Source organism: Anarhichas minor, unplaced genomic scaffold (genome assembly GCF_050575085.1).
Source record: "Anarhichas minor isolate MPS153535 unplaced genomic scaffold, ASM5057508v1 ptg000004l, whole genome shotgun sequence".
Lineage (NCBI taxonomy): Eukaryota > Metazoa > Chordata > Actinopteri > Perciformes > Anarhichadidae > Anarhichas > Anarhichas minor.
Window position 1 is genome coordinate 7,624,936 of NW_027466450.1, and position 72,089 is coordinate 7,697,024.

The 72,089-nt window shown below is 40.1% G+C and overlaps 4 protein-coding genes across 4 annotated transcripts in view; 3 read left to right on the forward strand and 1 right to left on the reverse strand.

The window, feature by feature from the left end:
- scn1laa (sodium channel, voltage-gated, type I-like, alpha) overlaps positions 1 to 791 on the reverse strand; it is a 24,122-nt gene extending 23,331 nt beyond the window's left edge. Inside the window, exon 1 of the mRNA XM_076107994.1 lies at positions 555 to 791. The gene's annotated coding sequence lies outside the window, so the exon portion shown is untranslated. The remainder of the gene's footprint in view (positions 1 to 554) is intronic.
- Positions 792 to 3,255: 2,464 nt separating this feature from the next.
- On the forward strand, positions 3,256 to 7,108 carry slc38a11 (solute carrier family 38 member 11). The gene is made up of 12 exons (XM_076103880.1): positions 3,256 to 3,267; positions 3,356 to 3,476; positions 3,920 to 3,994; positions 4,091 to 4,225; positions 4,443 to 4,508; positions 4,634 to 4,740; positions 4,821 to 4,900; positions 5,051 to 5,121; positions 5,987 to 6,148; positions 6,250 to 6,362; positions 6,641 to 6,772; positions 6,869 to 7,108. The coding sequence occupies exons 1-12, from the start codon at positions 3,256 to 3,258 to the stop codon at positions 7,106 to 7,108; spliced, it is 1,314 nt and encodes a 437-aa protein (XP_075959995.1).
- A 10,265-nt stretch (positions 7,109 to 17,373) lies between these two features.
- Positions 17,374 to 28,933, forward strand: cobll1b (cordon-bleu WH2 repeat protein-like 1b). The gene is made up of 12 exons (XM_076111940.1): positions 17,374 to 17,381; positions 20,935 to 21,123; positions 22,136 to 22,340; positions 22,447 to 22,672; positions 22,787 to 22,831; positions 22,919 to 23,013; positions 23,190 to 23,426; positions 23,538 to 23,667; positions 25,623 to 25,845; positions 25,941 to 26,029; positions 26,115 to 27,553; positions 28,157 to 28,933. Exons 1-12 carry the CDS (start codon positions 17,374 to 17,376, stop codon positions 28,268 to 28,270), a joined length of 3,000 nt encoding a protein of 999 aa, XP_075968055.1. The 3' UTR covers positions 28,271 to 28,933.
- Positions 28,934 to 41,239: 12,306 nt separating this feature from the next.
- Positions 41,240 to 54,781, forward strand: grb14 (growth factor receptor-bound protein 14). Its single transcript, XM_076103892.1, has 13 exons — positions 41,240 to 41,302; positions 47,198 to 47,354; positions 48,964 to 49,085; positions 49,251 to 49,325; positions 49,473 to 49,610; positions 50,594 to 50,704; positions 50,811 to 50,906; positions 51,266 to 51,328; positions 52,951 to 53,067; positions 53,404 to 53,473; positions 53,567 to 53,654; positions 54,143 to 54,236; positions 54,381 to 54,781. The coding sequence occupies exons 1-13, from the start codon at positions 41,240 to 41,242 to the stop codon at positions 54,525 to 54,527; spliced, it is 1,341 nt and encodes a 446-aa protein (XP_075960007.1). The 3' UTR covers positions 54,528 to 54,781.
- The last annotated feature ends 17,308 nt before the right edge of the window (positions 54,782 to 72,089 follow it).

Here is a 72,089-nt window from a genome sequence, read left to right on the forward strand (position 1 = left end):
TTGCACTCTCGTTTTTGCGAACATGAAGTACATTAGATCAATCACGTCTTTTCCCATAAATCACGTCTTTTCCCATCAACACATCGTAAAAGATGACATCACAATTTGATAGAATGTGATACAAAGCGGCTTCCTCATCAACTCCTTAGCCACAGTTCTCTAAACATAATGACATAGACACAGAACAGACATATTTGAATTCATGTATTTGACAGATAGATAGAGATAGACAGACAGATAGATAGACAGATAGATAGACAGACAGACAGATAGATAGACAGATAGATAGACAGATAGATAGATAGATAGATAGATAGATAGATAGATAGATAGACAGACAGACAGACAGACAGACAGACAGATAGACAGACAGACAGACAGATAGATAGATAGATAGATAGATAGATAGATAGATAGATAGACAGACAGATAGACAGACAGAAACGCAAAGTTAAAAGTTTTATTCTCTACTACAGACTTTTCTGTCAACTTCAGCCCAATTTCTCTCGAACTCAGGCACTCAGAAACAACTTTAAGAGATTCCTGTAACTCACCTTTAGTGTTCCCTCCTCGACAGGTGAACGATACAATTGTTGTGGAAGAGCCTCAGCGTGTACACAATGTTGTATAAGATAACCCCGTCCGTCCGTCTGTTTAAGGTGTTTTGACGCTTCTTCCAGTACAGAACTGCTAATTTCCACGATTTCAACTGCAAAACCATGAGAGAGAGAGAGAGAGAGAGAGAGAGAGAGAGAGAGAGAGAGAGAGAGAGAGAGAAAGAGAGAGAGAGAGAGAGTTGGTTGCATCCGCCCCTCCACACGGCACAGACAGAGTAGGCTACTGTACTGCTGTGCTTCCGGATGTTCCTGGGTACCAAGTGAAGGCAGAGATCACAGAATGGCAGTAGAGAGGATGTGGTGGACATTATCGTGCGTAATTGTCCGGTATACAGATGCTGTCTAAACGGCGTGTATCCGAAACTAAAAGCTAAAGCCGCACAACTTTTAATCGTGTGTGTGTGCGTGTGTGTGTGTATGAGGCGGTCAGAGTTTGCAGGAGCTATCAGTTATTCAAACGTCAAAGAAAGTATTGGATCATTACACTGACTGCCTGTCACTGCCCCACAGTCAGCGAGAAAAGAACCCAACACATTACAGCATAAGCGGATCACAGAGGTATATGTGTATCTGCCTTGTGTTTTGCAGATAAGTAATAATTATTTTCGTGAAGTTGGGTGGGTAAGTTGACTGCGATCAGGACATTCACCTCGAGTCTGATACCACCTGCTGGATGCGGACGGTATTGACTTTGAATACAGTGCAAAGTGGGAAATTACACATTTTTCAGAGTGGAAAACACCCAACGCATGTTTATATTGGTTAGTGAATATATGACACGTCATGAGAACACTGTGAATTAAGTTAAAGTGAATCCGATCGAATGGGAGCTTGAATTGGATCGTATGGACGTGCTAAGAACTGTACAGAATCCTTACATGGTTAACTGCATCGTTTTTTGCATCGCATCGCAGATCATGTATTGAGATGTAGAGTAAATTCATATAATAAATAATAAAAATAATAATAACGGAACCATTATACGTTTTGGACATAATTCTTTAAATATTTGAATCATGTTTTAATATTGATTTGTGTACCCTATATATAAAAATAATGACTGAATGAATATGTAGTACTGCACATAAATAAGCACCTCAAATGGCCCTATATCCTCCTACAACTGTGTTATAAACAGTGTATCGAATACTCAGTACTGCATAGAATAATAATGCTTAACCAATGTCTGCTTGTGTATCTTGCTATTTTCATAAATGTATGTGTGGAGAAAGTGGGCCTACAAAGGCATTAAAATATCCACACATATAACAGCTGTCATATTTTTGATGGTGGTCTATGCAACATGAATACATTTTCTTATTAAAAACAGACAAAACATCTGACCTAAACTGACTGAAAACCAACAATAAATGTCCAAAATTCTCAACTTGAGAAACAGTTCTTTATTACTTAACGTATTATATCTCCAGTTCTTTCCATTTTCTCTAATCGTTTCCGTCCCTGGACAAAGGGCCCTTTCTAATAGTCAGCTTTGCAGAAAAATCCTTTAATTCCTAATTTCCGTGTATGTGTCAAGACATATTTTGGCATCAACTGCCAAAGTACAACCGATTCCCCAGACGTTAAGCACCTGTCAACAACTGCTGCAGTGTTACAATTATAGGCTACGTCAAAAGTCAGTATGTATATTACACATCTGCTGATTAGCGTCACACACAATGCACAGGTTTCACTTGTTAAATTGTGATTTATGAGGAGGGAGGAGTCCTTGTCAAAGGGGTAGGGCACAGTTTACATTTTTCATAGGGACTATTTCTTCAGTTTAAAGTGTTCTGTTGGTGATGATTCTCCAGAGTAGCAATGGCATGGTTTCTGAAAATATGTTTTAAATGTAAATTGTAATGCAACACACTAAATTCCATTCAACTATCTACATCCAGCTTCTTGAAGCACTAAGTCCCAACAGAAAACATTACAAAAATCAAAAAAAATGTTTTGCTTCGTTGAATTTATGGCCCATGAAACACATGGACATGTCATGTCTGTGCATACAAATAGACACGTCTTTGCACTAAGGCAACCTCAGTATCTACAGTAACTTATATAAGTACAATAACTTGTGTTTTCATTATTAGGCTAACCATCTGTTGCCTTCATTTTATTTACACACACCACTTCATATGTTGCATGCTTGTTGTAAGGCCATACTGCAAGTATTGTTGCATCGAAGCAGAATAACTGAAAACTCCCAGCAGCTAATAATCCACTTGACACCTCAGAAGAAGAAAACAATTGAGATTCTCCACAGGAAACGACATTTGAACTTTTGCTGAAAATACAGATGTACTGGCAGCTTTGATTGTGCTGAGCAAAAGAGTCTGCTCTGTGTTTGGTTAGACAGTGTAGGACAGTGTCTGAATGGTGCCGGTGCCAGGGTGCTTTTTGGACATCAGGGGGAGGAGCTCAGCTCCGCAGGGTTGCGGCCCAATTTAACCCCAGATAATGGTCCTACGACCGACCAGGGGCGCTGTTGAGATGTTTCAAGACTTCAGTTTTTGTTTTTTTATATAAGTTTATATAAACTTTGCCTTGTCCAGCCACACCGCAATCATGTGAGAGTTAAACAGCGAGGAGACGTGGACAAAGAGGAACCAGCGAACAGCAGCAGGTGCTCAACATGGCTCAGGAGGTAAGTAATGCCATTGTTGTGGGACACGAACAGCAGGCGGACACTTTTTGTTGTTTCTAATTACTGCTCCGTTTTTATTCTTTTCGAGCTAAACAATGAAGAAGGGTCCACATTGATTCCCCCACAAAAAGCTCGTGGAGAGCCAAGAAGTTCAATGATATCGGCGTCTTTTAATTTCATCAATTCCATAATAGGATCTGGAATAATAGGTAAATCCATATCACAATTCAAGTAGCCAATATTGCCTGCGAAACGTATAACTTGATTATGTACAATCGATTATATGAATACAAACTGTTGCTCTTACACTCTTAACCATGTGATTATTCAGTTAACTAATTGAACAGTATTTTTTTGTGCAACAAAGAGCAGCTTTCATACCATTCTAGCCCTGCAGTGGTAAACCCTCCATATCATATGACTGGCGCATGTTGCCCCCCCCCCCCCCCCCCCCAATCTCCCCTTTAACTCTTTCATCCTCAAATAAATGCCTGAGTCATTATCGCGAAAAACAGAACAGCATCAGCATGGCATTTTAAAGACTTAGTATTGATTCTAACTGTAACACTTTTTTTGCTTTAAAATACAAAACAACGAGTTAAACTCTTTAGTTGCAGTTCTGTATATGTTTATGTATATCTTTTTTGACCAGGTTTACCATATGCATTGAACCAGGCTGGACTCCCCTTTGGCCTTCTGCTGTTGGTAGTTGTTGGGTTCATCACGGGTGGGTTTATGAAAGGTGTCATTTTGAAAGAAATATGGAGGCATGGATTTATTAAATGAGCAAACTATTAACACTATGTTTTGCATTTAATGACAGACTACACAATCATCTTACTAATTAAAGGAGGCAACCTGTCCGGGACAAACAGTTATCAGTCACTGGTGCACAGCACATTTGGTTTTCCTGGATTTCTGATTCTATCTGGGCTGCAGTTCCTTTATCCTTTCATTGGTGAGTTGTTTAATGTATAATCCAAAGTTGAATATTACATAATGGAATAACACATTTTCTACACATTTTATGTGTAAGTTCCAGTGTGGTCTGACGAATAATAACGGTTTACTATTTAATCGATTTATTTTCTATAACTGTAGACTTTGGGTTTAGTCTAAATAATACTGCAGACATGAATACTGTAATGATACTTCACCTCTGTTTTCTTCCTCAGCTATGATTAGCTACAACATCACAACTGGTGACACACTGACCAAAGTATTTCAGAGAATACCAGGAGGTATGCTGCATGTAGTGTATTCCCCCTTAGATAAAAGACAAACCACCTGCAGTAAATCCCACATTTGAACATATTCTGTGCATCTATAAGATTCAAGTATATGTTGTCACGTTTTGTGCTTACAGTTGGTCCAGATCACATACTTGCAGAGCGTCACATTGTGATCTTGCTATCAACCCTTGCATTCACACTGCCTCTCTCGCTTTATCGAAACATAGAGAAACTTGGGAAGGTAAGTTCGATTATTACACGGTTGTCAGTGTCATTTCGTGATTTTAAAGCTGCCTGTAAAACATCTGTGTGTGTTACCAGGTGTCCTTCTTGTCAATGGTGCTGACATTTACCATCCTCATCATTGTAATCATCAGAGCAGCTACCTTTGGACCCCAAATGTATGAATGCATATTCATACATTGATACAAATGCTTCCTGTGTGTGAACCACTGCTTTTTTTTTATGAATTCAAACTAAGATGCTATTATACAAACATATTCATATGTTTCTGTGTTCCTTGATGACTGAATGTGAATATCACTCTCTAGCCTCCCTACAGAGAATGCATGGGTATTTGCAAAGTGGAATGCAATTCAGGCAGTTGGTGTGATGTCTTTTGGTGAGTTTGTCTCCATGATGCCGATGACTGAACGGCTTAGAATCTTTTTAGCTTCATGTTGTTACTGTTACATGTTGTAAGTATACAGAAACACGAGCCAAGACGGCTGCCAAACACATTTTTCTGTTAGAAACAAGTAAACGAAGGCTGATTATCCACAAAACCCAGAACGCATGCAGGATGAAAGGGGTCCTATCCCCTTACCTGGGAAAAGAGATCCAATGCACCACCACACACCTGAGAGGGGTCAGTATTTTAAACACCAGCACAGAAGGGGTGTGAAGCATTTAGCTCATTATGTTGGTTTCACAACCTGTACATTCACTTTATGGTTAAAATCCTGTTTCCAGCTGCTTTCCGGAGCTCTGATCAAACCGATGCTACCACATGGTCAGAACCAAAGGCCCGGCGATACACAATCTCACCCATTCAGCATAAGGCCTGTTATCATCTCCTTTTGAACGAGACTATGTCCATAAGTGAGTGAGTCTAGTCCACCAAGGCCTTTACACACATTGTGGTGAAAATGTTGGCCTTGAATCAAGTGGCTTGACAATAATGGCTACTACTGCTACAAAGGAAGTCATTTAGATGGGGAATACAGTGCTGTGTAACTTGAACTAAGACAGGCGTTGTTGGCAGTCTCTTAGTCTTAAAAGGGATGGATACGATCAGCTCACCATCAAATCCATTCTGCAGAGAGGAAAGAGGCCCTCTTGGTTCAGACAAGGTACCAAGTTAACTAGAGTTTAAAGTTCAAGCTAAAAAGGAAAACACTTCAAACTGTTGTTATGAGCAATACTTTTGAGTGTTGTTATTATGTGTTAATGGTATGTCTATGTTCTGCCCCTGTGTGTCTCTTTAGCCTTCATATGCCACCACAACAGCTTTCTCATCTATGGTTCTCTGGAGCAGCCCACGCTAGCTAACTGGTCTCTGGTCACCCACGTGTCTGTAGGCTCTGCGTTAATAATCAGCGCTGCGTTCGCCGTTGCTGGCTATACCACCTTCACCGGCTACACACAAGGTAGCGATATTAGAAATAGCAAACTACACGACTCTACGGTTTATTTCTTTTTAATATCACCATTGTATGTTTATGATCTTATATTTCCACCTTTTTTTTAGGAGACGTATTTGAGAACTACTGCAGAAATGATAACCTGGCAACATTTGGTCGCTTCTGTTTTGGCCTCAGCATTATGACCACATTTCCACTGGAGTGTTTTGTTACACGTGAGGTAAGTGATCCTTTCTCGTACTCCAACTGAAGAATTTAACTTAAACGTTTACATATGTGAGGGAAAGTGGTATTCTGAGGGTTTGAGCCAGAGGCGTGGCTTTGTGACTAAATGAACAAAAGGAAAGCTTGCCACTTCACTCCCAATTGCTCTTGCAGAGCTGCTCAGTGGGTGACAGTACAACCAATGTCAGCTGTAGAGGCTTGTCCCCAGGGCCTCCCCAGGCATCTGAAACAATGTGTGCATTACAACTCGCTCTCTCTTGTTTATCTTCTCAGGTGTTATCCAAGGTCTTTTACAGTCGGGATCTTTCAAAATTGGAACATGTGGCAATAACGTTTCTCATAGTTGCAGTTTGCGCATCCATATCTTTGGCCTATGATTGTCTGGGAGTTGTTTTGGAGCTGAATGTGAGTGATATAAACTCAGCCATCTGCATTTTCATTTTGGTTAGTGTGTATGAGGTGTGGAATTTGACCTTAATGGTGTTCTCTTCTACCATCCAGGGTGTTCTGAGCGCCACGCCTCTGATCTTCATCATTCCATCTGCGTGCTTCCTCAAACTCTCCCCCGGCCGCTGGTTCCAGGGTGAAAACCTGATACCCACCAGCTTGATATTAATTGGCTTGTTTGTTATGATCACCGGTTTGACCATGACGGGCCTCTACCCTCAGGATTGCTCACACGGCGCGGAGATGTTCTACTGTGCAGATGCCAATGTTTCTGGCACTGTACCACCTGCATGAAATCCAACAAATATTTGATTCTCTTAAACCTTTTTTAAACAGCACTTAAGAGACAAAATGTGGACAAGCTTGTCCGCAAACCTATATGTACTTGAACTGGAGCTCTTTTTCATGGTTTGGGCTGTGGTCTCCTTAGTTCCAATTAAGGGACATCTTAAAAGAGACATATGTTCATTTTCATATTGTATTTTGGGTTTCTACTAGAACATGATTACAACATTTTTTTCTCATACTATCTGTTTGAATATCCCTGAATACGCTCTGTTTTAGCGCCTGTCTCTTCAAGATGTGACTTATGGTATACATGGCATGTGACATAGAAAGGGGAGCCAAACCTGAATGGCTTGTTGAATAACATGTTTTCTGATCTAGGCAGCCCACAAAAAACAGACTGGGCTGTCTTATTTCACAGTTTGTGAGTCTGTGCTCCTGATACCCAAATGTATGTGCTCAAGTACTGAAAATGTGAGTTTTTCATGATATGTTTCCTTTAATGTTACACCATGCAATGATATATTAGAAAAAAAGGCACATTTCCAACTTTTGAGAAACAGCTTGGGGAAGATCCTTTTCTCTGTCAACATGATAATGCCCCTGTGCACAAAGCAGGTCCATAAAGAAATGTGTTATTGCGTTTGATGTGGAAGAACTTGACTGACCTGCACAGAGCCCTGAGCTCAACCCTATTAACACCTGTAAGATGAACTGGAACGTCTACTGTGAACCAGGTGTTATAGCCCAACAAAAGTGCCAGACTTCACTAATGTTCTTGTGGCTAAATACAAGCACACGATATTATTGCCTACCCATCTACCTAGCAGTACACCCACCTCGTCAACGACCACTACGCCACTCCTTATATGATATTATCGGAGCATTTTAATACCCATGGGTTTGGACTGTTCAATGAGTGTTCTATGAGTGTAATAAGGTTTCTACATACTTTTGATGAGATATTATACACGGATGTATTTAATTTGTTGTTTTTCTTTTTAACTTAATTGTCTGTTTTGATATTCATGATTCAGAATTATTTGTATCACGCTGAAGGGGAAATAGTCGTTTCCTTATTCAGCCACACGATGTCGCTCGATACAATAAAAAAACGTCGATTAAAAGGAAGTGCAAAACAACAACGGTGATATGTTTTGATACAGCGTATTTCAAACCGTATGAAAGAGGGGCTTTGCCTGTGTTGTTTTTCAAGATGTCGTTGGGTTGTTGCTTTGACTGTTCTTGCTAAAGCTGGGCTGGATAACGTTATGGCCAGCGCTTCATCGGGATCCTGGAGGGAAGGTAAACTGGATCTGAGAGACGCCCCACTTTTACAGCTCAATGTTGCGATGGAGTCTTTTGGATGTGCAGAGAAAAGTTGGCAGAGTGTCGGGGGCAAAATGCTTTAGATATGCCAGACGTTGTAGTTTAAAAGGAGGGGGGGCATATTTAAGTACACCGGAGTGGTTTGCGTAAAACGCGCAAAAAAACGGAACTCCAGAGCGGAGTAATGGATCATTTATCGAAACAAAATCGGTTTGTTGTGGAATTCAACTCATTGTTTTCTTTGTAAAGACTTATGGAAGTTGACAACTGCGTCAAAAACCAACAACGTCCATGGTAAGACATGATAGATGTATTCGGTGAAACGTATTTCCAGTAGAAAAGAAGGAAAAACGGTTCATATGATTGAAAAACTGATGACCTCATGTGGGATTCGCCCATATTTCAGTATTTGCCAGTTTGCATCACTTGAAAGCAGCAGGTTAGAGTAGCCTTTATAACATTTAGTATGTGAACCGTTGAATGAATTGTGCCTTTTATTTGTGTTTGACTAGTCGGAGCGATTTTGTTAAACCAATGAGTTTAGTCATGGATGATCATGGATCCCATCCCCATCCACGGAGCTCTGGTCTGAGGTATGTAGATTACCAGCTGTCAACTATGTGTTTTATTTGTCAATGACGGAGAAACCCCCGTTAGACCTATTAGGAACATGTGTGTCCAGTAGCCTTTTTTTACTGAACATTTTAGAAAAAAAATCATAGTTTATCTTTATTTGAGCCACACCTCCATGGTCCTAAAAGTATTGTTTGGGAAATATAATTATAAAACAGCTAAAGTACGAAAAATAGTAACAAAGGCCTTGTTGTTTTTCATTGTGCACCAATAAAATGACACCAGAATATAACGTTCTCCCACCGATGACGCTCTGTGGCGCTGGCCACAATAATTGCTTGCAGGCAACCAGCTTTTTTTTTTCTGACCTATCTGTGAAAGGTATAAGTATAATGCCAACCATGTAAAATAATGCAACTTTCAAATAGCGTTCTTCTCACTCAGTACATCTCTGTGAAATCACAGTTGTTGCAGACGTTTCAACCTTTGAACTCTCCTCATTTCCTGCTCTCAGGGTTGTACTGAGAAATTGCCTTGACCATATGTAGAGGTCATGGGAAGTATTTTGCAGGCAAAACATTCTGACTCTGTGATGAGCCTGTTGATCGTTTTTTCATGTGGAAATCATGCGTACGCTGGGCTTGAAACTGATATTCTATAAAATACAGATTTGTCATGTCCAATAGTCAGAGAAAATCACATTAAAAAGCTCTGAGTATATGACATGATGGAATCAGTTTTGGTTCAGGGACTCAGAGATGATGTCAGCTGCTTGAATTTCAGTGGATGGAATCATTAAAAAAGGGGGGGCTGTGAGTTTCCAGAGCTTTTTTGCAGTCACCACTCACTCCTTTGGCATTAAATTAAAGATGAGACGGAGAATTTGAACACATGACAGTTTCCAATCCAGTATTCCATGACAGCTATATGCAAAGTTTCCAGTCCTTTCCTGCATATCGTAGTTTCCCGTTTGTAAAAATAGCAGTCAGGCACATCATCATGTGCAGTTTACTAAGAAAAGAAAAAAATCACTCCCTTGGTGTGACTAATAATCATATTTCATAAGCATTGTGTAATCTAGGAGCACAGCCACACTCCTTGGCAATGGAGAGCAGCAGACAACCTAAATCTCTCTGTGGTTTGACTATTATTTGCAAAAGTAAACCGCACTCTTCCATAAGTTGCTGGGGCACGGGGGGGGAAAGCGCATGCTCCCTGCCTTATTTGTGGCTTCTTATATTTGGAGCCAGTGAACCTCTCACTTTTTCAAATGCAGTCATATGTGAAGACTTCATGTGACCCCCCTAAGCTATGCTACATTTGTTATCCAAATACTGAATCTGCTAGAATCACTGCGCTGGCGTCGCCAACACACACGGGTCAGTATTTAACACATGTCTCAACAAAATTACAAAGCGTTTCTTTTTTTCTGTTTTACTATGGTCATTGGAGAAGTAGTTTTGAGGAGCTTTTTTTTTTTCAATGCAATAATCAGAATAATCAACAACTATTCATTGTAAATCCTATCAATTCCTTCCTCAATCGAACAGTGTGCTGCTTAAAGCTGGCCCCGCTAATTGGGCACACCTTAAACCATGATCTCACATGGCTGGCTTTCCTCAGGGCAGAATGTGGATTTAGTTAAGGTATTGTGAATCCCCACAGCTGTTTCCAGATATGCAGGCAGTCCAAGGGCACAGCTGCTCTCATGAGTCTACAGATGAAAATCATGGCTGGCCAAACGCAGACACTCGAAGCAAGTGGGCATGTCAAATTGAAACATAGTGACAGTCACTTGGTTTTGCTGTGTCTAACATTTCACAACAACTAGACAAGACAGACAAATCACAAGGCCTCCAAGTACACTAAAGCATAAACACAGCGTATTCTCCGCAAAATGACAACAAGGCTTTCTTCATACAGGAAAACATATCATTTAGTCTACACCATGCTGCCTTCAGGGAGCCCACTCAGATCTTCAGTGCTTGTAAAAGCAAGATAAAGGATGTCATTCAAAGATATCCACCCACTAGATGCTAAAAGCCAGAGGAAAATCAGCATTAATGCCCAGCAAGCTCGTCCTGCCAATGAGCAGTTGTGTCTTTGAATTCTGGGATGTTTTATGGAAGCTTTCTGCCTCACAGGGCTGAAACAGACAATATGGCGAACATCCAGGGCACTGGGAATAATGGGTTGCCTTTGTTGCCACACTGAAGCCAACGCACTGACCGTGAATACCAGTGAATAGCTCTCACTGGATTATAAAACTTAGTTTGTTGGTTGTTATTGTTTTGTTTCTTCTTATTTATCTCTACAGTAGACATGATTATGTATTTATATAATATTGAGGTTTTGCACAGCAGCCTGTGTGAATAGATCTGCTGCCCAGATCCTGCCTGAAATGGAGTCCTGGGCCCTCTTTGTTTCTGTTACGCACTCTTCCAGGGCACAACAGTTGGATGCCTCCCACTCTCAGCCTGTGTACCATTCAGAATGACCCAACATGAATTAGTCCTTTGTGTGTTCTCAATAGGAACTTTTACTTATCTCCAATAACATTTAAACGTTAAATGTGACAAAGGAACAAGTTGCTTTGATTTTCTTGACCTCCGTTATCAGTGTTCGTGTTGTTTAGATGAGATATTTATAGAAAAAGGCCGAGCCAGTCATGAATGGCATTGTTTGAGTTTACTACAGGTCTGTTTAACGAGACCTTGGCAAGCTGTCTGGCAATTATCAAATCGTTGACAAATCATAAATCCAAGTTTAAGCCAATATAAAGGAACAAAGGCCAGGTATGATACAACATTGCACACCTTGAGATGGTGCTCTAGATGGCACTATCACTGTGCATAATGTTCATACTATTGTATCCACCCAGGTGTTTGTGCATATTTGTACGATAGCGCTACAGTGTTAAATTTGCACAATATCAGATTGGTAACGAGATAATCAAGTTCAAAATGCCTGTGCAGCTCACATCAAGATGAGGGTCAGAACACTTTAAAAGCGCTGTCACCAACAAAAGGTGCGGGTTCTAGGGATGACGAGCATAATTTATCTGCAGGACACTACAACTTCTGATAGTTTTAGCATCAGAAGGAAAAGTATTCACGCTAATACAGAAAGTAAAGCAAGCGCAGAACTACTTTGTATACAAGATATAGTGACTTTGTTTCTATTCCGGCTCAATTTCATTATGAACCATGCCTCTGTCTTTAGTTAAAGGAAATATGACATTGAAAGATCAACACGGTTGTGTTGTTCTTGCCTTGAGATTGTATGAGACTGGGTGTAACTCTTAGACATTAGGATGGAATGAAGTTGCGGTTTGTGCAACACGGAATATTCAGTTTACACTATTGGTAATGAAATTAGATACTGCATGTGCCTGTTTTAGTGCAGAATTACTGTTTTCATTCTCCCTTTTATAAACTTCAGTTCATGTGATGAGCAGAAGAGGTAGAGCATGCTGCTGTGCCTTTCGAAAGATGCCCCACTGCAGACAATACTGCATTGTTTCAATGAAAGGATGCAGTGTGACAGTTATGATGATGACTCAAGGGGGTGGTTTCTGTCTCACCAAGTTATTTTGTTGGTCTTACTTCAAAAAGCACACATTTGGTGAAGTTACCAGAAGCTACAGAGATAATTACCTTATCTTCTTTTGTGCATATTATTCATGCATGTTGTTGTTTTTTCTATGCAGAAGCATATGTTTGGTTCAGAGCAATGTTTAGTGTAAACATATGTGAGCTGCTCTGAGATAAGGTGAGGGTAATGTACCACAGCGGACCCCAGTTCACTGACATCTGCTGTTTGGGGGCATTGTTTAGGGAACTGAGAGATCACCCCATGTAATCTCAAATCTCATTACCTAACTGGCTGGCAGACCTGCTATCTTACCCTGGATCTGCTGTAGTATTAGGCACTGTACAACATGTAGTGTAGTGTAGGGGGGGGGGGGGGGGGCACCACCACCACAGGGAGTAATAATACTGAGTGAATCACTCCAACCGGATATTACGCGCTGCATTGATAAGCTAATAATGTCAGAATTCTACATAATGATGTTAAAGACGCCCTGAGAGTTTGAGTGTGACCAGGCCTGTGCTGTGGGAAAAAAGTTTTTTGTTTTGCCTTCAATAATAAACAATACACATAGGAAGTGGGAAGTTCTCATATGGTCCCTGTGCTCTTTTCCTCCCTAATCTCCTTCCATCCCACACTGCTTATGTAGTAATGGCCTTTCCAGACCCTCTTTAAAAAGCTTGTTTACTGTGAGTGACCTCTCACCAAATTATTCAGCTGTGGCCCTGTGTTTTGTCTTTCCTCAGGGACTCCCCCCCCCCCCCCATCTTTAACTCCACCCCCCCCCCCCCCAACCTGCTCCTACACCCTAACATCTCCATTCACCACTCCACCTCCTTATCGTCCGGTGGTTTTCGTTGGTGGTGTTTGTAGAATGTAGCACATTCTTACATTCTTAAGTGAAAGTGTATTGCTACTGATAACCTGCTGGCAATGAGCACTTATTTCACAACGGAGAGTCAAAGTTATTGCTTCCGTACCAGTCGGTGCACAGTTTGCTTTGCTATTTTAGATTGAAAGCTTTTTAAATTCAGTGTTGATTAACTTAATAATGACATCAGAAACATTCCAAAGGCTGTGCTTTCTCTGCCTGGAGTTAATGTGCTGACAGCCTCTTTTGACTGTTACCATGAATATGTTTATTGACTTAAGAATATTATGTTCGTCACAGTTATGCTTTAACTCAAAAACAAAAACAGGTCATCTGAAATTATTGAAGAATTTCACCAGGAGTTTAATGTCGGAGGAAAAATAGTTTAATCATCACAATCCAAATGTGAGGGACTGCATACTGTTTGGACATGTACAGTATATGTTATTTCCTGCCTTTGTCATTGCGCTCAACTGACAAGCCTTCCAGCATAATTATCGGATGAGTCACTTCTGTAAAAGTAAGGTGTGGTTGTGAAAAGTTGCCAGTGTTTATCGTAATGTAAAGCAAACACAGGTGAATTAGATTAGGGGATGGGGAGAAGTGCTTTAGTCTGTCAGACTCCTCTTGTTGTTTTACCCTGATGGTCACATCATCACCAGCATGATTACAAGTATCATGTATGATTTAAAACAAATCACTCTTGTGTAAGTTCCTGAGCTACCAAAGTCAGCTGCAGGGTGTTTCAGTGTGCTCTTGCTCCACTGGCCCCACCCACAGGTTCATGTCTGCAGGGAGGCAAAGCTGCTTACCTTTCTGCTCATGACCACGGGGGGAGTGCCACTTACACACTGTGAGCTGGAGCTTTCAGAGACGCAGCGAGGGGTTAGACAGGCTTTAGGTAGAGGGGACAGCGTTTTGATGTCACAGCTTGGGCGTGGCATAAAGGTGGGCCATTTTAGCAAGCTGTGCTGATATAGAGTTTAGTCTATCTGACTACTCATGGGCGATACACAGCAGAATGGGAATTATTTGAGCTGAGACAACCTTCGGCTAAGAGGTAAGAGCATGGACGGAAATGTTGGCAAACTGAGAGGAAAAGCAGGTCTGCCACACCTGCTCTTGATTCTGGTTCTTCCTCCTAGTAATAGTCTACAGTCATCTGTACAGCTCAGCAGAGCTCTCACTGACTCACTCTAAAAGTGTTGGTGAGGTCCTTGAAGTATTTTTGTGTACTGAATGTTTGTATTCAGACCACTCACAGTCTGTGTTTTGTCCTGAAGTGGAAGGTGTGTTGGGCATGTTTGAGCGTGTACATTTGACTGTACAGCCAGCTAGCTGCTGCTGGTAGAGTTCTGGGAGTGTTTCGTCATTGGAGCGTTTAATTGTTGCTCTTGTTTCTTAAAATAATTTTGTGTGTTGTCTGGAACTGTGACTGAGCAGAAGGGCCTCTTGTTTGTTTCTTTGTACATGAACCCACCAGTCCAGTGCGTGCCGTCCTGCTACCCAGCAGCTGCTAACGTACCACATGAGGCATTTCTGCTAATCCTCCACCTCCTCAGAACCTCAAAGAAAAGCCAAATTTCTACCAATGCTTTGGTCTGGTTTCTTCTCTGGGCTGCTCCCACCTGCTCATTGCTACATTTGATCCAAGATATGCCTGAAGGGCTTTTAATTGACAGGGTGCAAATCGATTTCAACTGAAATGTTTCTGGTAACAGTCATGCCAGCTGGAACAAAATGTAATGGAATGTAGGGAATTTGGATATTCCGTCTTTCAGCTGGTTGACTGCTGCTGATATTACGAGTATCTTTTCGTTTTTGGTCGCTTTCAACAAAGGACAGATATGTATTCCCACCATTCGTCCAACTTTCTCTCTCGCCTGTGTCCCACTGTCATTCTCAGTCACACATATGTCTTATGTGTCTTTTTCACACATAAGCACAAAAGTATTTGAAGTATTTTCTCACAAGGAGCAGCATCTGGATATTATACTGGCCTTTTGTTTTCTTTTATTATTTTGAGGTTTGTCAGTTGAAATTAAGTTAAAACCTAATCAAGCTGATTTAAGCATTCCCCACCTACTGCGTCAAGTTATCCTGCACATTTTCCTCAGGTGTGAACAAGAGCACCAGACATCTGTTTGAAGCATTTCACATATTCACGTCCCAAATCAATTGAGAGATGCAGTTAAACCAAGACTATCTGTTCTACATACCATCATAGCATGCAGTACTTCTACAGTATATCATACTGGATATTTGTTTCAGAGTCCATTTGTTTGCATTAATTATGAAACGTAACAAATGGCACAGTGACAGCGGGTTTGTTATTTCATGGTCGTCTTTGATCACGTCTTTCAAGCATGCCCTCTGGTATTGAATGGGCTTGTTTGTGACTGTCAGACCTCCAAGGGGAAACCCTGTGAATGAGGCATCAGCGGAGTCAAGCTTCAACACGTCTCTTCTCATTCAGGAGCACCCTGTGCTTCCGAAAAAAAACACAGGCCTGGATGGCACGAACAAACCGTCCTGTGTCTCCGTGTCTGTCAGCTGCTCGAGGTGTCTTGATAAAATCACTGATGACACAGCTGTATAAACTGGGCTGACCCTGTGACTGAGGCACAGCTGTTGTGTATTTTTGTCATTCTAGCTGATTCAAAAAATCACATTTTAATTAGAAGAATCACATGGCAATTGCATAAATCAACTTGCAATGCTCCGTTTTAGAGCGTAAAAGGAAACATTTTAGACACTGTGCTGAAGGATTACAATCCCATTGCCAAATAAACAGCCATGAAATCAGGACTTTGCACCCACGAGACCACAGTGTAAATGTCTGATTCTAGCTAGTCTATTGACGTAAGTGCAGGGAGTGCATGGCATCATTCATGGTCATGGTGGTTCCACACCTGCAATGTGTAATCTGTGTATTATTATTAATCCAACACTCCCTTCCCTACTTCTCTGCAGCCTTCTAAACTGACCAGTTGGGGTTCAGAAGGTGTACTTTTCAACACATCAGTATATAAAAGCACCGCTGCTGATTCTTATAGGTGGCAGTGATACAATTACAGTGGTGGAGTTACATGCCATACTACAGTATGATCATTTTGGACAAAATGAACAACATACTGGCAATTTATTGGTTTTTAGACCATTCAGGGGGCTAAACGTTTTGCGTCATTGTACTGTTCTCGGGAGCATCTGTGTACTTTGCAAATGTTATGGAAATCAGTTTGTTATATTATACAATTCCATGTGTGAAGTGGAAATCTTATTGGTAATATCAAAACTTTTTATCTTCTGTGGACGATTAATAGCAGCAGGCAAATGTCATGACAATTCCTTCTTCGGTGGAAATGACGGCAGGCAGATAAAGGCATTTGCTCTTCATTTCAGTCATCCAGATCAGTTACATTGAAAAGCAAAATTCAATCAAGATTTCATCCAATTGAAAACAGATGAACTCCAAAACAAGCTGATAGACACAGACAGCCCTGAAAATAGACGTATCAAGAGAACCTGCCCCTTTAACGTTGTTATGGCTAACATGTCGGCATACAGATATGCCTTTCTTGGCGTTTGTTTGCCACATGAGAAATATTAAATTCATTATTCACTTCTAACTCTAGTTGGTCTCCAGCAACTCCTTAGAACAATGTCTTGCATTTGCTTACTAGATGTTCATCTGTCTTCACCAGCTGGTTAACTTTGTTTGCTGTCGGATTAGCAGTGGATATATTTTTTGTCTTGTCTTTGCTTAGAAGCAGCTGCTGCTGGAAACCGGGTTGATGGGAGCGGTGAAACCGAACCATACAATACATTTGTAGACAATACCACCGAAACAATGAGCTAAAAGTTACTAAGAAGCTTCAAACACCTCTGCTACATAAGTAGGTGATAGTCCATGTCAAGGTAAACTGTATTGTCCTGAATATGGAAATTCTCGTGGTCGAGGAGCAGAAGTACACAAAACATTCATAAAACCAGTTATAAATACAAATATACATAAGCAGTTCCCCACTTCCATCCACACAAACACACACCCACGTATGCACACACTCGCACAGGGAGAGCATTTCCAAACACCCACGCTCTGACATGCGCTCAAACAGACGCACACACGCACATGGTGCATGCAGACACACACACACACACACACACACACACACACATAAAGCACTTTCCTCTCTCTAGCATACGCTGATACACACATACAAACTAAAATAGAGACAAATAAATACTTTGATATGAGTGGGCTACGTGATCCCTGAGAAACAAACTCTGTATCAACATTATATTTAACTAATAAATATATTATTCCATACAAATATTGCATAAGATCTACCATTCCACCTAGCTCTGACCAAAATACCATTGAATCCTATCCCATGTTTTACCTTATCCCTCTCATTTAACAAATCGCTGAAGGAACAAAAGACTTGCTGAACCTTGCTGTTCTTATTTACCTTTGTAGAGTTGCTCCTTTGCCCCGATAGCTTAGATGTAACCTGTAGATGGTAAGTAGAGTCCCAGAGGATGCACTCAGCCTTACTCAGAATGAGGTCTTTATATAACTTAGCAGCTGGCATCTGGTCACACCCAATGCCTGACCCCTTTCAAATTAGTCATCTGATTAATAAAGCTGGAAGTATAATGCAAACGTTATACAATGCAGATCTGGGGGGATATCTCAAATACTATAACAGGACACCTCAAGTGTGAGCAAGACACTGAACCCCAAGTTGTACATATATTGGATTTAGGAAAAGCTGCCACAACCTTATCCAGGGGTCCCTGGGGGAGAGACGTGCAGTGGAACTCTCTTCTTTGGTTCACTTTGCATTTGTTTCTTTTGATTTATTTTGTCAAGAAAGTGGTTTCTGTCACACACACCCAAACGGAATCAACAAACATAAACAGTTCACAGTATATTATTTGGGTTTGTTTGTTAATGTCTGTGCTAGATCGTGTGGCTTTATCATCCTGGCTACTGGCACTATTATTATTAAAGATGAACAGATAAACAAGTTTGTTTCTGTTGTCTCCCACTGCTTGTTGCTTGTTTATTTATTTTTTTGCTACCTCAGGTCATTGTGCTGCCTGTTGTCTGGCTAACCCTTACTGTCAGTTAAAACAGTACACATTGCTCAGACACAGGTATGGATTTTAAAGCCTGTCATGTAGTTGTGTTAGGAATAGCAATAAAGTATGAGATACATCTTAACCACATTATAGATAATACTGTGGCTGTGTCAGAAATTGTTAAAATTTGTTCACTAGTGAGCTGTGTGATGTATTGTCAGCTGTCAGGAAAAAAAAAACATGGTCCTTCTCAGGTCATGAACAGTGTGATGGTAGTTTGTAAATGACCATCACTTGTCGTCCTCATTGTTATCTCCCTGGTTTTTGCTATTTATCACAGCACACGCTACTGTAGAACCACAGAATCACTCATGAATATGGTAAAGTATGTATGTAGCTACACGTCCACACGACAAGGAAATAGATCATTTCTAAACTGGCAAAGTTTTCCTTTAAGACTAGAAAATGTCACCATTAGTATCAGGATGTTATGATAATGAGTTCCCTATAATGGTACTAGCCTAAAAGACATTAACCCTCTAAAGCCTACATAGACAAAGAAACACCTGGACATAGTTTTATTTTCTTGCCTGCCGTTTATTGGAACCTAAACTGTTCCAAAGTTATTTAATGTTTTGTCGAAACATGTCTAGCGTAGCATCAATGCTACGCTAGACGTGTTTCTACAAAAGTATTGTATTGGCAGCCACGAACAAGACACCATCCATGATCTTTAAAAAATACCTTTTCAGCAAACATGATTGAGACAAGAAAGCACACGATAAATGGCTTGTAGGGTTGTGCGAATGCAATTTTGGACTTTATAATCAGAATCAGCTTCATTGGCCATGTATGCGTACGCATACAAGGAATTTGACTCTATGTATGACATAGACATACTGCATCAAAACTGTGTGTGTGTGTGTGTGTGTGTGTGTGTGTGTGTGTGTGTGTGTGTGTGTGTGTGTGTGTGTGTGTGTGTGTGTGTGTGTGTGTGTGTGTGTGTGTGTGTGTGTGTGTGTGTGTGTGTGTGTGTGTGTGTGTGTGTGTGTGTGTGTGTGTGTTTCATTTATGTCATAGTCTGTGTTTAAGGACAGCCGCCCCCATAGCAAGACTAATAATCCTTTGCTAGACGTGCCTCAGTGGAGCCTGTGACCTTGCATTGCTCGGATTCCTCTGTTTGTGCCCCCACCAGAGACGTTACAGGCTATAATTCAAGGCAGTGGGTCTGCACATGCCTGTTTCATCTCTCTGCAAACCGAATGATGTGACACTTGAATATCTCTAAGGTTATTGATTCCTTGGCCCACTGAACAACTTGATAACACTGCAGTACAATAGTTTGAACTTAGCTGACTTGAAGTGAACTTGTTTGCTTTGGTTTGTTGTCATACCATCTGCAGCTTTTCATTTCAAGTGAACGTTAACACGAAACTAAATGTGTAACAGCTTGCCTTAAAATCTTATAATGAAGACCCTGTTCAAATCAAATCTTTTCTTTTGTTTACAGACAGCAGGTTTTTATTATACACCATCTCTCAGGAGCATTACGACAACCGTGTAGTTATCTGATGCATCACAGATTTACTGTGCATTGTCCAACTGATGGCCAGCTTACAGAAAATCTTGGGATGAATGAAATCAGTGTTATATGAAATGTCTCGGGCAGTGATTTTCTTTTTTTTTTTGGTTTTGTGTGTGGCATACCTGGTCAAACTGTAACTCTCACACAACTGCTCTCTCCCACACTGTATTGACACAGTTTCCAGGAATGTTGAGCCAAGACAAACACTCTTCAAAAACGCCCTTCAAAACTGAAATGTGTATTGTATAGTTAGTCACACTTAAAACAAACTCCTAGCACACCAAGTGATGTTCACCAATGCATGGGGGTGTTGCCTCTACACTAAAAAGAGCATGCACTTCACTATAAATCAATTTGACTTCAACATAGGCAAGAAAAACCAGTCAACAGTTTAAGAAACTCTTATTATCTCTCACATGTCTGTTCATTCACCATTCGCCATTTCTTCAGGCTCAATGAGTAAATCGGTCCAATTGGTTGTCTTGTGACTTGTTTGCAAAGTGGACTTGAACTCCCACATGTAATAGCCTCACTGCTTTCTAAAACCTGAGGAAGAAAGGATTCCTTTCATGCTGTCTGCTGCACTTTGATTTTCAATCAGAGTAATGCCTGAGATAGCAGAGACAATTCCAATGACATTTATTTTTTATATAAATGCGCACACGTGCATGTGAGTGGAAAACCATTCCCAGTCATCTCAAAAGTATTAATTTCTCTTGTGTCATAGCAATAGTCTGACTATTAAACAAATGCTGAAGCAACTCTGAGAATAATTTACACTCTCTTGTCCAACTACAGGGTGTCGACCAAAAGCAAAGCACCATCCCCACCAGGACTGAAAAAGCTGGACTCCCCAGGTCTCTCCCAGTGGTACCCAGGAACCCTTCATTTAACCATGGACCAGAAGGAGAACCTGATTGATACCGACCTCTCTCTGGTTGTGGTTCTGCCTGGCGGAGTAGAAGAAATGACCACAGTCCATGGAAGGTACGGTTGGAGCACTGTCATGCAATTTGAACACCGTTCTGTATTTGTTCATACTAAACAAATTCAATATTATATTTAAACACAACATCATGATATCTGATTGAGTCATCACATTAAGTGCAGTTCCAGTCAGACTGAGTCAGAGAGGTGGAGTAGTTGAATGTGTGGTTTTAGTTAATATTTGTTCTGGGAATTACATTCATTACATTTCTTCATTCTTGTCTTCTCACCAAATGATGTAAGACATGATTAAATAAGTTTTTCATTTCAAATTCCCAATATTATCTCTTGATTGCATGCTATGGTGCGATAAGATTACACACAAATCTTACTCTTCAAATCTTAAGCTAGGTCCGCACCACCTACAGATCAACGTCCCAACACACCAGCACGTCAAAGTGTTTAGCAAAAGGTCTGTGTGTCCTTCTATGAGTCTGCTCTCTCACACAGTTCAGTCATTCCATCAACAGAGTTTACTTAAGATATCATTATCGTTCTCACAATGTACCTTTCTGAGTGTCTTTTGCACCTTGGCCTCTTGAGAAATGACCGAGACCAATCCAATATGAATGGATTAAGCGCTGAATTCTTTAGCTTCTTTTCTTCCTCTAAACCTTTTCTAAGTGCCCACACAACAGAGTTAACGCTTTATTTTGAGGATTAATTTCAAACTGTATTATCAGTGTCAAGAAAGCTCCATGCGACTACTGTTGCTACTGTAAGTTGCTGTACATTTGCTCTGTATTGTTTCAACACATTCTGCACAGCTTTTTAAAATTTTAACTGTATGTCTTATTTTCTCTAAACAATAAGAGCTGCATTGATTAGTCAATTGATCTAGTCGCAGTGTCAACTCATACATCATTTTTCCTTGATTTCAAAATTGCTTTGATGATAATGTTCTACTTTGCATTGTGTAACTGTCACCTAACCAGATCTCATCTCACGTCTCCCCTCTTATGCCAAACAAATGATTTTGTTTTTGTTTTATCGTGTCCTCCATGTCTTTCAGCAAACCCCTGATGGATCTATTAGTGACGCTTTGTGCAAAGTATCACCTCAACCCATCCAGCCACACCTTAGAACTGGTCACCGCCAACAAGAACAACACCAAACTCAAGCCCAATGCTCTCATAGGAACTTTGGATGCAGAGAAGATCATACTTAAACCTAAAGGGCAGGATAAAAATAAGAAGACGGGTCCTCAGATGCCCGAGGTACATTAAAGACGTGATACCATGTTGGCGCATTCAGTAAACTTTTTGCTCTTCATGGTGAGTTAACAGATTTGATCAAAGTGGCACGTTTTTTTTTATTCCCTAGGCAACTGTTCGGATGGTGATAAACTACAAAAAGACCCAGAAAACTATACTACGAGTTAATCCTCGCGTTCCCCTGGCTGACCACTTACCAGCCATCTGTGAGAAATGTGAATTTGACATTGAGACTACCGTTCTGTGGAGAGATGTTCAGTCACTGGCCCCTTTGGACTTGTCCAGCTCTCTAAATGATTATGCAATAAGGGAAGTTTATGCAAGAGACACTAAAGGTAGGAATCAAACCTTGCTGCATAAGATTTTAGCAAATCAACCATACTGTTTCATGCTGTACCTCATCAGCTCACTTGTTATTGTGCTAAGTCTCATGCTTGTTGGCTTTGCAGGACAACCTGCTTCCCCCGTGTGTCCAGCCTCACCAACGCCTGCAGGTATTTCACTTTGTAAATTGCATGGTTGATATTAACAGAGCTGTCATATTTGGGACCAATGTTATCTTGCAACTGTGTGTTTTTCAGGAGCAGTGACGCCAGGCAAAGATAAAAATCAGAAAGAGAAAGAAAACAAAGGGCTCTTCAGCAAGTTTAGAAAAAGCAAGAAGAAATCTAACCAGGTAATGCAGTATTTTTTATCATATACTGATTATGCAAATATACAGCTGTATCATAAAGTAACTTCAAATGTTCAGAGGGAGGTTTATTGACTTTGGTTTGCCATTGGTTGAAGTGCACTATGTTCTTTGGGAACAGGCCTCTTATCATGTTCTGATTGGATGTTTGTTCTTTAAAGGCAACGACAGCCAGTGCCCCAGCTTCTCCTGTGCTAGTGAACAAGCCTCGACCTCTCAGCATGGCCTTACCTAGCTCCAATTCGTCTCCGCTCACCTCCCCTACACTATCCATCGATGTGCCAAAGAAGAGACGTGCACCCCCACCCCCAATTGTGGTGTCCCAGAGCTGCGCCTCGGACCTCAGCACTCGCCGGAGACTTCATTCTGAACCTACTGCCCAACTGGACAGTGACCAGGTGGGTGAATATTAACACAGAAGCTCTGACGTGTCAGCATAGTCATTGTAAAATGAAAGCCTTATGATCATTGATTATATAACTAATATAACATCTTTGTATGTACCATAGATGGCTGGTTTAAGTCGTGGGTCCTCAGCAGAGTCTTCATTAAAGAGAACCAAACGCAAAGCTCCTCCACCCCCCACATCCCCTGGTGCTGTTGTCCAAGAAACAGTTCCTCTGGATGAAAGTTTGCAAGGTTTGTCTCTGTTTACATTTATGAATTTTTATCATTACTCAGTGGGACGGCTATGTTTTTTTTTTTTCATCAAGATTGTTTCACTGCTGCGTTAAAATATAATATAAAATATAGCCTGTTCTGTGATGATTTGTCTTGTGTACTTTGGCCTCAATGACATTTAACTTTGCAGCCCGAGACTACAATTTCTATGACTCTTGTGCCTCCTAGTGGTCATTATTGAACAGTGGCTCATTTGAAACACTACAGCCCTGTTAGGATACATGGGAACTACATGGTGGTTAGAGCACAAAAATCATTCATCTAAATAAATGTTGTGTTAATGTTTGCAGATTCTGCTTCTTTTGTAAATTTGCATGGCACTAGTTTCCTATACTGCCCTTTTTCATTAATTTAGTGTTTTAGTTCTTGAGCCTCATCTGCCTTTTTTCTGGTCTCTATTTACCTCCTTTTATCTCTCTTATGTTATGCACAGATCATTTCATATACAGTAGTTAGAAATCAAGGTGCCTATTCAGATACCTGTGAAATTCATTCAAAAAAATCAAAACCACAAACAAATGAATGACCAGAAAACATTTTTGCTACATTCCAGGTCATTGTAGGTTCTAATTTCCATGGTATTTTTCCTTGGATGAGTATAATTAACTTGCTTTGACATACTTTCCTGTGATTGTGTAGACACATCTGAGTTGTCCTTTGAGGGAAGCTCCACCCGTCCTGTATACAAAGCCATTTAAAGCAAAAACAAAGAATATCCCAAAATATGGGAGAAATACAGCCTTGAAAATTAGATTGTATCTTTATTTAATTTTTTTCAGGATGAGTTCCCACATACAAAGCCTTTACAAAGGCAGTTAGTCCTGCATTTAGTTGTGGTCGTGAGTGGAAAGTGTGGCGCACACAGTATTGATATTACATTTCAACAACAATATATTTTTTACTTACTGTGGACAATCCACAGTAAAACAATTCTGAAAACTATCAACAGAAAGGTTCAGGTTTCCCCAAGTAATCAGGATAGTGTGTCTGCAGAGTTTCTTAACTAGTTTCAGCACCACAAACAAACCTCACTTCATTCCATCAAATGTATTCCGAGAAGGCATTGCAAAAACTAGTGTCTTGTATATTCCACACCACATAACTAAAGCAATTTTCGTTCTTGCATACGCTTAAATTACTGTTGTTTTATATCCCGGTCTTTCTTTTTCTTGTTTTCTTTATACTTTCTTTACTTTTACTGTGTTGTTCACAAAATCTCACAACTCCTTTATTACCCATAGTCCCCTGACTAGCGGCCTTTTCTATTGCCCAGACATCATTAATAGACAGTGCAATCATCACAGACTGTTTACTACTGCTGTCTACATGTATACACCACCATTTCCGTCCTCCCACTTTTCAAACACTTAAGTTCACAGAGAAAGATCATTTCCTCTGCTGTTTCCCCAACAGCCCGGTGCTGCTCGGTAGAGATCAGAGGCCGAGATCAGTGAGAAGCTGCAGTATTGTTTAAGTAGCCTTGAAATTCCTTTAGCTCTCTGCTCCTCTGTTATGTGCTTTCTTTGAGTGCTAAATTAAGAACTGGACAAGAGAGACTGAGATGTAAAAGATGATTTAGTCAGTAGAACATTATCTTATTGGAAAGGGTGAATGTCTGTTTATGAGCACTAGAATTAATACAGTTGGATACTTGTTTTTCTCACGCATATGAAAAATACAACAAAAACAACAACTTAAAAGCAGTTAAGGGACTTTTGAATATTTTTCTCCAATTTTGTAAAAGATTGTCATACCATTTCAAAAATATGTTTGAACATTACAGCCTGCACATGTCCTATACAAAAAAAAGAATTGATTAAATGTTGGCTGCACCACTGATAACTTTACTTATAATGCCAGGTACGGTAAATGTGATTGATTTTACCTGTCTTCTTCATGATGTCGTTTTACAGGAGGTGCAGCTGCTAACACACTGGAGGAGATTATGGAACAAGAGGAGACCACTGCTTCTGTAATGTCTGCAACTGCTAGTGATACCCAGGGAGAGGACTGCAGCCTCAACATGTCTGCTGATGTTTCGTTGCATTCCCCGTCCCCAGATACTGAGATAATGGCCACGATGTCCATGGAGAGAAATGGGGAAGATCAGTCTTGTGATCTGTCCTCAGATGGCAAGTACGAACTCCAGTATTACTTCTCCACCCTCAGCCATGCTTTAACATTAGTATTAGCAATGCTTTTAATTCCTTCTCTTTGCTTAACTTTTACAGTCAACTGCAGAGCACAGTGAATGATTCTGTAACTCTGAGTGATGTGAGGACAACTGATGGCACGGACTCATCTGAACTGGCAGATACTAGTGGGTTTGCACTTGTATTATAGTGATATTGTTCATATGTCATGTAGATATCTTGCACCTACTAATGTATTTCTTTTCTGTACAGATAGTGGTCCACGTCCAGTTGAAAATGTAAGCCAACACCCGATCTGTGAAGAGTCTACACCTCAAAGTGTCGAGGGTGATTGCAGCACTGTACCCAGCAGCCTCCCTCCGCCTGTGTCACAGGATGCGGAAGTGCAGGCCTCTCTTCAGGCAAACACTGTAACCCTCTGGGAGCAGACAGACAGGCTGGAGAGCCCGGTGGCCACCAGCACATCACGCCCCACTGGAGAAGATGCTCAAGTGCAAGCAGATTTCCCACCACCACCTGTGCCTCCACAACAACACATGGAAAAAAATCCTCCCTCAGCTAATGCACCTGCCTTTGAATCAGCAGCAAAGAAAGATATGGCCACTGTAACGGAGGAAGTGAACTCGCCTGTTCTCAAACATGCCTTACCCCACACCTCGGAGACCTTATCATGCCAAGACTCAACACCAAGTGCTCCTGCCACAACAAAGGCACCATCTATTTATGCCACAAATTCTGAGCCAAAGCCCAAGCCTTCCAACGAGCTTACAAGGGACTACATCCCCAAGGTGGGGATGACAACGTATACTATCGTGCCACAGAAATCCTTGGAGAAGCTGAGATATTTTGAAGTTGCAGTGATATTGGAGACGCCTCCTGAAGCTCCAGAAGGGGGACTTGATATTGGGTCTCTTCAGCTGGAGGAGAGCACAGCACCGAGGGGACAGACGGATGTCTCAAAAGCAAAAAGTGAGCTGCACTCTACTATACCCAGGGAAGACTTACTGACTAGCACTACTACTACCCAAGGCACTGTTAATGGAAGTATACCTGAATCCATTCATTCCTCGTCACCAACAAGTTCACCTAAAACCGATGACAAGATCTCATCCTTTGCTAATGGGGCATCTCAAGCAGGTTCACCAGCAGAGGTCAAGGAGATGAAAATTCCACCTGCGACTAAACCTAAGCCCGGTTCTTTCCGTTTGGCACAGCACAAAAAAAAACCTGGGCATTATGTAACCTCAGCAGCAGAAAAGAATATCAGCGCCAGTCCTGGGTCTGGCCAGAGGGAGGCCCAAATAAGTGCAGAGAGAGCAAATTTACCACCCCCTCCCTTTCCACCTCCTGTGCAGTGTCAAGAGGAGACAACAGGGGCTGCTGATGTTGAGCTGAGCCCTAAGGGGGATGATACGAATGTAGCATTCATGCGAATGACCAGGCAAAGTAGTTTGCCATCTAAAGAGCCAAGCATAGGGTTAAGCTTGGAAAAATTAAGGAGCTTCGCAGCCCCTAGGCCCTATTCTCCTGCAACCCCATCCCGCTTTGCCCAGGCAGTGTCTTCTGCGGTGAGAAAGAGCCACTTCATATCCCATGGGCAAACGTCGCCTAACTTGCCTGTTTCACCACCCTTCTCCCCAAGCACAAGTCGCTCATCAGTCATAGAGTCAGAAGGATTATCTGAGCTCAAGGTGAGTTGTGATAGCATAGCATACTTAGATTTAAATATCTAAATAAAGATGAAATCTGCAAATTACTACGTATGAGACCAATGTCGCTGGTCATAGCTTTTTATTTTTATGTATTAATGCTTCACTAGAAGAGCACTTTGCACTGCTGAGCAAGGCATTTTTTTCCCCTTAAAATAGTTACCTAGAAGTGGATAAGAGTATGACTTATCCCACTACTGCTTTAGTTGGTTTAAAAACTACAACCACTTTTGCAACTGTGGTGCTTCATTTTGGTGCTGTATCAGCCATTTACACTGTGACTAGTGGTGAGTTCTTGACTCTTGAACACTATAAAATCTTATAAGTAGCAGAATACCTTGTAATGGTTCCTCTAACCTATTGACTTGAAGCCCAGGGTTTAATATATACTACTTGCTGTATTCCAAAGCCCTTTAACAACTTAGCATTTTGCATGTTATCTTTTTTTAACCTATTTTAGACTTTATCATGCTTTTGAAAGAAAGGTATAACAATATAATGCAGCCTTTTCTTTGCTTCTTTATGTTGTCTGACACAGTAAGTCTTCGGTAATTGCATACATTGTGTCTCCCTTTACCATCACAGAATGGTGAAAATAGAGTGGTGGATGGTGACAAAGTCTCCACTCTGCAGCTGGTAGAGGTGGAACCACCATCTTTTATTGGGATTGCTCATATAGAAGGAAAGAGCAGTCCATAGCAGTGCCTTAATTCTTCTGACAATATATCATCTACTGTAAGCAAAATCTTACACACACATTGTAATATGATATCATAACAATGTTTCCACAACACATGCATGAACTGGTGTGTTTTTTTTTTTCTTTCTTCCAGGAGGAGATTATCCTGTCTACTTTGAGTTCTCCAGAACCCTTTATCCCATGACACAGAAGCAGGATCTGTCTTGTTTTACCTCTTTTGGTAGTCTCCAACAGTGTAAATTATGTATTTTGATAATTAATAATTGCTGTATTTTGTTTTATTTTCTAGCATGTCATTAAGTAACATCCCTGGCGCTGACCTGCATATTTTAATGCTTCTGTTTTATTTGGTGTGATGATCATCATGCATTTAATGCATGACTGTTGTGTGTGAACAAGAATGTTAAATGAGAACAATTCTATAAATTATTAGGAAATCTATTATCTAAATAATACTGGATTTGTAGGACCAGACCATGTCTGACCTATGGTACTTAAATGCCCCTCAGATTATACATAAAATCTATATTTAAGTGTTACAGAGTTTTGATTGAGCTATATCCAGAAATACACTGATGTGCACAGCACACGTTCTGTCAAGCATTGTTGATATGAATAAAGCTTTTATCATTACAGATGTCTTTATTAAAGTCATTGCCTCCAGTAAGTGCACGAATGATGCAGATTGTTATTTTTTCCCCTTAAACTGCTTACTTCGGATCCCGTTGAATACAGCCTGTTATTCACAACAGGTAAAACGTGTTCACGGTGTGTGTGTGTGTGACGTAGGGCACGTTACAGCAGATCACCTGTGTCACACACGTACGTGCCAACAGTGAGTTTCAATCCACACGGGAGCAGCGATATGAAGACCAGGTTTATAGGTTTGAATTGGGAACTCTACTTTAAGAGGCACAAGGTAAGAACAGCGTTACAAAAAGTCCACATTAAAAACGCGCGCGGTGTGACGGCCACGTTGGGCTATTAGTCGCAGCTGCTCCCTCGACTAATAGGGAGGACTGCGACGGATTCATTTTGCACCGTGGAGGTTCGTCCGTGAAATGTTTACCTTCGTATGAACATTATTGATTTGTAATGGAAATCAGTCATTACTATGAAGCATTATCGCAAAATGCAACCTTGAGTTAATTACAGCCCAGATGTGTTTGAAATTATTTGTGCAGCGGGACTGTGCGTAACCTCAACTCTCCTCCTCCCTGACTTTGGCATTTCTCAATCTTAGCAATGATAAGCTAACAGTTCTTATCAAGTCCTGGCTTTCTCCCACACGTTTCCTAATGAAATCCCCGCATTGAATATACTCAAAAACGTTCATCTTTCTAAAGCTAATTTAATGTCAACATTGTCCAACTGTCCTCCATTATTCTTACCAAATACCATAACATGCATCACTGTAACGGCGTCAACCAAAGTGCTGAATTCGACACCGTCATAATGTAATAGAATACCAGTTGACGTTTGCTATAAAGATGAAGATGAACACTTCTTTGTCATTATGCCATAGTTCTACAATAGCTCCCACTGCCAGTCGCAAAGACATAAATGAATTTGGCATTGACTGAACTCCGTTTCAACAGTATTTTCAGTGACAAGAGGGCATCTTGACCTTAGGCAGTATGCCATTGAAAAGAGAATGATTCAACTTTTTAAATTGGATGCCAAGGGGCCTGCTTCAAAACTACTGCTGTGTTCAAAACAGGAAGAAAAAAAAAAAAACACACATTGCAATGTCTTCTCCACAACTTTTACAACATGCTAGAAACAAAATAATTAAAGTGAGAAATAGCAGCTAGTAGCAGCAATTCATAACACACTCAATAATTGCTGCGGTGAGAAGTGACATGACCACTGCTGTCTGGCATTATGAATGGGCTAGTGTGGCTTTTGTCTGTAAAGAAGCTGCTGCAGCACAAGTGTTAATCCAACCACCCTCTCCCTGTAGTTTCCAACAGCTGCTATGCATCACTCCGTTGCATTCCACATAAACCAACCGTTGCGCCAAGAGTGCACAAATGTAGTAACCTTTCCATTTCATTAGATGGACAGGGTGCATGGAGCTGAACTGGACAGCTGTGGCTTCACTTGAACTCATGATGTTCTTTAGCGTGAATAGGTCTTGAGTTGTACTACTCAAGATCGATTGGTGGACCCACAGCACACAACTTTTCACTCTTGAAGCCACAGAGACAATGTCAACAATGCATATCACCCAGAAAGCCCTACTATATGATAACGGTTCTGCCTAGTACTGAAGAACTGTCAGGCATTTCTGCTTTTAATTGCGATTACAGTCATAATGACCATACAAGAATGCTGCAGCATGAGCCCCCTCTGAGTAGTTCCATCTTCCTCCACTCTGAGGCTCATCAAGCCAGTGATGCAACTCCTCCTGCTATATCTTTGTGGATTAAGAACATCCCCAGGAAGAGATAAGGTGCTAATGGGATCCCTAGACTTTTGTGGACAGACTGGGAGAGCATCAGTCACATGGTGCTCTGGGGTTATGAACTATAGTGGGGATAGATTGGAAGCAAATCTCTTTCTTACTCTTCAAAAGCTGGTAGAAGGATAGGAAAACGTAGGAGTCCAGCAGTAGATAAAGGTGGATTCTGAGGGAAATGGACGCTCCAATGAGTACTTTATAGTACCAGTGGAGCACCCAGGATATTTTCAAATGACCATATGGTGGAGGGCACTTAAGCAACATCTGCCATAACATAGCCTGAGGCAGGCGAGGTTGTTCATCTTCCCCAGAGCTAACCTCTTGGCTGAAACAGAGGTCTTACTTGTTGTTACAGCAGTGATAGGGACACCCAGCCACCGCAGGTTGTGGGCCACCATTGCGATAGCAAGGTGGAATATCCAGTTTCCACCATCTAATTGTCCATGCTCTGCTTAGGGGTGGCCTGCAGGATGGACTTGACTGACGTGACTCCAAGACTGGAGAAGAGGGATTAGGCATGGATGAGTCGCTACCCCACATTTATTTTTATCTGAACTGTATTTCAGAACAACAGTGTAAATACTGTCCTTACTATTAACACCTTGCAAACCTGGCAATCAGCACTCTGGCACGGCAGCTAAATAAGTGGGGTCACTCGTTGGGCTGTGGCACTGGAAGCGGAGCTGATAAAGGTAATTGGCAGCAGCGCAGGGCCTCATTAGACCAATTAGTCTGTGTCCATGATGTCATATTTGGCACTTAGCCAAAAGTGCTCCTGTCATTCAATGACCAACAGGGTGGAATTCCTAAAAAAAAATATTTCATAAATTATATTAAAACATGGATTAAAATATGGATCATTCAAAGCCAAAATAATTTAACTTAATGATTAATAATTGAATTGTTTTATTTTTAAAAAGGCATCTAAATAAATCCAATGTGTAAAATGTAAAGCCAAAATGCATTACAGTGCAAAAATAATCCAAATAAAACTAAGTTTGCCACGATCAGACAACTTTTTTTTTTTTGTTGTTTAGTTTCTGCATTGCATTATAGCCATGTGTGCAAAAGAGAAAACAAGGAGGCTGAAACAATGTTCCATGCTGCAATTGAATGATGTTGTGTGGACAAGGACAATCAATCATCAGTCATTCATATGAGGGAATGTAACTGATGCAGTAAAATAACGACAACAATTAAACCTGCGTGTCTGTCAGTAAGTCGGCCGGGTCTTTCTAAGCAGTAACTCTTGGTGCAACCATTAAAAAGTTTTTTAAAAACTGTGTCTTACAGTTCTGTGAAACACTATTATTAAGTTCCTAAAATAGATTTGGCGTTCATCGTACACCTATGTAATTAGCATTTGCATTGACTGATACCAAAATAATGTGTTCCAGGCTATGAGTTATTTCTGGCCCTCTCATGCTGCCTGGGGTTCCTTGTCCTTGTATCAGTCAACCGGTTAACCAGTTGAAAACTTTTTTCCTTTGAGAATACAGCCGCACTAAAGATACGCATTCAGGAAGATGACATTCATGAGCTTTTATCATTCTGAGATGCAACGTTTTACTGTTTCCTTACTCTGTATTTTTTTTGCTTCTGAAGGTAAAAACAACTGGCGTTAGACCACTGCACCAGCACCACATTTACCAAAGTAATCAAGTTAGCCGTGCCTTCTGTTAATGTAGTGAGGTATTGCTTTAACCCTATGCTGCCCGTTAGCCTGTATCTCCAGTAGCCTGTCCGCCCCTGGTCAGACTCTGTTACACATTACCTCTCAGAAAGATGTTATCATCCCAACCATCCCCCACATGGAGCCTGTCACTGAATGACATAGCCCACAACACAACCAATCCGCTTGGCTGGCTACTCTGTACAACCACATGTCTTCTAATAATGCACTGAGTTTAAAGTGCAATTAAGATCACTGTGCGAAGTCCATGACAAAAGTTTTATAGTACTGGTGGCCCACACGGACTCATTACAGAGCTAAAGACACCCCCTTTGTGTAAGTGTGCTTCGTATGCACATGTTCTGCTTCCAGCTCGCAAAGGTAACTTAAACAAATGCAGGGAAATTAAAGCACGACGTTAACAAAAGACGTAAGGCGGAATAAATTAGGCGATTATTTGTACACTACTGTGTCAGGGCGTGCATGGCTGTTTTGGGAGTCATTGTGTTAAAAATATCTTTTATTGTGGTGGATCAGGTTTGGGTAGGAGGGATCGTTTTGCCCCACTGGGCCAGCCTCGTGGGCAGCAGATGAGCCAGAGAGACTGTGTGTGTGTGTGTGTGTGTGTGTGTGTGTGTGTGTGTGTGTGTGTGTGTGTGTGTGTGTGTGTGTGTGTGTGTGTGTGTGTGTGTGTGTGTGTGTGTGTGTGTGTGTGTGTGTGTGTGTGTGTGTGTGTGTGTGTGTGTGTGTGTGTGCGCGCGCGCGCGCGTGTGCTCTGCTGAGCTGTAAGCAGAGGAGCCCCGCCAGCCAGCTTGCTCGAACGGTGCTCTGCACACTCCGGTCCAACAGCTCGTCTCTTGTCTCTGCTCCAGATGATGCCTTGGATTTAGCCGGCCCACATGAGTGATATGAATAACACGCTGGACGGAATACACACTTCTGGAAGCCTCGGAGAGAAAGCAGAGATTTTTCAGAGTGGTAAGGGTAATGCGAGTGGCTTTCCCAGCCCAGCCCTCATCCCTACGCGAGCTCCTTTACCAACACCAAATGCCCAGAAGATCAGGACTACGCTCAGCAAGGGGAACAGGTTAGACTCATTTTTCTCCCTTTGCCATGAATGACACCAGTCTGTTTTTAAGATTCAATCAAAAATAATATTCTGTTGCTCTAAAACTGAAAGAACTGTTTTCTACTCTACACTTTGCAATGTTAGCTGCCCCACAGAAGAATAGTACACTCTTTGTGTTGGCAGGACTGAGACACAAGCGCCTATTGGAAAGGCGTAGGGTAGACTTTGTACCTGTAAACACAATGAGCTTGACCCAAACGCAGCTGTCAATGGAGTGTAATGTTGTATTCCGACAGTGCAGTTAAAGACCTGGAATCAAATCAAGCACCTGTTAGTTTGAGGGAGATAATTAGTAACTCAGTAACTGCTGTGTTTACAGAGCAGTAAAGAAAGTGTCAGTCAGACATCAGCCACTTTCAGAAACTGAGGCCCTCTCATCTCCAAGTGTGCTGAAAGCTAACGTGACGATAAAAGTAAAGAACTAAATATCCTGGCTACTATACTACCAAGCATTTGCAGATGCATCCCTTAAGGGTTGTGATGAGTGACTCAATTATACTATTTACAGATTATCACAAAACAATATTTATTGATCATGCAACTTTTTTTATTGTAATATTTTCCTCCAGCCACCAGTTCAAGCACTTTTTCTTTTGTGTCTGCTAGCTGCAGCTCACATGTGCTCTATCTTATCAAAAGTCTGATGGATGTGTCGTAGTCGGTAGTTGAGAGCAGGAGGAGAGACAGCCTTGTGTGTGCTTATCACCTGCTTCATTTATACTCCCCATTCAGCTATGTTGTAACAGCTCTCTGAGCTACAGGTTGCCAAATCAGTCTTGTAATACATCATTATGATTTTACAGTCTGGACTGACTCCGACAGGCAAAATAGGTGATCCAATCCATTATTAATCTTTTTAAAAACTTGATCTACGACCGCACTTTCTCCCAGAGTTTCTTACAATATCACTCAAACTTTATTCTGTATCTGCTGGATCCAACATTTTACTGAGGCTTCTGTGTCTTCAAATAGAATATTGTAGATGTGTACATCATTTCCTACACAACGCACAGACATTCAGCCCGACATACTTGGCTCTTTCTGAAACGATGGGATCTCATATATTTTGGAATAAGATGTGAACAATGCTCGCCACATTTTATGCAGCATCTGCTTCTTCCTCTCTCTGTGCCTGTGTTTTTTTTTTTTTGCCCTTCAGGAGCAATGAAGAGGGAGAGGAGTCATTCCCATCCCCTGTTCCAAACCCTCTCCCTGAGCTTATCGCCTCAACCCTCTCCCCCCTTGTCTCTGAATGTTTATTACCATGGACCAAAAGTAGTGCAACTCAGGTGAGTGTTCCATTTACAGCACTCAGGGGTGTTTATGACACAAAGAGGCATTTTATTTAAAAAAAGAAAGGCCTTTTGTTATGCTTTATTAACTATAATTGGAACAAGTGCCAGAAAAACAACTGCAGGACATGTTTGTCTTGTGATTTATCTGAAACCTCAGGGCACATGGTGTGTGAGTATGTAATTGGTTACAGTGAAGAGATAAAAGTCAAGAGATAAAAGTCAGCATACTCGCGATGTGTGACACCACCTGTAGACATTGCGTTTGAAATTTTATTATAACTGTTTGGTTTACCCAGGAAATACCTGGCTTAGTGACCAACAGCCACTCAGTTGACACTGCATTTGTTTTAGGGTGTGTGATTTGTAATGCACTGGCATGGTTGACAAAAGATAACTGCCACATTTACCACACAAAATGCATAGTTACTTTGGAAACAATGGGTCTTTGATTTCACACAGAAGTAGTTAAAAGTCTTCTCATTGCTAGCAAAATGATGCTAGCAGACTTGTAAAGGGGTCTGTATACTTCACAAAACCAAATAAAGAGAGTTGCCCTAAATGCTCATATACTGTATAGAGCTTATTGGCTCCCACACAGTGGATGTGTTGGTCCTGAATGGAGAATGGACTTATAACCCCACATTAGGTAGGTGGTTAATAGGGCGGTGTATTGGCAATAATCTGACGACGCAATACACATCATGAAAAAGGGGTCACGATCCTTATATATATTGTGATGTATTGCAATACTGTAAGCTAAGCGATATATTGTGATTTATTAAAATATGATTTTTGGAAAACTGTCGTGTTGACAGTTGACATGAACACACCACCGCATGCATAGCTGATAACTGAGTTTTATCAGAACAGTGGGATCTGCATATGCATTTATTACTGTCCCTTTAACATCATAGAACTATACTAATGAGCGCAGGTCAGGAGAAAATGTATTATCATGCACTGCAAAATATTACTTAATATGACTGTGATCTGTTGTTGATTGTACGTTTATACAGAACTCACTGCCACATTCTAAAAAGAGAGCACATTCATTACGTTGGGAAGCTAACAATTATGGGTCTGCTTCAAAAGAGCCTGGGTTTCTAAATGGATTTTGTCTATACATTTTCCAGGGCTGTTAAATTAGTCTGGTCTGTGAACCACTAGATATTTCCTGGATGAGGATCCATAGACTGTATGCTGAAGTTGATTTCAAGTTTTTCAGTATCTTTGCGGTGTGTGTGTGTGTGTGTGTGTATTTGTGTGTGCATGTGTAGCAGCAGGGGGCACCTCAAAGCAATGACTCATAGGAAAGCTTGAAATTACAGAGCTCATCAGTTACCAAGGATGATCAGCAGCGTAAGAATACTCTGTGCTCATGTGCTGCTTTAATCCTGAGAATGAAAAAAGGAAAGTTGTGCCTCCATTGTACTGGTAGTATATGTGTGATTGGCATCGTGTGCCAATTATCCTGTGCTCTCACCAGCCTATTGGGAAGATCAGGGATTTCCACAGATTCTGCATTTTCTTTGATACATGAGAGAATTATCCTCTAGTCTCTCAGTGAAGGAGCAATATGACACCCTGTTGACATCACTCTGCAACAATGTGGCTTCCTTGTGAGCAAATCTTAAAGTGCTCCTCGTGTATCTCGCTGATGGGCCTGGCAGCCTCTTACTTAGTCTTTTCAGCAGCGGTACCGCCAAGACAAAGGGAGTATGTCAGAGTGAACAGCTGTTTTTGTGTCACAGGGGTTATGACCTTCTTTCAGTAGCACTCAAGAAACCAATGACATCATTGTTCCAACTGTGCAGCACTGATCCCCTCTTACACTCCGAACTTTCTACAAGGAAAATAGCTCATTTAGCTTCCCAGTGTCTCTTTTTGGGTAGTCAAATAATAATCTTCTACTAAAGGCAGGCTTAGATTATATAATGAGCTATTGTAGAAACATGTTGCTCCTCTGCTATGTGCACGCATCTAAAGAGTTGGTGGTAAAAAATAGTGACGGACTTGGAATTAAATCCGAAAGTCGTCTTTCTCTTTGTCATGTTTAAATTGGTTGGCTAAAGGTTTAAGGAATGCCTCTGCACCTCGTCCCTTTCTTTTTCTCTCTGCCATTGTTCTTGTTTCCTATCGTGCTCATGGCACAAATGCAACATTTATTCTTTGCCACGTGGACAATTGCAATTAGACGCAGAAACAGGGCAAATTACATTCCGCTACAAAACCTTATGGGCGTGCTTTCGTCGTGATATCGGCGCAATATCTTTTGTGGATCGGACCTTGAGACGGGGCAGACAGCGGTTGCGATTGATGCACAATGCATGGTCCTATCAGCTGCTGCATTTCGTTCTAAGTGAATTTGCCCGTCAGTGTCTGGCTGACCATGTTTTAAAATTTGACTGCAGTTGATTTGATTGGCTTTGCTGAATTATGTCAATACCCTTTACGTGACATTGCTTTTATTTACACAGGCATTAAAGCTATTTCACTGTTGAGAAACTGGTTTATCCGAGCCCCTTGTTAGCCCTGTGTTTGCAGTTTTAATAGAGCATTTCCATAACAACACCACTAGGTCACGACTGCCACATTACGTCATTGAGAAACTTGGATTTAATGTCACCACAACAGCCAAAAATACGTTGTTCTGCATACAATAGGTAAAGACAACTGTGATTGTTAAGACAGATCGGTTTGCATGGTGAATATGTCAGAATGTGTCCTAAACTACCTCAGCTGTTTCAGACATACAACCCAGACATTTGTCCATTTACTTTGTGGAATAAAATCCTCCGTCACTTTTGAGTTGGACCTCAGGAAACAAAATGCCGACTAGAAATGCTAAGGGTTCAGCTTCTAAGACTATTGGCTAAGCCACAGCACAATGCCTCTGCAAATACGCCAAATTTAGCATTACCTGATGATGCTGTACATATATGTTGGAGAGAGAAGTCTGTCATGCTACAGGTTGGTCATTGTGAAGACAATTCCATGTTGATATTGTTGATTAGGGCAACGTAAGCTGGCCTTGAGTGTAACATCATGGAAGAAACGGCACATCTTCATGATATCTGGCAAAGCCTAGACTCTCCAGGAATATAGTGGGCAGTCTTGCTTGGGCTCGTACCAGAAACCAGAAGCGCACAGGCAGTCTGCTTCCAGACGGTGTTGAGTTTTCACTTCAGCCATATGACTCAGAGGAAATGCCTGCCCCTATAGAGATGTTATTTCAGATGCAACATGCACCATGTCCGCATTCTTCATTCTGAGTTTCAGCCTCTCCTCTCCAGCAGATGTAATGGACTCCCCAGGGTCACACTTAATACAATATAAAACATTGATTCATGTTCTCTCCATTCAGCTACTTAATCATTTGTCAGAAAGCTGCTTGTACCGACCAAACAGAGCTACGCTGAAGCCATACTGCATGTATCATTTGACATTTTTAAACTCTATCAACATTAAGTATGCCATTGAACACCGTAAATAACATTATAATGCAATAGTTCAACGTGAGAAGCAGAGGAGTTAGAATGAGGAGTCATGCTGTAATCTCTGAACAAAGCTTTCCTTCCTTGTGCCTAACAGAGTATGTGTTATAAGAGGTCATCTGATGTTAGAGGCACGTGTTTCTATCTATCTTCCCCCTTTCAGATGGACAGTCGTGAGATAAAATTATTCTACTTGTTGGTCTGAAACTGTTTTATGTGCACCTTTCCGGGCTTTGATGCTCGGTTTTGATAGTAGCTGCAGAGATATTGTAGGATTGCAATGATTCTATGGTAGATGATGGAAGAGACTTTATATTTTATCAATTTCTACATTTACTATTGACACCAAATAAGCTATTGGTAAAATTAACCCACTTCTTCTTCTTGGTGTTGATGAATGTAAACATTGACATGACTAGTTTTTACAAAACTTCAAGTTGAACTATGTTTACAAACTGGTATTATTCTATGGTATAAATAAACAGTAACAATCAGGGCTTAAACTGTGAGAGTAGTCTGATATGAATAGACCAAACGTAGAATGTTTGTTTATGTCAAACACAAGAAGCATCTCTCTCTCTGTAACACTCTTTTCTGACCAAATCCAGACAGCGCTAAATATGTGAATACACCTAAAAATACCAACTTTTTTTCAGTCTAACATTTAGTAGTGTGAACGAAAAGACATCCCTCACCTCACTGAAGGTTGGCATAGTTAACTGTCTATGTCACAGCACACCTCAAGTACAGTTAGTATGCTTTGGATTTTGTGGCGCCAGAGAGGGAAGGTGCAACACAAGACATTTACTCAAAATCCTGTACTGAACTATAATTTAAAGGCAATTTACTCGAGTATTTCCATTTTCTGCTCCTGAATGCAAGTGGACTAGAAGTCCAACAACAGTAATCACTGGTATCCGACTCGCATTGTTCCACCGTGTGCAAAAGCACAACAGCAGTAACATCTACATTTATTTTGATTTCATTTTTTAGCAATAACATCTAAAAACAGAATTTAAAGTCAGTGCTTTGGAAGCGTCCTCTTGGTGGTTATGTGTGTGGACGATAGCTACTATTATTTTAGGGACTTCTTTTCCCCCAGTATTTGCTAAAGATGTCGGCAGGAGGCATTGCCTTAAAGGCTAAATTCAGGGAACAAAAGTTTACTGTAGATAAGATTGTAGCATGACTGGCTGCGTCCTTCCTCAAGATGGATACTGCTCTATATCTCTGGCCGTTCTTTGACGGGTACACTGTGAATCTCCCCGGTCAAAGGTGTTTGTACACTCCATACCTACATGTATGCACCACTGCTACTCTGGTTGCCGTCTTGTTACTTTGACAGAGCATGCAAAGGGGTCTTCATTGAAGCAACTGTGGTCAAGGACAATGTGTCTAGGGCTGGCTTTGTTATGGGAGTTGTGGAGACTCTGTTATCATTCTGGCTCCATTAATTCCAATTCATTTTAGCTGTGTGATAACTAGCAGCGTCTGCTTGTCTGCGCACTCACAAGCCAGTGTGCTGTGTTTCCAGATAAACATGAAGCCTGTTGTGGGAGGTTCTCATGAGTTGAAATGGAGGACAGTGATTGGTGCTGGTGAGGAGATAAAATAAATAGACCCACACCCTTATAAGTGCACTCATAGTTTTATTGAAATGGCATCTCTCCCCCCCACCCCTCTCCACAGCATCTGGTATCTTTTGCGCAAGCACTTGTTCATACTTGTGCTCATGTCATTTCTGAAAAGTCTACTTCATTATAGTAGTACCAGTGGAAAGTGAGGTGCATTTAAATATGTTAAACTAGAGGCAAACAATTCACAATTCTATTTGACCTAAACTATGCCCGTCAACCTTTTAAAAAATTTGTTTTATTTGACATTGATTTGGTTAAGACTGAGGCTTGAAAATGCGAGTGTCTTGTAAAGATGGCACACTCATATTTACAAGGCCTCTTTGTCTAGTCTTACAGTAAAACAGATGCGGGTTGTGAATTGAGGCTGTGGGCTATTTTGGACCTCTAATTCTCTCTCTCTCTCTCTCTCTCGCTCACAAAGGGCCCAAATGGCATGATCACATTAGATACACTAGTGCCAAAGCAGTGTATGAATATCAACAAAAACTACAGTATATTCAGAATATTGTTAAGACTGAAAGACTAAAATGGTAATGATAATTGAATATATATATAAGTAATTAGAAACGCAGTCTTATTAATGTTTGCAGAAAGAGGCAAACTGTCCTGCAAGGATACAACTTTTTTTAGATTTCCCTAGTACGCTCTTCAGTTTCTAATTATTTAAATTGGAGACTCTTTAAGGATCACTTTTTTGCCCATTTCCTTGACTAATGTCCATGCACATAGATCATACAACATATTACAATGCGACATTTTCATGAATATGCTTGTGAATGTTTGTTTGGTGAAGTGTATTTCACTTCTGAGACTAAAAATAGCTGTCTAGTGTCTGGCTACAAAGTAAGAAGAAATATGATACGTGGACTCTTTGGGAAATCATCAGCTTATTTGCTGTATTTTTCACATTATTGCCAGGCAGAATTTATTACTTTGATTCCAAGAATTTAACAGTAGCTTTGTAATTCATGAGAAAATCCTTTTTTTTTTCTGTGTCGTTTATTGGAACTGCCTTTCTAAGAAGAGAGAAAATGAAAACCTTTTACAATCCCAAGGACAAAGGAGGAGTTTGAGTTGTGGGTAGGCGACATGACTGAGTTTTTCACACTTTCATTGTGAGGGATGTCATCCTCACAGCTTTCAAAAGGGTTACCATATAGTATTAAGTACTGTTTATTATATTATTAATTATCCTGACAACTACAATTGGTACATTATCCTTATTTTCAGTTACTATGTACCTATCACGCAGTTAATTGTGCACCTAAGGCAGAATCATGAATTTCCATGCGAGAAGAGTCACCTTGCCTGCCATCACACCACTTTGTCTGCAGAAGCGGGTAGGAATCTTACACGGATCTCTTCTCTACTCTCTCTTTAACATTTTTCCTCTGCATTCGTGAAGACCTGCTTTATGTTCATGTTTGACGATCGTTCTAAATTGGAGCCGTCTTTTTAAATGGCGCCGGATCCAACATCATGTGAGCACTCTAAAAGGGCGCACTATGTGTACAACGAGGGTTTGTCTTCATATGTATGTTATATCAACAATCATTTCTCTGTGCTGTTGTTACTTGCTCAATCTGAACTTTCACCGGGATTCACACTGGGTTCTTAAAGAATGTTGGCTTATATTAGTGGGAATTCATCTTTGACACAGATGCAACGTGTCATTTGATGGCAAAAGAGGATGTTTTACTCTCAGAGAGTAGCCAATTCTCTGGACTCTGGAAATATTCTAAAATATAAAATCTGCATGAATGCTGAACAAAGCAAGCCCACACGTAAAATCTGAATATTTATATACAGTACAGTATACATATATAGTGTCTGTGGAGCGGCGCTTTGCATTGGTAGGACTTTCCAACAACAATATAATGTTAATTCTTAAATTCCGGCCTGCTCCCCTTTAATACTGCTCCATTATTCCTTCTGGATTTATAGATTCTTGCCTTCCATCTTCTGATGTCTTGCTCTTTTTGTTTACTTTGACACGGGGATGTCGACTTGTATTTCATATGATATTAGACTGGCAAACCTGGAATCTGCCAAGCGGAAACGTACAGTGAAATGTGGACCTGTGTGACAGATATGGCACCTTCTCGTGAACCATATAGTATATAACTCAGAACATTGCAGATGTGCCTCTTTATAATGACAGTAAATGTGTCTTATTCATCAAGCCACCTCAAGTGGCTTTTACATCCTATATCTGAGTCAAATATGTTGTGAAAATCCAATACCAACAAACTCAGAAGAATATAAACCTGTTTAAAGTAGCTACTAGCTTTCCAGCGTGTTTATCTGTGTAGCCTGATAACATTTGTCTGCTGTTGCAATTCATCTCCTCATTGGTGCCCGCTGGATGCTCTGTAAAGCAAACCGTATCCCGGCTTTTGATTTGTTTTTCCATTTGGTCCATTTCTGTTTCAGCACCCAGAGAACCAGTGCTTGGCTACTATTTGGGAGCCATGAGCTATAGGCGTAAATAGCACCTGGTTTTATAGAGAAAGCTCGAAATGAGGACATCTCCTAATGGTTTCTTAGATAGACGAGGCTGGAGGCCACCTCCTCGCCACCACTACATGATAGAGCTGCAGCTGTGAGAGTGCAGTTCAAGGTTAAACCAAAGCGGTCGAATTGCCAAAATGTCTCACACTGTGCTGTCCTTGAGATAAGAAGGTGTAATAGAGTTTATGTTCAACAAGACTATATGTAGTGCTACATAGTCGATGTCTGGATTTGTTCTGCCTTGTCCAGACAAGGCTTTTCATCGAAGGTTCTTTGTAACACAGCACAACATGTTCTTTTGCTTCACCCTCTGCTTCGCTCCTCACCGTACGTTGGCTGATGACTATCACAAAATGTAAAAGATTGCGTTAATTTAGAAACATTTCATTGTTTGTTCACCAGAGGGCACTGACAAGTTTATTTTTCCAACTTTAAAGTAGCTAACTAGATATACACTAGATATACAGCTTGGTCATGATTCTGTAATTTATAAACTTACTGTATTCTTATTACCGCCACCAAGGAAGTTATGTTTTCAGTTCAGTTTGTCTGTTTCTCAGCAGGATCACGGAAAAACTACTGGCCCGATTTTTATGAAACTTGGTGGAAGGGTGTAGGGCATGTCCTTGGTGGAGGTCTGCGTTTATCAAGCGTACATATAGTTTGTTTATGTTTGCCCATGTGCAGTTGTGAGATTTTTTTTTCAAGTGACTAATATTAAGTAGTGGATCCTTTCATGAATAACTGCTTTTAAAACGTTTCTGGCCACAGCCGGAGACATCGCCACCAACCAGTTTCAGAATTTTGACTGAATTTTGACTGCCTCTTTGAGTTGGAGGACATTTTTGAATGTTTGCTCTGCTGGTTTTGACTAAGCTAACAATACTGTATTGTGTGGACATTTTGAATAGTTGACAGTGTCGCCACTGGTGAATTTAACCATTCAGCAGTTTTTATCTGGGTGATGAGCTTTAAAGTATTTTACAATAAAGTTAAAGATCAATATCAAGCACAACCAACCTAGCTAGTGCCAAACTAAGCAAACAGAATGATCGCTATGGTGCTTATATGATTCAGATAGTACACAATCGGATCAAAATTAAACTATTCGCATTATGTACTTTTAAGACATTAAATTGCTGTCCAATATCTCACCCCAGTCAGCCTTACTTTTCTACCATTGTACATTTTTCAAAAGTGACCTCTTATTTTGCCATTTACTGCAACCAAGTCTTTACAAAAACAACTCGTATTTTTAGTTGGAACAGCTGAAACCAGTTTGCTCTTTTGCCCTTCAAAGTGAGGAACAATAATCCCAACAGAGACGTTGCAACATAAAAGGTGTACTTGATTGACATGACGTAGGCGTACATGAATGCTATTCAGGTGAAAGCCTGTTTACATTTGGATCAGGGTTACTTGCTGATGAATGCAGCTCTGTGTTCACTGATAAAGACAGCAGCCGAGTACACAGCATGCTACCTTGCCTGGCCATTTATTAGAAACTCCTAACCAATGATTAACAGTGTCTTCCACTCAATGTTATGAATGAGAAATGATGCATAATGATACAGTAAGTTGTTTTAGGAAGTAAAAGTAATTACAGTTTGGGTTGTGCCATGACCTATCTGTTGATGTTATGAACATCTTGTTTGTTTTATTTATATCTGTCTTTGTGATTCAACATGGAATATTTTCTATGTTTGGAAAACAACCAACAAGATATTTGCATGACTCAGACATCTGCTAAGTTAATTAGTGAATCTAAACTAACCTGCAGAGCAGAATTCCTAATTAAAATCCTCACTTTTAAATGCTTTTGATGCCAAACCATGTAAGCACCATTTTGGTATCCTTAGGCCTAACACCCACTATCTGACATCAAATCATTTGTGATAATTATGCAAAAAATAAAAATAATACTATCACAGTAACCATGGAGACAGCACAGGAAACTGCTCTGCTTGTGTGGTTCAGATGTCCGCCCTCAGAAGTAACATGGTGATAAAGCACCTCCCCAAAAAAAAAATCAATCTTTGGAAGTTAGTTTCATAGATATTGTCACAAGAACCAGGCTTCACATCAGGACACTTCCACACTCCATCATGCCTCTACATTCTATTTTTTTTATTTAATATGAACATACTTTACATTGTTTAAACACAGTGTAAAATGTTTAGTATCGAGGAAGTAGAAAATAGACAATGCTTTATGATTGGGATTGTAGCAGACTGCTTACCCTCTAAAATTCCTCTAAGGTCTGCTGCAGAGACGCAACCCCACAGCATGATGCTGGGGTGGTGTGTTTTCCTGCCGATGTGTTGCTGTCATTCAACACAAGTAAAAGCTTTGGTCTCAGCAGGCCATAGAACCTACATTTGTTTGTGTGATTGTTTCTGGCCTTCTGTTTGCCACACCGTCCTGAAGCAACAGTTTGTATGCACATGTGTGTCTTCATCTCATCGGTTGTACACATCAGTGGCCTCAGAGTTGCCAGAGGTCTTTACAAAACTTCAGTAAGTCATTTAGACCATAACATCCTGCTCTGCAACGCTGGGTTGTCTCCCTGCCTCCTCCTCTTGTAAAGGGGTCATATAAGTGGCCGTTGTATGTGGAAGAGTTTACAGGCTATGGTCTGAGTGATTGAATGGATTAATGTAATTTAATTTAATTTCCATTCATTGTGGATGCGTGTTTCCTCGACATCCAAACTAAATTTTTCACGAAACTACCTTTCAGTCGTGTGTGTGTGTTTGTGTTAAGGACTGCAAACATGGAGTACATCTGCAATGCTAATGCCCCAAAAAGGTTTCCTCACCCTCTGACAAACCCTACCCTGTCCCTGGTGAAATGTGATGCCTGAATGATTTGATTTGGCCGACTCTCAGGAAGCCGCTTCCTCACAGCAGCTAAACAAGAGTGCGGGCTAGATGCAGTTATGACCATACCATACCATCATACCTTTTTTTTTATGATCTGGAGTTTGTTTATTTTAAATGAATATGATGTCTACTGTTCTCAGCTGTAGTTGTCTCTGATTTGGTTTAAACAAGAGGTTTGATAATTAACCTGCAGTGTTAACTATATTAAAACACGGGCTGCTGGAGTAATCCGTTTAGTGTACTGTACGCCCTCGTCTTTGTGAGACATCCACAAGCAAAGATATTTGTCTTTGTCAGGCTCCAAGTGGGCTGATTAAACACTAAATGGTTTACACTGAGAGATGATGTCATAGCTGAAGACTCCCATTTGCTGATGGCTCCTTGAGGGCTCAAACCTCAGCCCCGCTGGAGAGCGCTGACCTCTTTTCTCTCCACAAAAGGAAGCAGGCTGGCCCTGCCCAGCTTTGAACTACCAATAGCGCGCATAGAAAGAAAACAAAAAGACAGTCATTTGGTCTTTATTTTGCTCCCCTCCATACCCTGTCTCCGCACCCGCCTATGTCAACATTTTAGACAGAGTTGACCCAACTAGCATTACATTTAACCAGCACCTTTGTAATTGCTGTGTGGGCTCTTGCAGGGCATTATGCTGGACTTCTGCTTGCCATAGGCGTGTGAATGAGCATGGAGAGGGGGTTGGAGCCATTTTCAAACATTGAATAGGTAACATTGCTGGCTTCATCTAGCTGTTAAAGTTATGGCATCTTGTAATTCTGACTTTTAGGTTAATGTTCCTTACGGCAGGAGACCTTAATCACCGAAAGGGGAAAATAGTTTTTTTGTATCTGATCTGATATGACAAAGTCGATCTCCTCAACTTCTGAAAATGGACTCTTTTACAGTATTTCCTAGTTTATGAAAACGGATTTTGTGAATAGGAGATGCAGATATAGATACATGAATACAGTGATGTTAGAGAAGGCAATACAAGACCTGTAAGTAATCTTACTCTCTCTCAATTCAGACTAGTGCAATGTTAAAAGTGATACGTAGATGGTTTAAGATCCGACCTAGTGTGGTGCATTTCTGAAAGGGACTCTAGTTAATGAGCAGATTGATCTCTGACGCTTAGTGTTGGTGAAAGGTAGCAGGTGATTTGGTATCCACCCCCAGCAATACAGATACGGTATGTGGAGTTGGGACAGCGCTGTGCTAAGAGGCAGTTTTGCCTAATTGCCTCCTTTCAGCTTCACTGCAGCACAGAGCGAGAGAGGGAGGGAGAGAGCGGGAGAGATAGAGATAGAGATAGAGTCTCGGTCCTTCCCAGCTGACGCTCGCAGTGCTGTCAGACGTGTGTTTTTATGTTTCCTACAAAAGCTCTCTTTTGCAATGCTGTGTACTCAGCCATGCATAGGCTACAGATCTTGTACAAACTCAGAACACTGCTTGGCTCCAAACAGGGGGGTAAGTTCTTCTTTCAGATGATTCATTTTTTAAGTGTTTGATGTCTCAATGTGGTATTGCAAGATTAATACACTTCACAAGCTCGATTATTTACATCCTGGAACATGCTTTGCACATTGTTCTCTACTTTGTAAGGTCCTTCATCAACGCTAATTTTCTAAATATTTTGTTGCTGCAGTAGGAAACGAGGGCTACCTCACTGGTGTTTGATGGTCAACCTGATTAATTTGTCTGATACTTTGCCTCACTTTTAATACTTTTCATTGCACTACTTCAAGTCAAAAACCACTCTCTGCTTGTGCTCCTCAAAGGTAAAAAAAAGTACCCCATGCTGCTGAGAGGTTGAAGTGGTTGTTGATTCTATGCTTCTGTTTTCAGGTAATCAAAGTTTATAATGAAGATAACACCAGCAGGGCAGTGGAGGTTCCCAGTGACATCACTGCCCGGGACATATGCCAGCTGTTTGTCTTGAAGAACCACTGCATTGATGACCACAGCTGGACCCTGTTTGAACACGTCTCTCATCTGGGAATAGGTAAAATGTTGTTTTCTGTATAAATAGCATTGTTCTGTGAGAATGTAAAAAATCATGCATGATCATTATCCTCATCAAATCTCACATGTTGTGAGAGTATTAGATATTATGTGGAGGCAGCTCAGGTTAAGTGATGTTGATCAAACTGTACACACATTTGATAGTATGCACTGGTATTCACCATGTGATGGTAATGCTGTTAGTACTAGGGGTGAGGTTTGCTTGATTTGATGGGAGTGGCAGTAGTAGGTAGTGGGGGCAGTGGGCAGGTGACTTGACGATATATGTGAGTGGAACAGAGCACTGCTTTGTGTTTGTGTTCAAAGTTTAGTGCCCAATTACATCGTGTAGAATATGAGGAGGGCTAATATTTGGTACGGATTGTGTCTTTATCACTGCGAGGCATCAATCATATATATTCCTTGCATAGAATATTATTTCTTATCCTCCATTGGCATTGCATTAGGAGAGAGGTAGTGCAATGCATGTATGGAGACAATCACTGTCTTCAATGGGGTATAGAGATTTTCTCTCACTTGTACAATTTACATCCCTACTGGTATTGTCTGCATATTCTGTTGTGAAATGCAAGAGGTTGCCGTGAGGTCTACATGTTTAAGCCACATTACCTGCTGCTAATTTGATACATTTGAATTTAAAGCACTTTGAAGGCCATACTTCATACTACCGTTAAGGAACATTGGTAGTGATGCATTGCATTGAATAGTTTGCTTTTAGTTGTAACCACTTATGTAACATGTACTGTAACGGCAGTATTTGTTTATCAAAGGAACATTACCATTTGCATTCAAGAGTGATGTATGACTGACATTGAATATAGTTCTTAATAAGCCAACAGTGAAAAACACACATATCTGTCATTGATATATTAACACTGATCTGCTGAGGGGCAGTATGACTACATAATTCATCCATCTGTTCTGTTCCAGTCATAAATGTGTTCTTTCATCAAAGCCACGTATTGCTGTATTGTGAAAAACATGTATATAGATATTTGTTATTTACCTTTTTCTGAAATGAGATGCATGGTTTTCACTGTATTTTTCACTGTTTTCCTGCTTTTTTGCAGAGCACTCAAAGTTCATATCTATAAATGCTTATTAAATCAAATAGTGAACAAAGCAAGGCATACAGTATCTAATTCCTCACAATCATATTATCAGCCATGTAAATCATGAATAGTTACTTGTTGTCTGATGACGTATTTGCCCTGAGTGTTTGTTCAAAGTTGAGGGCTGCTTCTCGTGTGCTGTCTGTTGAATCAGGGGGAAACATTTGTGTTCACTCATTTCAAGTTCTGGGAAATAATTCATGTGTATGTTCTACTGATTCTCTTGAGACCTCTGCTCTCATCCAGAGGTTACACGTTGATATAAGGTTGATGATCAAAACTGTGTGCCTCCAAGTAAAGCAATAATCTCTTGTCAGGAAATCTTTGCATTATGATTAAGAACATTTAAACGTATGTATTTCACTTTGGTTTTAGCATTACAGCTGATTCTATTCCGTCTCCATCTTTTATCCATAGAGGAGTGAAAAAAACAACCTGTAATTGATTTTATTTTTCTTGTCCTCCTGGTCTCACTAGAGAGAACCATTGAAGACCATGAGTCCGTTATGGAGGTGCTGTCAGGCTGGGGAATGGACACAGACTGCCGGCTGTATTTTAGGAAGAATTATGCTAAATATGAATTCTTCAGGAAACCCCTGGTGAGTTTGTGATAGCGTTATGCTGTGGGTATGGTGATGGGTTCACACGCATGATTTTGCCTCGGGGCAGTCTCTCTTTGAACCAACCACCTGTATTCCGACTACTGTGTGGGTTGAGGAGACTAAAGAGTGTTGTAACAAATGATGTTGCTTTCATATTGGTAGGATTTCTTCCCGGATCACATGGTCTCCATATCCAGTGAAACCAACGGGGTGGTGGATCACTCTCAGCTCATACAGGTATTAAGTTCTTTCTGTTTACGCTGCACTTTCTTCCCTATTGAGTGCCAATTGTGAGGCTCTCAAACTCCTGTCTAAATGTGTTTTTACATTAAGAGTCAACTCTTCACACCCATCTATTGACACATATTTCTCTCCCCAACACAGACCTTTCTCAACTCCAGCACTTGTCCAGAGATACATGGACACCTCCATGCCAAAGAGCAAAGCAGGAAGTCTTGGAAGAAGTTTTATTTTGTCCTGCGGAGGTCGGGGCTTTATTTCTCCAATAAGGGAACTTCCAAGGTCAGTAAAACAAAATGACTCAGCTACAGAATGTTGTCTGCATTTTACGAAATGTTAAGAGCAATATAAGAAGCGGAATACCACATGGGTTATTTGTTGCATATAATTAAAACCATTCTGTTGCACGCAATCCTATTTTATATCCTATTTGGATATTTATATGTTGTTGCATTACATTGGTCTGGAGTGCTTGCTTGAATTGAATGCACATACTGTAGTTGCGCTGTAATATTTATGATACAATTGGAAAAGACTACTGTTGGTACACTGTGGGGCCAACAGTTCATCCTCTGTATATATCTCACTCGTGCTTAGAGAGGGCAGTGGAACAGGTTGAGCTTGATTTTCCTTAGGTCAGCTGGCATGTCACCCAGGCAGAAACAGGATTCTCAAAGCTGCTGACAAGTGAAGCTTATACCTAGGCACACGGCGTGCCAACACAACCATTTCTCAACTGCTTTCATTTCCTACAACAGTAGACCTTTTGTTGTCGGGTGCAGGGAGGCTTTGGTATGGCGCCCACTTTTACTCTAGCAGGTTTACCATTCATCTGTGGTCGGACACATTGCTAGTCAGTCAGCACAGTCGCTAACGGCTGAGGCATTACTTTAAATAAGGAAGTCGGGCCGCTGCGTCACATGAAAGCAGAACAATGGCAATCTTTGTGCCTTTTTCTTTCTTTGAAATGTTTCTTTGGCACAATGTGGGCACTGATACTGTCTCGTTACAGACCCTATATTTTTAATGTGTACCTTCTGCATGCTTCATGTCCAATTCATTTACAAAAATAAATTACTGTGTTCTTCACATTAGTGACCACATCATCAGAATTATTGAAGAGGCAAGACTGCAATACTGACACACACACAAACACAGACCTTACATGCCTCTCCATCAATACTAGACCCAAAACTTTGATTTGATGTTGCATGAAAGTTCTTTCTGTGCTTTTGTTTTATAATGACTTCCTCCTTTGTTTACAGGAACCAAGGCATCTCCAGTTCATTGCCGATTTCAGTGACAGTGATGTCTACACAGTGTTGTCAGCCAAAAAACTACATGGAGCTCCTACAGATTATGGCTTCTGTGTCAAGGTACCAATCACTCTCTAGAAATGCCCAAACTGCACCAAAGGAGCAGAAGTAGAGTATTGATTCTCAGCATGCTGAACTCCCTTTCTCTTGTAACTTCTGTCTCCAGTCCACAAAGTGTAGTTCAGCCCGGGACTTGAAGCTGCTTTGTGCGGATGATGAGCAGACCAGGACCTGCTGGATCACAGCCATGCGCTTGTTAAAGGTTGGCTCGCTGATCACTAACTGGTGATGTCTAAGAGGAGGAATGCTGAGTCAGTGCTAGAATCAGATTTAGCTTTGGGAGGAGGTCAGGGGAAACTACTGAGTGATGCTGGATTAGCACTCGTAGCCTTTATAGAAGCAGCATGTGTTCATTGTCTGGATATCTGATGGATACACTTAAGAGCATTAGTCACTCTCCTGCTGGTCTATAAATAATATACAGTCAAGCTTAACAGGCTTTATTTGTATCTGCCCCTTTTCATCACTCCTCTCCAGCGATACTGAAAGTATTTTAAAGTTAAGATGTAATAGATATTTGAGATTGGAATTTAAAATGCTGACTTTTTTTGTGTGTTCCAGTATGGGATGGAACTGTACCAAAACTTCATTCAGCCACACCAGAAACAAAAAGCTTCGCCAATGGTAAGCTGAATGTCTTATTTGTATGTCATGCAACTCACTTGAAAATGCCTTAAAAGCTTATATCCTCACATTAAAAATGTACTTTGGTAAGCTTATATCAACAGTGGATCAAAAGATTGTGATAAAGCTCACGCAGTTAACACAACATCTGCAGTTTGCCTTAACTTCACCTGGTTGGGTCAGCGTTGGCGTGTTGGTGATTCAGCCCACATACTGTCCTCACCAACCTTGTTTCAAACCCAAGCAGGGAACTTATTTCAGCCATAAAGCTCTGATGTACCCACTTATAATACCTCTCAAGCACCAAATGACAGACTGATAACGACAGCAACTAGCTGGAGAACATGGTAGAGCATTTAACAGCTAAAAAAAACATTTTACTCAGGAGTTGGTTTGAGACCAGGAAAGTGAAAATGGGACATTGTATAGTTAAATGTTTGTGAACAAGTTTGCCATATCAACTTTATAAGGTAGTACGGTGTCTGTTGTTTTTCTAGCTTGTTCCACTACTCCCAGGTGACCAAAGAAAATCCATTAATGCAGCTTTAAATATACGTTTTCATGCCTTAAAAATGTGTCGGGCCAACACATAGCAGTGTTGTAATATAATTGCATAGGACAAATGAGGCACCTTCGGTGTGTTCATGTGGGTTTGGTGTCTCAGAATAGCCTCAGACTCTACTGGGAGTATTTTTGTGGCAGTGAACACAATCTATTTATGTCTTTTGGACATGTTCATGAACCCATCACTTTCTAAAAATACACAGTGATCAGCTGCTCTCAGATTTAACAACTCATCACCTCTTCTCTGCTGTCGGAGGGTCACCAACAGCCTCGCCAAGAGGATTAGCTAGAAAGATACGAGAGTACATGAATCTGCCAAATGCACGGTCAGGCTGCTGAATCTCCTGTGCTGCACTAGACAGATTTAGCTAAACATGCTACCTTGAGAAAACGGCTTCATATGATCACTGAAATTTAATAAAAAGCTGTAATCGTATACAATATTAAGTAACACATATATATGCACAATGATGGGTATCTTTACATCATTGGAATTGGGGGGCAGAGTGCATAAGACGGACGGTAATGCCTCTATGCTCAAACAAACACTGCTCACTTTGTTTTAACCACTCATTTATAGTCTAAGCTTAGTAGCTGGTAGAGGAACAAATGTGGTAATATTAAAAGCTTCTTGGTAATCCTGATAAGAAGAATTTTCTTGAGTGTGTGCAGTGAGCCACTCACTATATGGCAGCTTAAAGGACTAAAATGTGCCCATGTGTCATTCTTTTCAAAGCCACTCTAATCCCTTTTCAACAGAGTTTTCTGTCTGCATCATCTAGAAATGATAAAAATGGAGTCCTTATTCAGACACTAGATGGCAATACAATACCATGAGACAGCAAAAGTCAGTCTACTCCTCTTCCACAGTATACAAAGGAAATCAACCCCCAAAAAGGAAAACATTTGGGTATTTTGTAAAATAAAAAACATATCTTTATAGTATTTTTTTTGTATGAGAAAATAAAGCAAAATAAACAACAGGGGAATAATTGAAAGAAAAATAAGTCATACGGTCAGTACAAAAATAACATTTCAACGTATGTGTACAATTTCAGAGAAGTATCTCAGAGAATTCACTGGTGGCGATGGACTTTTCTGGCCTAAAGAGTCGGGTTATTGAGAACCCATCTGAGGCGCTGTCTGTGGCCGTAGAGGAAGGCCTGTCATGGAGGGTAAGTCTGGCTATCACCTGGTGAAAACATCTACTTAATGAAAACTCTGGAATGAAAAAAGGGTGTGAGAGAATCTAGGAACAAATCATTAAAATGTTATTATGAGCTCTGACAAACGACAAACATCAAATATGTTCATGTTCAGGGTAACAAGAGTTATTAGGAATTAGCATAGTACTTTTTAATATTCAACAGTATATTCATACACATAGTTGCTTAACACAACAAAATAGAGCTTAAGTCAACAGTTGTAAGCGCATCATAAGTTGTGATTGTAATAGGATAAGTTAACATTACTTTAACTTACATTGTGACTGTAACTCATTTCTCCTGTAGAGGAAGAGCTGCCACCGTCTGAGCAGCCACGGGAGCCCCTCCACATCACAGAGCTCAGTGTCAATCATAGGTTTGTGCGTCACTTTTCTATTATTTTTGATTTGCCCTCTGTACATAAGTGAAATGGATAATTTGCAACATATTGTTTCTCTTTGTGCTTTAGCTCTCCACTTGGCTCAGTCCTGGTTCCACGGCAAACTGTCTCGGGACGAGGCTCAGCGTCTAATCACTCAACAGGGTCTTATCGATGGGTAAGCAGTTATAGTGCTTTTCTGTCGTTACATTATGTCATTAAAGACATTAGGTTGTAGTAGGTAGACCTCTGGGTTTACAGCATTCGGTGCATGATCCTCAACAGTGAGGCTTTTTTTGCTATACCTTCTTTTCTAAAGGACAAGGTTGGTAGTTCTGTTAATAAAGGGTGATTTCCCTGTAAAATACCTTTTTAATGTGAGTCACATTTGAATTGAACAAATACATTTCTGTTCACAATACATTTGTGCAATTATGTGGTGGGTAGTTACAAAATGTAATAATTGTAGAGATTATTTTTAAGAAGAAACATAAAGCGTTTGAATTATTATATCATCACAACATCTAAATGTATCTTTACAGCAATATTCTCTAGTGGGCCATAATAGACTGGACTTCAAGAGACAATATAAATATATTAATATATTTTTTGGGAAATCTCAAATATGGTTGAAGTGAGAACATTTAAATGCGTTCTTGTTTTCAGAGTATTTCTTCTGAGAGACAGCCAAAGCAACCCGAAGACATTTGTACTGTCGCTGTGCCACATGCAGAAAATCAAGCACTTTCAGATCTTACCTGTGAGTACAATCCACTGTTTGGACGTACATTGTTTTTTAATAATCTTCCCAATTTGAGCCTGACGTTTAGTAAGTCATCTGTCTCTTGTGCGTTATTCCTTTGTGTGTGGTTGTGCACGTATATGTGTGCACACTGCACTGCAGGTGGACGACGAAGGGGAGTCATTATACAGTCTGGATGACTGTCACACGCGGTTCTCTGACTTGATCCAGTTGGTGGAGTTTTACCAGCTAAACCGAGGGGTGTTGCCCTGCAAGCTCAAACACCACTGTTCCCGGATCACCCTGTGAACGAGGGACCCAAGAGACCCCCGAGGGCCCACATGCACCTTAACTCCAGGGCCTTTCAGGACATACACTCCCAGTGTTCTTGTGCCTTGAAGAAGAAAGAAATACAGACTTAACAGCCGTGCTAACTGAAACCACTGTTGTCATGCACTATCGCCTTCTTCATACTTTGCTACGTGGTTCCTCCTTATTTTTATATTTCAGAAAAAAGTTGAATTTGACAATAGACTTTATGATAACTGACTACATGTGCTGAAGACGATGTGCAGTTGTGTTTGTTGAACGTTAATCTTTGGCGCTGTAATGTTCCCACGTGTGGCCGTAAATCCATTGGTGCAAAGTCCAAACATGACTTATTGTACTGTGTACTGTAGAGCTGAACGTGTACTGCAAACAGCTTGTGATTCTAACAACATCATGACATCAGTGAAAGAAAGTATTTTATTACTCAAATACATACAGTAGCTTGCATTTGGGTTTTCACTGACGAAATTTAAATCGAATGTCTTCTGCGATATGCATACAGTCATTTCATAAACATAAACCTGTCATCAATTTTTATTTGAAACCATATAATTCTGGGACTTGTAGTACACAACACCTCTGTCATGTTAAATTTGAGTAAAACTAAGCTATCTTACTTTTCATTGTCATTGTATTTCTAAGCATTCAGGTATTTAAAAAAAGAAAAGAAAATGATTGTTGTTTTCTATTTGAGTGCTTAAAACAACCTATCAGGAAGTGCCACTGTGCATGCCCTGTAAGCTGGACTGAGACTGCTGTAGAGAGACGGGGAGAGGTAACGTCAGGGTGGAGAGAAATGGCACAACCTCACTAGCCTGCACTGTACATTCATTGTAAACGATTGTGATTAAATAAGATGTTTGTATTACATGAAATAAGTTGTGAGCTTGCTCCACAGCGAGAACGGTGAAATATATTTCACTCATTTTAGATAGTAGCCATTAAGATGGAAATCCGAAATACTGTGTGACTGATTTCTAAATTCAGTTATGTAATTTAGGGTTTTATATTTTCCAAAGATTCAGGTATACAGTTTGCCACTGCTGTGGATAAATATTGTTTGTTTTTAATAAGACAATGATGCATCAGCTTTTAAGAACAAGGCATTTTAAATCAGTGACATCATTGAAATGTCCATCTTCTGTTAGTTTCATTTTTTTTTTTTTTATTCAGCTGGACAACAGTGCATTGATCAATAAATGTCATGGACTGCATAGTTTTATATAAACAAAGTCTGTTTGTAATGTATGATTTGTATGATTTATTGTTACATTTAACGATAAGCTGCAAGGTAAACACACTGTTAGTTAAAGCCACATTACAGTACACAGCTCAATGATGTTTAAAAGCTGCCAGCAATTGCTGTAGTTAAATACGCAGCACGGTAAACTCTTAACTATAAAGCCCAGATGAGATCTGGGACAGTGTGGAGCAATAGATGACTATATCTCTTTGTTGTATAAAATAGTATACCGCTTAGTCTTTTTATGATAAATAGGTTATGATACAAATGCAATGACGGACACTAAATCTCACTATACAATGAAACGTTCACCTGGACCACGTCTTTAGCACACATTGGGGCGCTTCTTTGCTCAGAAAGATTTTTACATGATTTTCTAATGAGATCCAGCACATAGTTAAATTTAGCAGCACTATGTAGCATATGTATGGGACACATTAGCCTAGCATTCTCAAGTATGATTTAATGAATTGTGTGGGCAGCATGTGTATATGTGTACATACACTTATATCCTCTACATAAATCATTTTTATAACCACTAGATGGTACTACTTGTCCAGGTTTATGTTTAAAATAATTGTGTCTTATGCAATTTAAATGACATAATACATATAAAATGTGTCATAGATGCAAGTTAAGTTTACATTGACTTCAAAAAGTTGTTATACAAAAGTTGTGCAACTAAGACTTCACTGGTATTGAGCATCTAGGATTGTATATACAAATGCTGCGATTACACCAAGAAACACGTCTATCGAATGTATTGCAATGAGTAAGTGTATTTTACGATGACACCCCCTGTGTGTCTGTTGTTTCTCTGATATTAAGTAATGTAATATTACTGTTGCAAGTAGTGAATTGAAGGTAAACTTATTTTAATTTACACCTGAGCTCCATCGGATATGAAATATGAAAAAAAAAATAGTAAAGGATATGATTGTTCTCTACACAATAGTAAACGGAAGAATGTCTTGTCTTGAACAATCTTCTCTGTTGTGATACAAACACATTGCCCCTATACCTCCTCCCCTTCTCTACTTCAATAGCACATTTTGAAACAGTGCTAACATCCAGGGGAGATGTGCGCACACAGAGAAGTCTTAAATGCACCCCTGCTTCCGAGGTCTTGTGCTAAATGTTGTTTTGGATGTATTCCTGCCATTGATCGGAGTCTGGCTGCAGGGGGAGAGATGGCAGCTGGGAGAGACTGCGCTTCCTTTAATGAATTCATCCAGCTCTATCCAGCCCAAACGGCCTGTGGATACAGCATTTCTCCCAGTAAATAAAGACCCTCTCTCTCCGCTCCGTCTCTGGCCCTCATGGATAACCACCACTGTTCATAACACTTCTCACCACTACTTTGGATTTACTCCTGGCTGCACTCTCACTCTTATGACTTCAGATTTTCCACCTCAGAGTTGTCAACTTCACTCTGTTCTAAAATGCCCCTCTTGTTGTATTCCCCCAGTCTGTATTAAATTATCTGGCTACGCCGTCTTTGACCAATTACTGATTACTCTATCTCTAATGAAGTGAAGACTTTGCTGTTTGCTTTGCTCTTGATCCTCAAAGGTGCATTATTTGGGCTTGGGTATGAGTCTAGGCATGAGGAAATGAGGCTTGGTTTGTTTAGGGGATGAGCTTTAGTGAAGGTTAGAGGCTTTAACTGTTCCTTTGCAAAGGGCTCTCCCATCAGGAGTATCTAAAGCCAAAAGCAAATCCAACAGCTCTTCACTGTAGATACAGTGGCCACAGAGGAGTGGAGCAAAGATTATTGCAGGTCGAGAAGAAAAAAATATTAAATACGTGAACATTTCCATTTTTCCACACATGGTGTTGAACTAATTATATTGAATCATAGATGAGCTGTGATAACGTTGGTCTACATTGCGCAGTTGTAGTGCTGATTTGAGTTTATTTTTCAATTTTTAGTAAAAACCGTCAAACAAACTATAACAAGCATCTTGTTTTAATAGATTATAGAACAGAAGGGGAAGTCATGCAGGTACAGTGCTGATTATGTCTTTATGTATGATGTAAATCTGTATTAATATTAAATAATTGAAGATACAGTGAGGGCATTATGGGTCTTGGTTGCGTTGATATTTTAAACGCCATATAGTACATTCTCTATGTGACGCTTAAAATGATGAATTGATAAAAAGAAAAATACAGGCATATTCAAGATTTTCTCAAGTTTTCATTATGTACACTTACTGTAACAGCAAGGTTTTTAGGGGCTGACACCTTGAGGTCATATGCAGTTAAAAGTACTTCTATGCTTTATAACAAGCGTTCATTTTACGCAGATGGAGTTTTAAACAACTGCAGTTATAGTGATACATTTCTTGTAAACAGCTACCATACAATTAAGTCCTTTTCACACAATGCATGAGATTTTTCAAGACCGTGGTTGTGTCGTGGTGTGTGAAGGGGAATATTATTGGTGTATTTGAGCATCTTTGGTAATGTATTATGTCTCAGATAATTGCCCAGACGGTGCTTGCTCCATAAATCGCCTCTCTAACCTCTGATATATTTTTTTTTTCTGGGGGTCTTGGAACTGGCAATCGGTAAGTGCCAAGCTTTGTTAATTACAAGGATAACACATAAACTCGTCAAATAATGGATGTGGTTTGCAATTTTAAGTTTTAATAATCAATTACTGGCAGTAATTCTCTGTGGAGTCACAGGATAGTCATTAAATCTCAAAAGGCGAGACGCACGCAATGTTTCCAAAGCCCTATTTTTAAATACATAAGGGAGCAGGGTCTGCTTCAATCCGGTGCATTTTGTTGCCTTGTTACAATGTAAAGTAGCTCAATTACACCTCGACAGAGCCGCTTGTAAAATAACTGTTAAAGACAGTGAGTGATGAATGATCATATTAATGCCTATTCCTACAGGAACTGAGCCAACAAGGACAAGAGTGGAAGGATTCTCTGTTCCAATAATACTGCAGATCAGCTTGTTTTTTTTCTTTTAATATGAGTTACTGCTTTTATTATGTCGAAGCCAGAAGTTTAACCAAGTCCTGTATGAACTCACATAAAGCATACACATGTGTCTGCTGTTGTTGGGCCGGAAACACCTCTGTAACTGGCCTCTTTGATCTTGGCAAACAGGTAGATGTAGTGGTATAGAATCAGTGTGCTCTTTTCTTTTCTCCCATACAGCAGGGTTCCTGTTATTGTATTTTTCGCGTCCACCTTCAAAGCTGAAACATTGCAGAGGTTCTTCTTGACCTTGAGAAATTAACATGGGAGGACTGGCTTTGCTCTGAGGGAGCCCTATAGAGGCCACGTCCCCTCCTAATCCCCAGTTGAAAGGCATACCTCTACTGCTCAGACCAAATAGTAACATCCAGCAAGCCAAGTGTTTACACGATATATAAAGACATAAAACATTTCATCTCTTTTAGGTTATTTAATGCAGACATTTTCTCTTTGTGATAGATATGGGTTGATTGTGTGTAACCTAGAATGTGTGTGTGAGAATGTGAGGTATTGAGACACACACACACACACACACACACACACAGAGAGAGAGACAGAGAGAAAGAAAGGGAGGATTGGCCCTGCACAGATGAACAAACAGTGAATCTGAAGTGCAGCACCCTGTGTGGCTGCCCACCAACTGAACAACATTAAGGCAGTCCTCCATGTAAAACCTGCTCACTTCTCCCACAGACACTCGAGTTTGGCAAACGGGCAGCGGCTCAGCGGGGAGGAGCTCTCACTGGAAGGCAGACAGTGAGCTATGGACAGCAGGGAGACATAAACCACAGCTTCTGGTGGTGATGGACTGATGTTTTAGGTGATCAAAAGGATGGATAAGAAAAGGAAAACAACAGGGGTGGCACCGGGAGGGGGTCTTGAAGAGGAAAACATTTTGGACTTTGAAGGTAGAAAGTACAAGAAAAGCAAAGTAAAGCTGAGATGTTTGACAGTGCGGCACTTGGGGTGAATATTATCGTAAAGTGAAAAGTAGACCCAAACTCTCAGATTCACTTTCCTGTGATCGCTATCCTTCAGACACCATAACATGTCGTTGGGAGAAGAAACTCCCCCCAAAAATCATATACAGTATATAATGGGGCAATTTACTTAAAGGTTGCAGAGCAGAAATTAGGATGAGATATTGTCCTATGATTTCTCTGCAAAATAGGTCAAAGTGTTCACAGGGGCGCAAATGGATAAACATGTGGGCATGTGCAAAAGTGCATTCACACACGTATTGCATCAATTTACATTCCTGCCCAATTTTTTTTTGTCTCATTTACATGGTATGCGAGTGACTCCTGAACAGGTTAGGAAGCCTTGTGGAAGAATTAGGAAATGGTCCATTTCTGAGCACACAGTAGACTAGAAGCAGAGCAGCATATGCTGGGATTTGAATGGTCAATCGATGAATAACCCAGAGCAGTGTTTTTCGGCGCAGATTGGCAGGCATTGTGCAGTGGTATCTGTGTGTATACTATGCGTGCAAGAGAGAAGGGGATTCATCCTTCCCCACAGTATTACGCAGTCGTCAAAAATATTTGCAATGCCAGGAGGTATTTTGAAAAATATTTGAAAAAATTCAATACCGTGCTGACCTTTTGCTGGGCATTTGTGAAGAGATTCACTCTGCGTCTAATCTGGCTCAGAGTCAGGGTCTGTGTTACTGTACCATGCAGTCGATTCTAAATTATGTTAATCTATTCTGCTTGTACATTCACTTTGATGCCTTTATTAAAATCTTTTGTTTTAATCTTTGGTTGAGGTGGTATACTACAAATTCAACAAAACAAGAAGCTAAACATTGAATTGACAAGAATACTAAGAAACGGACAGTTGCCTGTATCATTTTTAATGCAATCCAGAAGTATTTATTCATATTTCATGTAGGTTTCATAAAAGTACTTACTATGCATCAACAACTTCATTATTATTATTTCATTGTTTTGTTATTTTACATTTATCGATATAATTGTTGCAAATCATTTAATTTCTGGTCACTAGGATCTTCTTACTCATGAGCTGATGTGAAATTGGGCTACCACCACAAGAGGGCAGAAAGAATCCAAACACACACACACACACACACACACACACACACAACGTAATGCATTTATAATTCCATATATTTGCCTACAGAATTTCTACTAAGAGGCAACTCATTTTTAGGGATGTGCCGTTGTTGTACAGACAGCTGCCAGAGCTACTCACTATTTACTGCAGGTGTTTTAAATTGGTTTTATGATCTTTATGGTGATGAAGAGGATGCAATTAGAGTTAAGTCAATTAAAGTAATAAGAGTGTTGTTAAATAACAGCTGTATATATCTCATATATTACACATTATTACAAAGGATTGACAGAAAAAATATTTATACAATGGTTGAAATCAAGCTGTAAATTTCAAGAAATCTGAAATGTCAGTTTAGCTTTCAGTCAGAAACAGTGAGAGGACAATATTGTCACTGATCTATGCAGATAATAAGTATTTAGTACAATACGTATAGTTTTATCCAAACAAAGCTTTCAATTAAATGTTTTTTTTTTCTAACAAATGTTACAGCACAATAGAAACAAAAGGAGGTAGTGTGACACGTTTTAAAAGGAAATATAAAAGGAAATGTTGAAAGATAAAACAAATATAAAACTTCAAAATAAGAGCCATGCCATCAGTTATAGAACACAGTGTTGTGTCTTCACTCTGCAGAGCTGAGACTTTGCTGACTAATCAGCTCTCTAATGCTGATCGATGTTTGTTAGGGTGGATACTGTCCCGTAAATTCCACCGCAACATTGAGGAATAAAAGTTGCACACACACAAACTACACACAGAGGCCACACAATTTACTGTGGAAATCAACATAATTCTGGATTAATGCATGACATAAATGCTGGTAAATGTTGCTACTATTTACCATTATTCTACAATTTAAGGTCAGTGTCGATAAAACTTCCAAAGTGGTGTTTTAAATGTGCTTGGCTAGAGAGGCCGCTATGTGGGGATAGCTTATCTTAACATAGCGGCCAAATCTCTAGCGTTAGGCTCACGCTGCAATATCAAGTGGCCTGAGTGTGGGAACACAACAATGCGCATGCCCAAAGCCGTTGGCAATGAATGCGGATGGAACACATTTGATGCCAAGAGGGTTTGATTGGCTATTTGCCAAGTAATGCTGTCTCGGTTTGCTTGTAGTTGGCAGAAGTTAGTGTTTCTTTTAAAGAAGATAGTAACTTCGCTCACCATGAACAATGTGGATTATTTTCTACAGTCCACATTTAAAAATCCGCCTCTTTTTATAGATTAAACACCTTGGAGCCCACCAGTAGTGTGATATTGTTATAAACTACTGGTAAAAAATAATCTATCGATTTAACATGACTAACATGGCTTATCAAGGACAACATTATTTTGCTTCCCGCTCTTTATTCGGAAGGGATTGTACCTGTTCAAGAACAGGCTTTCAGGGTCTCAAGCATCTTTTTGAGAGGATTACCAAACATGAAAGCATATACAAAATGCGGTAAAATTGGACTTATAGCCTGCAAGATTTCATGGATTCAAGCCAAGGCTAGTAAATAGGCTAAACACGCTTTGCACACACGTCACCAAGGCTAATATCGCCAAGGCCACTCACAAAACGCAACTAGACCACACAACACTAAAAATATGTGCAATATAAATACAATACAGTGTGCAATACAACAAATATTCTGTCTGTATATATAATATTTTAGTTACTGTGGATTTTTTACTTTTTTACTTATTTGATATTCTTTACTGCTTTATTACTGATTTACCTAGTTATACTACTTGTTTTGATCTTGTTTTTTTTACTATGTCTCTTGTTTGCACTATACATGCTGGGACTAATAAAGGATTATCTTATCTTATCTTACCTTACCTATGCCCCACTACAGAATCCACGCAGCACACTCGCCTCTCTCTCTCTCTCTCTGACCCGACACACCTTGGCTTGGCTTCTTCTCATTGTTATCCTGGTAAACAAGAAGGGGAGAGACAATGTCCTGCTTTAATCTAGGTCCTCACGAATGGCACTGAATCACATTTGTCCAAAAGGAGTCCATTTAGGTCCACAAACAGATGTGAAGACAGGCTCTCTGCGCACAACCTGTTGGGGCTCCGGCTGGCTGTGTCATTTACGGCAGCAAATCTTCTCTCATGCTAATTATTAATAGTCGTGAATAAATGTTTTCAATTTGAATAATGATTACTGCTAGACATAGCAGCTTAAGCTTTTTAAAATACTTATTAGTGACTATTGCAAGTGACATACCATTTTAAAAGATTTAGAAGACTTGAGATTGCATGCAGGTGTACATTCTCTGGTGTTTGCCAAAATATGTTCTCCAGTTTCTTCTGGTTGTCGTGTGTCTATGCATTCATTTAGCGCCTTTAGTTGCTTGCTCACTCTTCTTCTTCACGCTTCTTGATTCGACCACGCAAGCACCAAAAAGTGCCTCACAGCACAGGAACCCAAACACGGATCTGCTCTTCATAGCTTGCTTCATGAGCCCTGATTTTTTTGCCCGGTGTTTCAACCACAAACCCCACCTTCCTGCTTAAGCTTGTGCGGATATGTTGCAGTGAACACGGCATGCCTCTTGAAAGTGTTTGCCTCTTTATTCAGGTGTGTGTTTAGTTTACACTACATGTCTCCCCAACAAGACCACGCTCCACAACAACAGGACTAATATATATTCTGTGGCTATTGCAAGGAAGGAGAAAGACTGAAATGTGCAGTGAAGTGAAACATAAAAGGTTGAAGACAGGATCTGGCACTGTGATTCATTCAGCACAAATAAAAACCCATTTGACACAGGAACTTACATTATTATCTGCAATGAAATATACCAACACAAGTACAGTGCAATGCACTAAGCAAGCCCACCCCAACCAATCAGCATTGGTTGCCATTTTTTGATAAAGATAATAAATTTCACACAAAAAAAAGCAAAGATAACAAAGACATTATTATTCTTGCGAAGTAAATGTTCAAAATAAGATACTGTTTAAATTATCAATTGTCCCTCCACAGTCCCCTCTACCTCTCCATCATTGCCCACGGGCTTTCTCTTCCCTCAGATAGAGGCCAGTATGAGATACAGTTCGTCCTTCAACTCAGAGATTTACAGCACAGCTCACAGACTTATTAAATTCATCAACAACCCACAATGCATACACATTCCAGCAGTGATCTGGTAGACAGCAATGGTACCTTATACAGTAACCCGTGTGCAAACTCCATTTCATGTTACCAAAAAAAATGAGGGTTTTTTGGACGATTTAATACACAAAAAATGTTTTGAGAGCATACTATTTGTTTACTTAGCGCTTCCTTTCAGGCTGAGGTTGAATGAAGGCTAACGTCAATCATACCTCTGGACCTCAGTTGTGTGCTGCTAACTGCCAGTCTTTGCCCCTTATTATAACACAAGTTAATTGAATCCCAGTCCAGAGCCGTCCAGATGCTGCTGTGTGTATAAAAAGGTACAAAAGTGATAGAGGAGGTGTAGCAATATTTGCACTTAGAGTATTTCGACTACATATCAGTTTGCTCTGGTCAGACATTTAAGAGAATAGTCCTAGCTTTGTAAACCCCTTTCATTTAGTGATGGGCAGTATTCCTATCTTCCAGTTTTCAAAAGCGTCCTCTTTGACCCACATACCAACAACAAAGAAAGACTTCGTTCTGAGCTACCACACATGGTTTGGTTGGTTTGATAAAGATTAACCAAGAAAAAGGATATGGACAAAATGACCATGACCTCAGACATGACTGCACACTAAAAAGAAATGAATGCATCTTTGTCCATAACAGACTGTTGAACACAGGGATCACATCATATTTATGTGTAATGGTTTTTAGAGGTGATCATCTCACACGGTGTTGATATTTCTTCATCGACTGAAACATGGCAATAAGAATTTACAAGCTGTAGTCTCTGTGTGTAGCCTACATATTTGTGTGTAAACGACGGTGGTGGATGGCAGTTTGTTTTTGGTGCACAAAGGATCATCGGCACATGGGCATTCGCATATACGAATATGCGAAGACATGCACCTTACGATTTACTTAAAATGAAAATGGATCGTAAGACCTTTTGCTCCAAATGACTATCTTCATACAACATAATGATAGTCAAAGTAAGCAAGTAGCAGGATAACATATAGTGTAGTATTTATCAGCCAACAGTCGAGATATTTTTCCCAGGTGTTGGTGGAGAAACCAAACACGACACCAAATAAAGGCTAACGTTGCTCTGTGCCGACATTGCTGACCTTTGGGAACAGAGCTGGAGATTCCAAAATTGAAGAAGCTATTGTTGTCACGGTTGGGCAAAAAGACAACTTGGGGATGTACCCAAATGCAGATAGACACGGGGAGCAGAAGGATAATAAATGGTGATTTTAATAAAGAAATCACCAAGACAAAACTTACATGCCAGGTGAGTACAAAAGTAGCAACTGAAACTCCAAGAAACCAGAACGGGCAAAACAACACGAAACAGGATCAGTTAGATCAGACATGTGCACGAGGGATACAAACATAGCAGACACAGAAATTGGGGAGTACATGTTTAAATACACTAGGGAGGTGTCGTTGATTAGACACAGGTGAATTAAATCAGGGGCGGGGCAGACAATTACGATGGCGGGAAAACATACAAAGGCAGGAAGTGAAGAGATCTGATATGATATGAGAGGAGAGGTGAGTAACACAACATAAAACAGGAAATACTGAAATGACAAAAATAAAGAAACTTAACTAGGGAACAGGAGGAGACATGACAAACACAACTGCTGCACAAAAAAAGGAGGGAAGACCACAAAGACAGGAAGTAAAATAAACATAAGACACAGGAGGCAGGGAATTTCAAAATAAAACAGGAAACAAACTAAACCAAAACCAAGATTGTGACAATTGTATCTTGTTAGCTGTGTTGCACCATCCACTTTTATCTAAAAATACATTTTTGGAAATATGCTTATTTGCTTTCTTAAGATTGATACCAACCTCATATCTCTGTTAAACCTGAAGCTACGGTCGGTTAGCTTAGCTTAGCAAAAAGACTGGAAACAGGGGGAAACAGCTAGCCTGGCTCTGGCTAGATGTGACAAAATCTGCCTTTCAGCATCTTGAAAGCTCGCTAATTAACCTTGTTTGTTTAAAAATGTGTCCTGAGGAGGACTTCTGCCTTTCTTCTGCTGAGCCAAAATCTGCCAAAGACAGACATTGACAAGAGCCAAGACACAGCCTGTAATGGTCGGGCAGCAGCCAAAGCATTTTAACTGACCATGTGTATGGTCAGCTAATTTTGTTATGTAATCTGATATACAACCTGCAGTGTCTGAATGTAGCATTCACTATGCTGCCTGGTAAATCATTCTCTACTGCTATAAACGACACAAAATTTTACTTTGTGTACAGTATAGCTACTGTAGAAAAAAAAAACATGGACATAACTTTTCCTCTCTGGTCATAAACAGCTTGATAAATCTGTTTTTCTTCGCATAAATATCGCATACATTTTCATAAAATCTATGTGACTCAATGTACTCAATGGGCAAACATGTAAATAAAGCTGTGGGTAAAAAGGTTATTTAGAAGATGCGCTATAATGTGTAATCTTGATGTAAACTGTTACATTTTGAGATATGTTATTTCTGTTGCTTATTTGTTTTGTATGTTGTTAATATACCATCTCATCGAGCTCAAGGGTGATACAAGCATAACTGCATAACCTTGTATCTTCCTTCTCCATCTAAGTACTGTATAGGCACTTCAAAAACAGCCACCCATTTTTCCATGGATTGGAGAGCCTTGACACAGGAAATTGAAATTGCAAAGGTTTGACATTGTAATTTTTTATTTATTTTTTTTGCGAAGCAGGCTGCTCCTCAGTGAAGCGGTACTTGAGATGAGGATAGCACCATTTCAGCACAATTGGCAGAGGACCATTTCCCCAAAGTAAAAGCATGTATTTCACTTACAGATTTCCACCAGTTCTAAATATTTTCACTGTTGTCATGGTGTGTTCAATCTTAACTGAGGCTTACCACTCAATCAAAATATAAACAGTTATGTACTGCTCACTGAAATCTTATAGAGCACCATAGGACTTCTGAATGATGGCTTAAATGACAAAAGGCACATAAACACATTGAGGTCTTACCCCACCGTGATATCTCCTTTTTGATGATTAGAGTCAGAAATAAGCCGTTTTCATCTAAATAAGTAAATAAAACTGGTATATTGTGCATGTGCACACCTAATTTTAACAAAGACTTTGATTCATTATGTTGCTGTAATAAGCAAAGTCAAAACTCTTCAAAAGATGATTAACATATAATTCAATGATTTGTAAACTGAAATACAGAGAAGCTTCACAGGAGCTAAAAGCGGAGATGTCATTGAGTGAAGCATCGTGGTTTCAGTCTTTGTGTCTACTGTACGTAGTTGTCTGTCAGATTTTTACCAGCACACAGCGCAGTCTATAAATCTCTCATTAGGTCAAAATATATATGACCCAACTGTTTGTCCCCTGGCTGATTTAGTCCATTTGACAAGTGTTAAATGAGCTTTATGGTGCTGTTCTTCTCATGACTCTCCTGTATCTTATAAATTAATCAAATATAATTCATGATTGATTCACTTTTTTTTTTAAAGTTAACATTCCTTTCACAATAAGAGGATCAATGTCTAATTTCATTTACGTGTGCTATGTTGTAATTCAAATTAAGGTGGTGTAGCAGCAGACAAAAGATGTGCAACCTATTTTTCATATGAACAAACCAATCTTTAATTCATTCATTTACATATGAAACAAATATAGCATCTTGGCCAGCCATACTTACATACACCTGACATGTAAATATTTAGTTTAATTTAGAGCACGAAGAGACGCCTAATACGGCCACGTTAACTAGATATAGTAAAAGTCCAGATCAGGCTGTGCAGTTGTGCCGAGCTGAAAACAAGGCAAAGCCCAGCAGTTACCATGATATACAGTGCCAGATGAGCAAATGATATGGGTTGAGTTGTGCAGCTGTAGTTGCAGGTTGTTGCTAATGGTTTGAGCTGTTACCGAGCTGTTACTCTGAAATGATTCACTGAGAACAGAAGTGAGGGAAGTGTACAGTGTTATTTTCTGTTTTCTCAATAAATGTACAGTGGGAGCTACAATAGCCTTAGCTAACTTAACTTTTTGGGGAGATACAGTTTGAGTATTGGCCATTATGATCAATATGTTGATCATCTGGTCTTTTGGAAAAATCTTTATTAATCAGTTATCGTGATTTGTTTTAATGATTCCAGCAAGAAAACACATCTGCTAACGTTAGTTCAACATACATTTAATTACCTCCGCAAAGGAGGTTTTAATTTCGGCTCGGTTTGTCTGCTTGTACATGCATTACAATAGTTTTTACTTTCATTAACATTGCGAGACAGGGCATTTGTGCTGCATTCATACTTTCGACTCGGAAAATTCATGGAACGCCCCTTCAAGTCGGAACAACAACTCAAAAACAGCTACCATTAAGCAGTAGAATACAACACTTCTTCTTTGTAGCGTTCATGTTGTTTCCACATTACGGATTAAAGCTCATGAACACACAGGAGTCACAAGAATGACTTCCCAACTCTGGAAAAGGGACAATCCGAGGAGCACTTGAGTGCGCCATTGTTCGCGTCATTCTAGTTTTTGCATGAATTGCTTCTAAAATGTTCCAGTGTAGGCTCGATGTGTTTGTGCTCAGCACAGATGTGCAGGATTTTAATCTGTGCCTGCTACCTTTCCAAATCTTGGTAGTTTGTCAACTGCTGGCTAACGACAACTTCTGCCGCAGCTGACTGTCTGATACCCAAAGTTAAATGTCCAGTTTTTTTCCAACAACACAACAGGTCAAACAGATGCGACTTCTGTAACTCTGCTGGCATAACGATGTGCATGCGCATTTTTACTTCCATAACACACGGTGCTTCTAAACTGTTCTGCTGTTGTCGATGAATTTAGTTGTAAATTTCTTCAGTTTTAAATCAAAACAAATTATTCTGCGGCACTCCCATCATTTAACCCTCATTTTACCAGCATATTTAACTTACAAGGACAACCTACTGAATAAACAGAATAAACTACTGTAACTTCTGAAAGAATAAAATAGATAAAACATTCGAAAGAGGAAGCAGCGACACAGGAGGAAAACTGAAGGCCAAGGGGCTGTTCTTTGATGATTTCTACTTGAGATGTGCCGTATTATTGATACAAAAGTGGTTGTCTTCTGAGGAGACACTGCCTGGAAGTGTTTGTCCGTGATCACATTGGAGGAAGATCAATGACAGATTTATCTGAAGAACACCATTGATTTAGTAGGAATACTTACAATCCAGTGGCAGATTATACTCACTGTGCTGTATATTCAAATAGCCTTTACCTTCTATTTGTTCCCAGACCACAAAGTGTGTCACTGTCTTTACAGATTCCCATATAATCATCCCATCAAATGATATTACCTATTGAGGTCGCCTGTGCTAAGTATGCACTAATGCATTTGAATAAAATACCGAGCAAATCAATATCTCTAAAGATATTTATTTTGAAACCTGCTTAAAAATTTACTTGAAGCCATATTAAAATATAAAAGCTGCCTTAAGAGTTGTATACTATTGTATTATAACCCATCAAAGACATAATATATAAGATATATAACTCCTCCTTATCAAACACATTATTATAAGATGAAGTAATGTGACAAATAAAAATGTACAGGCAAATAAATGGCTTTTATGGGTATAAGTTTCACACAAAGAAAAGATCTTTAGTACTCAGATACACTAATGTCATACAGAGCATCCCAGGTGTCTCTCTCTCTCAGCTCTCAGAGTCCCCTAATGTTGAAGAAATGGAAATGCATGCAATCAGGATTCAACACATGAGGTCCGTATGATATAAATTCAGGACCATAGGTGACTGAATAATAACATTAATGACATTTTTGCATTGACTAAAAGTCAGAGTTCCCCTTCATTCATTTTGCTCTCACTCTTAAGATTTCTGTTTCTCAGCCTGTGTTGGTAACAAAGGTTATTTTCAATAAATTACATAAACTTTAACTGCTAGCTTGGGATAATGTTAACATTGTATGAATGAATGCTCATCATCATGTAGATAAGAGCTGATAAGTGCAATCAATGCCTTTGAAATAAAGATGACAAAGCCACAGGAAAACCCAGAACACTGATTATCTCCAAAAAATTGCCCCTGGCTGTCTAGCCAACTGTCAAATCTTTTTACATCTGATGGCTTTGTATTTCAGTAAAACATACAGTCAAATAACTAATATCCTTATCTTCAGTTCCCTCTTTGTGGCTAAATGGAAGATGTGGGTTTTCATTTCGATGCTGTTCTGCTATGATTAGGGTCTTGGATAAAGATGGACTTGATCTGCCCGTAAGAGAAACAAAGAACAGGATTTCCTTCTTGCCTGTAAGAGTACATTCAGTACATGTAATTGGAAAAGTATGATATACACAGTAGATCTACATCATGAATTACTTTTACATGATTACACAAATCTGGAATTTAAGTGTGTGCTGCATTGGTTGAATAATTCATATTTCACTTTTTCTTTCAGTAAGAAGCATATGTCTTTATTTCTATAAGGGACACAGTGTTTCCATCCAAACCTGAGATTTTATTTGACCATGAATAGTGCTTTCCTCTGGAGCCTTAGATTGCTATTGTACAGGATGGCCTTATTCCCGTTAAAGGCCTGGAGCCCAAGCTGGGACATCTCTCCTTTAAATCAGCTTTGGGATCTCATAGACTGCACTGATTTCCTTGTAGGCCTTTGTGCTCTTAAGAAGTGATCACCCTCCTTCAATGCCCCGTGGATTAAACAGGGCAGGCTGGTTCACTCCTCTCTTACTCGGCTTCACAACGACTCTACCTTTGTAGCCAATAAAAGGCTAACTAGAAAAGAATGAAGCGATGGGAGAATCAATCTACTGGAAGCCTCCCCACAGTTTTCTCATCATTTCTCATGTCGTATGTCATCTTGGATTGTAACACAAAAAGCTAAAACTCAGTATGAGGGATGGTTTCTCAGCTATTCAATGTTCAGAGAAGTCAGAGCGTGAAAGGATTTCAGAAGAAGTGTGAGATAAGTTGTGTTTAGGAGTTAAGTGGAGTGTGTGGTTGTTTGTGGATCAGAAATGACAGCCGCATCTCTATTTAAGCTACACAGCAGCTACAGTGAACCTCGTGTTATCCTGTTTGAGTGTCTGTTTTATCTTTTGTCCTTGGTCATTTTACAGTATTTATAGTATATAGCTTTTGAATCTGTATTCTTTATTGAGAAGGCACCAGAGCCCAACATTATTGCTATCTACCGATTAGGCTAATTATGAAATAAAAAACGACCAAATGTTTAGTGATACAGCTGCCAAGTTCTTCTGTGACCCTGATACTGCGCACAAGATTATTCATCGGGTATATTATGCATTTCACTAATTAATTCTACTACATTCACACACAAACATGTCCTGAATTATTTATAATTAGCGTAGAAAGAAGCATTTATTAATTAATACCGCATACAAAAAAAGGCGTTTTAGAAAACAATGTTTTTACGTAACCATTCATCTGTACGTTTCTATCCATTACACATTCATGTATGGACATGATTTATGCACCTGTACCTGTAAAAATGCAAACCCCTGTCCTTACATTGTTGTATGTAAAAAATATTTGAATTAAAGATAATTTACAAAGAAATATAATCATCAATTTGTAATTAAAAATATCTCCTATAAGCAGATTTAGGTTTCCAAAAGTCTTTAAGAAAATACATTGGATTTATTATGATAATATTCGTTTGATTCAGGCTTTACCAATATAGTGTAAATATGAAAAATGTTCAGCTATTAATGATAATAATATACGTGGTATTAAAGAGCTTTATTTAGTATTTTTCAGATACCTGCTGCTGTAAAGCACTATTGCATTTCCTTTGGTCTGCCTGGCTCTATACTCTGTGACTTCTCCATATCAGGGGATGAAGCTGTCTGTTCAGGTGATTGACACAAGCCTACATTAAGAGGTGGTTTTGGAAATTAGTCCGTGGAGACCCTTTGGAGCCGAGCTGGAGAAGGAGGGCTGTCTCTGAGAGGAGCCGTGCCTTTTTAACCCCTCTCATTGGTATGCCGATGCGCGACTGGCAAGCTGCTCTCTAAATGGCTGAGGCATCCTGGCTGGTACCCCCTCGACACGTTCCTGC

Coding starts and splice junctions, on each gene's coding strand:
- grb14 (XM_076103892.1), top strand. CDS start 41,240: ATGAATTTCCATGCGAGAAGAGTCACCTTGCCTGCCATCACACCACTT. Junction 49,611..50,593: donor CCAATAAGGGAACTTCCAAG/GTCAGTAAAACA, acceptor CTTTGTTTACAG/GAACCAAGGCATCTCCAGTT. Junction 53,068..53,403: donor AGGAAGGCCTGTCATGGAGG/GTAAGTCTGGCT, acceptor TTTCTCCTGTAG/AGGAAGAGCTGCCACCGTCT.
- cobll1b (XM_076111940.1), top strand. Junction 22,341..22,446: donor CGGGTCCTCAGATGCCCGAG/GTACATTAAAGA, acceptor TTTATTCCCTAG/GCAACTGTTCGGATGGTGAT. Junction 23,427..23,537: donor CCCAACTGGACAGTGACCAG/GTGGGTGAATAT, acceptor TATGTACCATAG/ATGGCTGGTTTAAGTCGTGG.
- slc38a11 (XM_076103880.1), top strand. Junction 4,741..4,820: donor ACATAGAGAAACTTGGGAAG/GTAAGTTCGATT, acceptor GTGTGTTACCAG/GTGTCCTTCTTGTCAATGGT. Junction 6,773..6,868: donor GAGTTGTTTTGGAGCTGAAT/GTGAGTGATATA, acceptor TCTACCATCCAG/GGTGTTCTGAGCGCCACGCC.